The sequence below is a fragment of the Pempheris klunzingeri genome, chromosome 17, assembly GCF_042242105.1.
Source record: "Pempheris klunzingeri isolate RE-2024b chromosome 17, fPemKlu1.hap1, whole genome shotgun sequence".
NCBI classification, from domain to species: Eukaryota; Metazoa; Chordata; class Actinopteri; order Acropomatiformes; family Pempheridae; genus Pempheris; species Pempheris klunzingeri.
Genome location: NC_092028.1, coordinates 13,292,800 through 13,363,365, shown reverse-complemented (window position 1 = coordinate 13,363,365; position 70,566 = coordinate 13,292,800). Strand labels below are relative to the sequence as shown.

The 70,566-nt window shown below is 40.9% G+C and overlaps 5 protein-coding genes and 2 non-coding genes across 10 annotated transcripts; 4 read left to right on the top strand and 3 right to left on the bottom strand.

The window, feature by feature from the left end:
- The first annotated feature begins 14,376 nt into the window (after positions 1–14,376).
- On the top strand, positions 14,377–15,919 carry rasd4 (rasd family member 4). The gene has a single exon (XM_070848183.1). It carries the CDS (start codon positions 14,492–14,494, stop codon positions 15,116–15,118), a length of 627 nt encoding a protein of 208 aa, XP_070704284.1. The 5' UTR covers positions 14,377–14,491; the 3' UTR covers positions 15,119–15,919.
- Positions 15,920–18,074: 2,155 nt separating this feature from the next.
- Positions 18,075–27,138, bottom strand: LOC139216568 (phosphoribosyl pyrophosphate synthase-associated protein 1). Of its 2 annotated transcripts, XM_070847723.1 has the most exons (11): positions 26,976–27,138; positions 26,596–26,648; positions 26,086–26,152; positions 25,767–25,939; positions 25,485–25,600; positions 25,340–25,395; positions 24,950–25,095; positions 24,027–24,068; positions 21,765–21,835; positions 21,226–21,372; positions 18,075–20,561 (listed from the first exon to the last, which is right to left on the bottom strand). In XM_070847723.1, the coding sequence occupies exons 1-11, from the start codon at positions 27,056–27,058 to the stop codon at positions 20,403–20,405; spliced, it is 1,113 nt and encodes a 370-aa protein (XP_070703824.1). In that variant the 5' UTR covers positions 27,059–27,138; the 3' UTR covers positions 18,075–20,402. The 2 variants fall into 2 exon arrangements, with proteins under 2 accessions (XP_070703824.1, XP_070703825.1); XM_070847724.1 differs by lacking the exon at positions 24,027–24,068.
- A 989-nt stretch (positions 27,139–28,127) lies between these two features.
- LOC139216655 (cytoglobin-1-like) lies at positions 28,128–34,660 on the top strand. Of its 3 annotated transcripts, none has more exons than XM_070847844.1 (4): positions 28,128–28,283; positions 29,400–29,760; positions 33,323–33,554; positions 33,877–34,660. In XM_070847844.1, the coding sequence occupies exons 2-4, from the start codon at positions 29,618–29,620 to the stop codon at positions 34,039–34,041; spliced, it is 540 nt and encodes a 179-aa protein (XP_070703945.1). In that variant the 5' UTR covers positions 28,128–28,283; positions 29,400–29,617; the 3' UTR covers positions 34,042–34,660. The 3 variants fall into 3 exon arrangements, with proteins under 3 accessions (XP_070703945.1, XP_070703946.1, XP_070703944.1); XM_070847845.1 differs by lacking the exon at positions 28,128–28,283 and having other exon boundaries at positions 29,387–29,533; positions 29,624–29,760; XM_070847843.1 differs by lacking the exon at positions 28,128–28,283 and having other exon boundaries at positions 29,387–29,760.
- Positions 34,661–39,991: 5,331 nt separating this feature from the next.
- On the top strand, positions 39,992–48,893 carry LOC139217222 (fas-binding factor 1 homolog). The gene is made up of 30 exons (XM_070848534.1): positions 39,992–40,014; positions 40,250–40,297; positions 40,397–40,442; positions 40,535–40,604; positions 40,706–40,756; positions 40,858–40,999; positions 41,109–41,189; positions 41,968–42,102; positions 42,206–42,338; positions 42,633–42,787; positions 42,867–42,960; positions 43,057–43,506; positions 43,600–43,665; positions 43,749–43,819; positions 44,167–44,361; positions 44,483–44,535; positions 44,621–44,668; positions 44,761–44,889; positions 45,020–45,120; positions 45,288–45,494; positions 45,918–46,025; positions 46,331–46,470; positions 46,591–46,709; positions 46,828–46,950; positions 47,047–47,223; positions 47,470–47,646; positions 47,726–47,863; positions 47,968–48,064; positions 48,182–48,306; positions 48,752–48,893. Exons 4-30 carry the CDS (start codon positions 40,563–40,565, stop codon positions 48,833–48,835), a joined length of 3,441 nt encoding a protein of 1,146 aa, XP_070704635.1. The 5' UTR covers positions 39,992–40,014; positions 40,250–40,297; positions 40,397–40,442; positions 40,535–40,562; the 3' UTR covers positions 48,836–48,893.
- Positions 48,894–49,144: 251 nt separating this feature from the next.
- On the bottom strand, positions 49,145–49,214 carry LOC139217411 (small nucleolar RNA R38). The gene has a single exon (XR_011585621.1). It is a non-coding gene; the product is annotated as a small nucleolar RNA R38 (small nucleolar RNA).
- A 166-nt stretch (positions 49,215–49,380) lies between these two features.
- On the bottom strand, positions 49,381–49,454 carry LOC139217398 (small nucleolar RNA SNORD49). The gene has a single exon (XR_011585609.1). It is a non-coding gene; the product is annotated as a small nucleolar RNA SNORD49 (small nucleolar RNA).
- A 2,195-nt stretch (positions 49,455–51,649) lies between these two features.
- LOC139217193 (sphingosine kinase 1-like) lies at positions 51,650–63,903 on the top strand. The gene is made up of 5 exons (XM_070848502.1): positions 51,650–52,076; positions 58,267–58,416; positions 60,630–60,724; positions 62,045–62,160; positions 62,994–63,903. Exons 1-5 carry the CDS (start codon positions 51,650–51,652, stop codon positions 63,901–63,903), a joined length of 1,698 nt encoding a protein of 565 aa, XP_070704603.1.
- The last annotated feature ends 6,663 nt before the right edge of the window (positions 63,904–70,566 follow it).

Sequence of the window (70,566 nt, the reverse complement as noted above, 5' to 3'; positions counted from 1 at the left end):
GTTAAAGTCTGCTTTGTAATTATGATACAAAGAAGTGTGAAACGTTTCTTCTCGTACACTTTGTTCCTGCGGTTTCTTCTCCTGTAAATGTGTGAACACGTGCTGTTTTGACCTGATGTGTTTGCTCATCCATGGTGTGATTGTGTGTCTGTGGAAAGTTTGTTTGGTTTTACTGTCTTAAACATCTGTACTCTCCTCACTGCACTTCACTGCAAACATGCTTGCCTCAGAGATGCTTAGGTATGCAGCACGTCAGAATAAAAATGCTGAAATGTTGTGCTTTGCACAAATCCTCTTGTACCTTTCAGAGTACTTTTATGTTTGGTGTTCTTTGTTGATACAAGGCGGCCACAGGTTTTCAAGCTTCAGCCTCAGTGTTTGCTGATAATTTCAAATTAAAGTTAAGTTATTAAATCCAGGTTTTGCTCAGGTGGGTGGTGAGAAGCAAACGATAGCAGATGGTCTGTTGTGCTTTCTGCGCACTGCAGTCAGCTTATTTAATTTCCCTTTATGTGAAGCAGATATTACCCCTTCGTTTGAGAAGATCTGAAGTTTTACCTCATGCATGAATGGCAAAACATCTTCACTTGTGCCCTCATCCAGTTGGAGTCCAGGGAAGAAATGAGTTCTACTATGAGACATTCTAATAAAACTGGTGTAAATAGTCTAGACAATCAGGCAAGCTAGGACATGTGCAGTTTTTGTGTTGCACAGTTGAGTTCTTATGTGTGTCACAGCAGAGACGGTTGGGAGACAGTGGATAAGGGAAATGAGGAAGAATACATTTACGCTACTACAACTGTTTTTATGTGTACAAATTATTGAAAGTTATCTGTCATTACTTCCCACTTTGCACTGTTATCCAGTTTTGGAAACTTTTGATTCACATGCACAGTACATGCTTTACAGCTGTGCACGTGTCCTTGTGTGCACAGCACAAGATTGGCAAGATTTAATAACACAAGACTGGATGGACCCAGACATGAGTTCACAGCTCCTCCTTACCCATATTCTCCTGTGAATGGGAAGTGTATTTTCAGAATAACACTCTTTATCCTTTATCCTCATCGAACATCCATCAGTGGAGATTTGTTCTTTATCCCCCCCCCCCAAACACACACACACACACACACACACACACACACTTTGTGAAATTTCTTGCCTTTTTAATGTGTTTGAGACCATCGGTTGTGTTTTGCAGAGGTAGGGTTGGTACACAGTTCTATATAGTGAATGGACTTATGTGAACGCTGTTCTAATTCATATTATGGCAAGAACCACTCAACTAAGTAAAGATAAACAACAGTCCATCATTACTTTAAGACATGAAGGTTAGTCTGGAAAATTTCAAGAACTCTGAATGTATCCTCAAGTGAAGTCACGAAAACCATCAAACTCTGTGATGAAATTGGCTCTCATGAGGACCTCCCCAGGAAAGGAAGAGTTACTTCTGCTACAGAGGATAAGTTCATTAGAGATACCAGCCTCAGAATCAGCAAACTAACAGAACCTCAGATTAGATCCCGCACACATGCTTCACAGATGTCAAGTAGTGGACACAATTCAACTGTTCAGAGGAGATGAATCAGGCCTTTACGTTCCAGTTGCTGCAAAGAAGCCACTAATGAGGAAGAACAAGGAGTCCAAATTTGATACTTTTGGTACCATCTGCCATGTGGTTCCCACCATGAAGCATGGAGGCTCTGATTAAGCTAAAAATGGTACAGTTACCACAGTTTCAACCTGGGGATAAAAATTCTCCTTATTTGAGAAAGAAATAACATATTAAAAAATAATGTATTTCAAAGCTCTTCAAGTATTTTGTTACAAAATACATCATATTTTTTCTATCCAGCAAAATACAAGACTATGCGCTTTGTAATTAAATACACATTTTGAATACATTTAATTGAAATGCCTCTTCTTATCTTGACAACATGAAGGGGAGAGAAGAAGGCAGACATTTACCCTTACAGGCAGATATGTAACTAAATACTTGACAGTTTTTGTCAAAGCTTAATGAAGAAACATCTGTTGCTAATATTGGACATACTGAATAGTTCTCACTGCCTTGGCACAAACACAGGAGGTGCTCTTTTCCTGGTTTTCCTTACAAATGTATGAAACAGATTCACAAAACACCCATGCACATTTTTAGCACAAGTTGAAACATTTTAATTCATAAATCTTTTGTAAATGTAGGTATTAGTTTTATTTTATCTAATCTAATGCCTTTGCCTTGTATTGCACAATTTGAGGTATTTGAGGCTTCAAGGTTCAAATCATTACTCAACAACATTTATCAAATTTAAGGTCAGATGTGATGTGTGTTTCCATATTACCTCATTTGCTCTCAACTGTGAATGGCTCACAATGTTTACTGCAATAAAGACCTATGTTTCAGAACATTTGACATTTTTCAAACCTCAAAATCCACTTCGTAAACTACGTTTGTTAATACATATATAGACGCTCTTCTATGAGTCACAGGGACTGTTTCGGTATGAATAGCAAGTAATATAACCTGTAATTCGTAAATGCTTTTAATGGACAGCAAAAGGGAAGCTCTGCCACAGGAGCATGACCAAAAAGAATCAAGCATCAAACATTGAACAGTTACATAACCCTCCAATTATTTAATGTAACTGTAGTTGTTCAGCCTCCTCCTCTCTGCTCTGATTCCCTGACATTCTTTCATCTATGGACAGTGAGCACCGTCATCACATACAGAACATACATCCACGACTACACTTATAGCTCAACAGCTGTATAAAACAAAATTAGAGGAATTATTTATATGTTAACTGTCTTCATGTCCTTTAAATTTAGATGATGGGTTAGGTGGTTGGGGTGCAATGGCGATTGTAACTGTACAGCGTTTTAACTGTGTTGTATAAATGCAAACATATGTTGACTGTAGTGTGTATTTTGGTTTGGACTCAAGGAAGCATAGCTTTTGCAACAGCTGATCTGCTTCCAAATAAACAAATATATAATCATTTTAATATTTCGTCTTAAAATCTACTTAGTGAAATTTAATATTCAGTGGAGACAAGAAGGTAAATATGAATAAATAGCCAACATAATAGAGATCAATTCTCTATTTGGATGCAGTGGACTGGTGTATGAAAAGATATTGACAGGTAGGTATTTAGATGACCATCTCTTGCAAGACATTTATTTAGACTATTTCAATAGATTAAAACTAATCTACTGCTGTTTCACTCTGAGCAACACTGTCAGATATAATCCAGGTGCACTGGAGTCCACAGTTGGCCCATTGGTAGATATCACAGGTCACATTACTATCCATTATCTTGCTGTATTACACAGCCAAACTACACCTCAGGTCATGTGCCTTGGAACCCAAACACAGATCACCAAGATACAGTGCAGTGTGTGTGAGTGTGTGTGTGTTTCTCCTTTCAGTACAGGGCTACATCCTGTCGGATCAGCGATGACATATTCCTCCCCACCAGTCACTTCTGCTACGTTGAGCTCTAACCTGATTACCGGAGTACTATATTAAATCATACTAAAGAATAAAGAATTCCATAGATTACTGTGTGTTATTGTATGGTATACTGTGGTATTTATGGCAATCTATGGTATTTTATGTAGTCTATGGCATTCTTTTAAATTTAATGGTATGGTACGGTATTCTAAAGTAATGTATGGTATTGTACAGGAACGTGTTGAAACATGTCTCCTGAAGATGTATGCTATTTTTTCCACTAGCACACTAACCACTAATTGTTCTAACTATATAACAGAACCTGTTCAAGTGTTAACAAAGCTTAACAGTAACCTGTTTACTCATTGTTCAGTTTCCTTATGTACAGGACCTTATGAAAAATGTATTACAATAAGAATTTATAAAATGCCACTATCTGCACTGTCTTCATCCATTTCAGTCACACTGATGCAAATTTTACCAAGGTTGGTGAATGCCTGAAGCTATCTACAGCGCTTGAGGACAACACAAATTCAAGGCCCTCATAATAATAGAGGATATGTTTATCCTGCATATGCTTATGGATGTAAAATAGTAAATCAGTATGTTGTAATTCTCTGTAGGTCTCCATGGGATTTATTACTCAACATTCCCTCGGGTAACATGCGGGATGACTGGTCAGTGGGCCAATTAAAATTCATAAGCACAATGTTTAGGTCACCATAAACCACACTTTTAAGAGACACTAGTCTCCATGATAATGACCAGCAGCTGCAAGGTAATCATGAGATACATATGTACAAAAAATCCTATTCTAGCCATAACCACCTCCTTGAACTATGAAACATGGATGTACTGGATACAGTGTTGGAGGCGGGGCTCTAGTCGTTCCTATGAAAATCTGCTCAGGGGCTCATGAGGCAAGAAAAGTTAGATTTCCAGGTATTTCATTTTATGGATCTTTCGCATCTGTGGTGCCCACAGAGCAAGCTACTGCTATGCTAATTCATTTACTGAAGAAGCATATGAAGGGCACAAACAACAATTTGGTCAGACAACAGCGTACGGATCAACTAGTCGACCAACCGACCAGAAATTAGCTCCAGAAATCAGCAGCTTTAGAAATTTGCATTGCCCCAGTTCCCTCAACAACAAGACAATGATTTTTCTGTGGCAAACGAAAGTTCATGATACTAAGCATCTTGCTCAGCAAGATAATCTTCACAAATTAACATTTTTATTGCTTGTTGAAAAAACAAAGATTGTAAAATACTATTAAGTGACGTGATAAGTGACAAGCTGATCAGTTTGACTTAGTATAGTATTTAATAGCACGAGTCTAAACACAACTAGAGGCTGTGAAGATCTGTAAAGGTGGACTAGTGAGTAGGTGAGTGTTTGGAGTAACGTCTCCAACAACCTCTGTAGTCTCATTTAGCCATTTATTAACAACTGCCTTTTTTCAAACACATAAAACCATCATTATTCATTAAGCTTGTGGTAACCACACTCCTTATTTTAGGTATCTAACCAAAGACCTAATCAAAAACCCAATGACTTTGAGACAAGGGAACCAGAAAAGCAAACTCTGGATTTTGGGGTTTTAGGACTCATTCCTGCAGCATTCCTGACCATCAGAAAGAGTTGATGGTCAGGTGGTTCTTTGTGGTTCTCCTTGAAACCTTCTCATATCTAACAATTTGAAATACTGACTATCTTATCGATTTGAAATTATTTTATTGCTTCTGCAATGAGAACTACGTACATAGCAACAGTCTGGCTGCAGCTGTAATTGACCAATCAGAATAGAATATTAAACAAAGCCCTGTAATCAATAATTTTAGTGTCCAGCCAACATTTTGAATATAAATGTTAATGTTGATGGTTTGGTTACAACAGCAGCTTATGTTTTTTTGCCTTTAAATACATCTCTTCAACACATATAACACAAATACTCTCTCTCTCGCTGTCTCTCTCTCTCTCTCTCTCTCTCTCTCTCTCATTTCATCTCAGTGGATGTGAAATCAGCTGTGAGGGCCTGATAAGCCTCTAACACAAACCAGCAGGAGTAGGTCATCTCTATGTCACAGCAGCAGAAGTTGATCTCCCCCACCTCCTGCTTCCCTTTTAGTAATCTATTTTATGCTAATTCAATGCTTATTTAATTTGCATGCACTATTCACGCTGTTTCATATGTATCCATTGGCAGAGATGAAACTGATAAGAAAGGCGAAAGACGGCATTTGATGTAACAGGCTTATTTTAAAAACCTTTAAGGCTAAATGTTAATTTTGCTTAATTTAGCTTCCGGCGTGTGGACACAATTTAATTTCTGTCTGCTGTAGAGCGACAATTAAGTTTCTAATTTTATTAAACTTAATCATAATAATTAAAATGGACATTATTGTTTGGTGGGGGCGGTAATCAAAACGCAGAGAAAGAACTTCCAGGTATAGCATGCAGCTTAGTGCTTTCTTATCACACTATTATGCTATACAAATATTGAAAATAATATTATCACAATAAACATTATTTAAATTTATTATGTGCTTGTGATGAGATGGTTTGTGGTAAAGGTGCAGTTTTGATTCAATGTCTCCAGCCAGACTTAGCTCTCTAAGCAACCGTGACTATGGACAGCAAGCTTTGTGTGTAGTACTGTGTATAAATATATATATATATATATATATATATATATATATATATATATATATATATATATATATACACACATATAGATATAGATATATATACATATAGATATAGATATAGTATATTAAGAGTTTGGGACTACAGGTTACATTGGAAACATCCACTGTTATGGAGCCAAGACACTAGTTCAGTATCAAAGTGGCTATAGTGGCTAGTGGCTATAGATATAGGTGGGCCGGTTTGAGCGACCAGGCTTCATTCGGCCTGCCTCATTTCCACCTCTTTTCCAATTTTTGGATTAGCTGGATTTGGATTTTGGCTATAGTGAGCCAGGCTCAAGCGGCCATTTGAGGAACTGCGGTCTTTGGCACTTCCGCGTTGGCATTTTTCAGCTCCAGAGGCTTTAGCCTCAGTCTTTTAGTTTACAATGTATGGATCCATCATGTGCATATTTCCAGTTCTTTTTACAGGCCTCTCGTTTTAAAACAAATAATGTGGAAACATAACAAGTCAACTGGAGATAAAGTTTTCAACCAATTTACAGAGTTTTAGCAAGAGCAACAGTCAACATTTCAGCCAACAAAATCAACAGTTGCCATCTAGAAATGAGAAGCCTGGTTTTTGTATGAAATCAAAGACCTGTTGTTGCAAGAATGGCAGATGTAGCAACAGAGGCTAAGGGGGACAGGGTTTCACAGTCAATTTATCATCCCATGATTACTAAATGTAAAGAGGAGTCATTTTCATGAGGAAGTTTGTCTGTTTTTTTCCTCAGAAACCAGGAAGGCAGTGACACCTCCACCACTTCACTTGACTCAACTTCACAACAGTCTGTAATGAGCACAACAACTGGTAAGCAATAAGAAAAACTGGAGGGCAAACTTCTGTATGGAAAATGTGTTAAAGTTTGAAATGTAAAAGTGGGTCATGTAAAAATAGAAATAAACAGTGATGAAAATGATTGTCAACAACTCTCACTTCACACTCCAAGGATTGTATCCAGAGGAAAACAATCTGTGCAGTCACATTTTCACCTTGGAGTCACATTAACATATTCTCAGAATAAAACTAAAATTTTGAGAAATCCAGTTATATTTGCTGCCCTCTAGGTCACCATCTCTTTCACTCAAGAACACCATAATGTCCAATCATTGGGGGAGAGATAGCGATGTAATAGCATTTAGTAAAAACGATAATGATGCTGTAGGTGACGGTGAGGTGCAGAGAGGCCACTCTTGTTGCGTTTTATAACTCCGCATTACATAATACCTTTCTCCAGGGAAACAAAAAAAAAAAAAACAAGCATTGAATCACCAAGCCTCCAGACAGAAAACAGCAAATCGCTGTTCAGATTTAAAAAACGTTTGCTGTTAGACTGCTCCCTGATGCTTTGGACAACAAGTGAAAGCAGGCTGGGGAACTCTTGACCTTGCAGTAATGAGCACAGAGGAGCACATAATGTCTGAAATAGCCTTTGGCGATGTGGGAGGCTCCCGCAGGGCTCTATTTTCAGCAGCACAGCACCCTGTTGTACATACTTTTGGAAATTCTGTGGCCAGGCTCACCTGTAGACAAATGGTTTTCACTGGACGGTGAATTTATGGTGAAAACATATATAAACTATTTAAAAGTGTACCGAAGCAGAGATGGCCATAATTTGTGACTCTAGTTAATATGTAGTAACTCATTTACCTTAGCCTTACAGATTATTAGAAAAACTTTGGGGCTGCCAAGTTGCAGGGAAAAAATCCTTAGGCTGGTGTAAATTAATAAGTAATCTGCAATAATAAATGTTAAGTTGTTAATATGTGGATTGCAGCTCTTTTTCAGAAACTGAGTGGTCAATTGCTGAAGGCCCACTGAAGGGACCTTCCTAATCAATTACAGAGCTAAAAAGGCATGCTTGGAGGAGGATGAACACCAACTAAAGGGGTGATTCACTGTCTGGCAACCCAAACATTGTAACTCTAATTAAAAGTCTGGTCTATAAAGCTTTCAGCACAACTCTTAACTATACTAGTGGTACCAAAAAAGTGATGCAACAATCAAAGGTGTGATGGTTCAAAGAACTGATTTTAAAATGTGAAAGGAAAGGGCTTACATATAACAGGAGTTAGAAAAAAAAAGGAAAAACAGACCGCAGGTATCTGATGTGTTGTTGCCCTTCTTCAGATTTACTTCCCTGAAGTTACATCACTTTCTCTACTTGCTTAAGCATGTATGTTTTTTTTCCACTTTAAAAACACATTTTATATATCCTGTGCCTGTGTGAGTTGACCGAATGTATGAAAAAGGACACTGTACATCACACCTACCCGTCATTTCACTCACATCTAAAATAAATAGCTGCTTTTTGGTGCCTCTTACCCAGATGCTCTCCCCCCTTTAAGGCCACAGGTTGCATAACAAAGCATTCGTACACCCAGTCCAAAATGTTTTTTAGCTTCATGATGGGATGTTCTGAATGATGTTTTTGTGTGCATCTCCCGCCTTGCTGGGCTTCTCTAATTGCAAGTGAGAGAAGTGCTGCAGATTTTCTGATGCATACAAAACACTCCTCGTCAAGCTCCATTTGCTAGGGCACAGAAAAGAAGCTTGCTGGTGTTGTTTTGCCATATATCTATTGACCCTGAAAAAGAAACATGAAAGAGGAGAGTAGGCTCTATTGATTGTTGCTAATTCAAGTCTTGGAAAAAGAAGAAACATTTCAGGCAAAAAAAAAACTGACACTTCTATTCACATACACACAGGCAGAGCCCTTTAACTCATAACAACCAAATACTTCCTCAAACAAAGGGAACACCTTCTACTGCAGTGAGGTGTAATGACACCACTCGGCACTGGATAGCTGCTGTTGTACCTGCCCCCACCACCACCACCACCACCACACCTCTGATTATCCAGGACATGATGTTCCAAAGCCAAAGGACAAAGTCAGTGCACCTGTAGCCAAACTTAGGAGGGAGGAGGTTTCAATACACACTCATTAACCTGCATGCTCTGTCTAAAGTCACAAAGCCACTGGATGAAAAGGATGGATTAAGAGAAAGGATGGGAAATTAGCAGGCTGATGTTAGTGGGTTTTGCGAGTGTTTTTTGTTGACATAGATGCAAAGAGGTGATTTAAATAATGGTAAGAAGAAGAGAAATATGAGAAGGGGTTGAGACATAAAAAAGTAGCCGAAGCAGTTCTGGACTTTCATTTTAAAATAATTCACGTGGCTACTGTCTCCACAGGGGAAGCAAACATCTAAAAATGTGTTATCAGACAGCTCTCTCGTCCAGGCCGTTACGAATGTGTCACGCTGTTCCTTGTGCAAGACACATGATGGAGCAGTCTTCAGAATCAGATCCCTGTTATGTCTAGGTTAGATAATGTTACTGCAACGGTTCATCCTCCCAAAATAATGAGACAGTCCATCAAAGTTGAGCCACTTTTGCTTGACACCCTCCTGTAGTTCATGGGGGAAACAGTTCTGGCTTCTAAAATGTAGCTGTTAGACACGGTGTACTAATAAGCCAATGAAATTTTACTGATTTTTGTGCAAATACATAAGAACAAACTGTACACTCCTATTATGCTCTATGACTACCAAGTTAATGGGATTAATAGCCTTACTAAAGCAATTGCCCTTGCCTTTACTCCATAGGCAAACAAAGCGTATAGATCATGTGTCTCTTCAGACTTCATTATACCCTCTACTAGAGTACAGAGGCCTTAAATTGCCCACTTAGCTCAGCTGTAAAGATCAAATGACTTTACAGCACGGTGCGGTGTTTCTGGGTCAGCGTCTAACTGATAGCACATGTGTTTATTTATGCCATACAAGAAGCGGAGAATTTTGCACTCGTGGGACACTCCCATATTACCAATTAATAGGAACTGTTTGTTTTGAACACTTAAGTCCCTGCATGCAGTGCAAACTTTCAAATTCCAAGTATAGACCTGTGGCCTTTTCACCTGTGTACTTATTGGCAACACTGGACCATTAAAGTGTGACAGGGCTAAATGTTCTCCTCACACATAATGAAGCATGACAAGACTATTTGACTGACGGGCCGGGCTGCCGCTCGAATCAATACACCCTGCTGAATAAACACACACAGACACAAACCACACCTACATAAAACACTCAAACAAACTTATCCAGCTACTTCATGTTTTTTCTATCAGCATTTCACCAACTCTATTAATAGTCCTATATTGGCTTATCAAACATTGTGGTGTAACTTAAGTAAATGTCATCGTGCACCATCTCCTGAAACTGAATCCTTTTGGGGTTGTAGTGTTTTTTTAGGAAACTGAACAGAGTATGCTGAATAATCTGAGAGGTCCTGAGGGTCTATTTTTTTCTCTGTGATCAAAGTTTCACAGTCTCTCAGAACATCTTGTTCCTGCCATTGCCACAGCCAGTCATCATCTAATACTGACACCACTGAGCCAGTGAGGGTGACCACCACCTGAATACTGCAACGGAGCACATGATACACCCTGCTGTTGGAAAAAAACACTCAGTGGCTATGATAATACACACAGTTGTGTAGACTAAGTACTTAAGAACAAAACTAGCCATGCTTTGGGGTCTGTGACACTGTATTATTATTATTATATATATAATTATAATTATTATTATAATTGCTTTGAGCTACATGCTAACATCCTCACAATGAGCAGGTATAACGTTATGTATAATCATGGCCAGCATCATAGTTTAGGGAATTTATATGCTAACATTTGCTAATTAGCACACAACAGTACAGCTTATGCTGGTGGGAATGTCATTAGTTTTGCAGGTATCTGGTCATAAACCAAATTATTAAGCAAATTGAATTTTTTTTCTGATGGGGCGCTGCATGAAAAGTTAAGGAATCATTAAGAAAATGACTGAAAATTAATGGGAGGAGGCTTAATGTGCCTACAAATACATCTTGTTTATTATAGAATTTAAAGTTGCACACATCAATATTTCTATATTAACAATGCATCAAATGATGGTGTAAGGTAAAAGGGGTCACTCATAGTCAAAGATCCACAGCTGATGATCATCCGACTGCAATTTCCATCAGTGTTTTAGTGTCTTTCAGCTCATCACGGAAACTATACTGATAACAATGGAAGGTTTAAGAAAAAGGAAATATATAGACTGTCTTGCTGGACCTGTCCTTCTCCTTTAATGAAGTGAAGGATTGAGTTGAATTGCTTCGGGGCCTTGAGCTTTAGTTTCAGACCAGTTTTGCCTCCAGAGAGGAGAGGAAGCAAAGGTGGAGAAGTCCACAGTTAATATCCCTCGCTGAGAGAAATACAGCACATAACACTAACATCAGGAGAGGTACTTAAATTGTGATCCAAGCAGACAAACACTGCATTAGTGCAAAAGAACAAGGTTTGTTTTCTCAGCAGAAAATAAGATTTACACACATCTGTAATAGAATAAGAAGCACAGGCACATACACATGTAATCCGTTTAAATATACAATCTTGGCACAGACATGGTCCAATATGAACTGCACAAGCCAAGAGGGTGTAGAGCAAAGGTGAGTTGTTCTCCTCTATATATAATTGTAAACTTAGATTTCTAATTTCAAACAATATAATGTGCGCAGAAGTGCTTGTACTAATTATACACACAAAACAATGCGCTTTTAAGATTCGAAACTGTAAAATACCTCCCCTTCAGAAATTGCTTTTTTGCTGGGGCAAAAAAGTATTTAGTCAGCCACCAATTGTGCAAGTTCTCCCACTTAAAAAGATGAGAGAGGCCTGTAATTTTCATCATAGGTACACTTTAAAATAGGTTAAAATAAACATAGGTATTCTTTAAAATACCTGATTTTCTGGATTTTTTTTTCTCATTTTGTCTCTCATAGTTGAGGTATACCTATGATGAAAATTACAGGCCTCTCTCATCTTTTTAAGTGGGAGAACTTGCACAATTGGTGGCTGACTAAATACTTTTTTGCCCCACTGTATATGTTTATTGTCCATTGTGTAGAAATCGACACGGGCTGCACTTCAGTCTTCAAATTAAGAAGAACAACTTTTGAGACGGCTGTAATGAAAAGTGGCCATTATGCTAAATGACATACTCAGGATGCTAAGCCAAATAATAATAATAATAATACATTTTATTTATAGGCGCCTTTCAAGGCACTCAAGGACACCGTACAACACACAGATAAAAACAAACAGTGAAAAAACAAGTTAAAAGTCAAAATAGTTTAAAAAAGGGGGGAGATCTGCAGAGTGATGTTACAGTGAGTAGGCTTGTTTAAACAGGTGGGTTTTGAGGTGTGATTTAAAGATGGTCAGTGTTTTGATGTTCCAGATGTCCGGTGGGAGGGAGTTCCAGAGGCAGGGGGCAGAGCGGCTGAAGGCTCTGGACCCCATGGTGGTCATACGGGCAGGAGGGATAGTGAGGTTGATGGAGGATGATGATCTGAGAGTCCGGCTGGGTGTGTTTATATGGAGAAGTTCAGTCAGGTATGGAGGGGAAAAAAACATGCTAACATGAAATGTGCTTTTAATTTGCCTGATTCGCCAATATACCCCATTACTGGCCATTACCACTCTTCAGGGTGAACAGTTGGACGCAGAAGTGAATGGCAGCACTAATAAGGGGCACATTTCTATCTATAAATCCCTCTCAGCTCAGGTAATGGGTTCGTGGTATCATAGCAACAAGTGACAACGTCTGGGCGCAGAGAGCATGTGAGAGATCTGAGTACGATAATGATAACTGTAATGTTAGATCATTTTGCTACTTTGACTCGAATGCAGACCACAAATCTTCCCACACAGTTGACATTTGAATGTGACTGTGACCGCAATGACGAACACACACTGTTGTTTTTAGAGGTTGCAAAATTTTAGCAACAGTAAATTTGCTAAAACGTGTACTAGCTTCATGTTATTGGTTGTAATTAACCCGCTATGATGAAAGTAACTGCTTCATACATGTTCAAAGCTTTGATATGTTCTGCAGAAAAACAGAACATTTGTCCGTGCATCCTCAGCCTCAGAGTTTCAGACAATGACACATCTCCTGTTGTGACTATTTGTAAAAGAAGGCAAATAAAACCAGCAAGTGCTGGATGTCCACTGAAACCACATCTATTCTGCAGGCTACACCAAACATATTTGTACATGAAATAAAATGACAAATGTATCAAATAAGAAGGGTTTCGATTTGTCATCATCATCTGGATTTTATGCATATTCCTTCATGCAGAGTGTAGTAATATACGATCATTTATCACACTGAGCACTGAGTGAGATCGATTATATTCAACTAAACAGACTCACTGGGATCAAATTACATTTTATATTGGACATCTGCAGCAAATGATTGGCATGTTGTTCCTGTCTGGTCAGTCCACTGAGGACTGTTCTAAATAAAAGACCTTTGAAAGATGACTACCTGAATGACTGCAAGAGATTTGATGTTATTGAAACTATATGTTATTGAAAAATGTTCAAGTATTCTATAAGAATGTCTTTATACATTGTTGTTTTATTTAGTTTGTTTCTAATTTTCCTACATTTTAGCCCGACAATGCAAAGGTGCCTTTAACTGGAAAATATACCAAACAGATGTCCCTTCATTTAATAAACCAAACTCACTGAGTCTTTTTAGCAGCTCTTTTGGAGCTTTTGATCATATCTTTAGATCCTCATCAGCAGATCAATATTGATCATGTCATGAAGATAGATCATCAGAAAAGTGTTATCGACTGCTGTCTCTGAGATCAAGAACAACTCACTCCATTTCCCTCATATAAAGGTGATATTTACCTCGTCAAAGTGGAATTTCGGCAAACTATTGAGTTGTGTACTTTATAATGAAAACAAATAGGATTATACATTAGAATGTTTGAAGACTTTAAATGCTTTTAATCATAAATATCTTTTATTTTTTTTTAGAACTGTGTCTCTAATCCTCTTTTTATAATAACCTGTCTGTTTTATCTAAGTGAATTCTGCTGTGTTTACCATGACTCACCATGAACACAGCCTTCTTCAAAAGTTGTTGATAAGACAATCCTGGATGTAATTTTTTTTCTACACTGCGCACAAAGAACGTCTGTCACCCATTTTTTTCCTTTTTTTTTACTCTCTCTCTACTTGAGTGTCTATGATTCGCTGCCAAAGGTTCAGAGAGGGAGAGGGAGATACTGCCCTGCCCTGATTGGCTGGGAGTAGAAGGGGGCTGGTACAGTGTGTGAACATAAATACAGAGCAGCAGCCTGACAGGCACACTCCAGTCCATCATCATCCTCCTCAACACAACCATCACCAGCTCCATCACTGACATCAAGCAACAGTTTTGAGCCAAGGCGAAGAAGAGAATAAAGAAAAAGGACAGAAGAGATCAAAAGAAAGTCGTCATGTCTTTTGAAGTGAAGGAGAAGATGGAGGTGCGTCTGGTGTTTTTGGGAGCAGCTGGAGTGGGGAAGACAGCCCTCATCCAACGCTTCCTCAAAGACACGTTTGAGCCCAAGCACAGGCGCACGGTGGAGGAGCTCCACAGGAAGGAGTACGAGGTTGGGGGTGTCAAAGTCACCATCAACATCATGGACACCAGTGGCAGCTACTCCTTCCCCGCCATGCGTAAGCTCTCCATCCAGAACAGCGATGCCTTTGCCCTGGTCTACGCCGTGAATGACCCCGAGTCCCTGGAGGCGGTCAAGAGCCTGCGAGAGGAGATCTTGGAGGTCAAAGAGGACAAGTACACGCCTATTGTGGTGATAGGCAACAAGATAGACCGTCACAATGAGCGCCAGGTGTCCAGCGAGGACGTGCTGTCCACTGTAGAACTGGACTGGAACCACAGCTTCCTGGAGTCCTCCGCCAAAGACAACGTCAACGTCCTGGAGGCTTTCAGGGAGCTGCTCCAGCGGGCCAACCTGCCCAGTTGGATCAGTCCGGGGCTGTGCCGGATACGGGAGACCTTCCCCAAGGAGAGCAATAAACAACCTCCTATGAACAAGACCAACAGCTGCCTCATCTCATAATGCTGTGGAGCTGCGTGGAGAGCCAAAAGAGAGTGAAAGGACTCTGGGTGGTGGACAGAAAGAAAACCAAGAGACAGTGTTAAATCTGTTAAGACTCTAATGAAACACTGAGTCAGTTAATGATGTCTCCTCATCAAGCATTGCATCCAACCCCACCCCTGCATTGACATAGCAGAATATGTAGACGTGTAATGATGAAAACAGATACCACCTTTAAGACATGAAAGAATGTGGCTGAACAACTGTCTGAACAGTGCCGAGACACAACTTGCTGTGAATGTCAAAAAAGATGCCGAACTAGGTCGAGACAGCGTAGAAGCAGCATTGTGTCTCGTAAGCTCAGTTTTCACTCAAATGCACGTGAGTTTTTGTGTTGTTGGTGTTTTAAAAAAGTGCAATATGTGTGAAGTGATGGGTCTTTATTCAAAAGTCTGTTTACATGAGATGAGTTTTATGAATCAAGTGAACAACAGGAGGAGAACATAACTTACTGTATATCATGTTGTGAATTTTTGTGCAACTTTGAAACGCTGCTTTGCAAAACCACATTATGCACTTGCTGTTATTTTGAAATGCATACTTGCTGGTGTTTTTCTTTCTCTTTGTTTGACTAAAAAATTTTTTTTTTTTTAATGGGAGGTCCTCAGAAGGCTTCTATTTGGTCAGAAAGAGAAGGCGTCCTTTTCAAATCTGTACATGCAAGCAGCATGTTTTTGAAAATTGCAATAGTATTTTCTTTTTACCATATACAACAATGTGATGTTCTTATTCAGTGCTTATTTCAAGACAAATAAAAGTTTTCCCATACATCCGGTCACACTGCTTATTTCATTCATTCTTTACAAACCAGTTAAACATTTTTGCAGATTATTTTGGCTTTTTTTTTTTTTTTTTTAATGGTATGACTTTGCTTGATGTGACAAAAAAGACAAAAAGACAGTCATGTCTGGTGAAAAGCATACAGCCAATTTAAAATGACTATAGGAGCAAGATAAATCAGGTTATCACTTACATAAGCTGTGCAAAAGCCTTTCACCATTCACACAAAGGCAGTTTGTCCTTGCATATGGAGACATTTTCTATTTAAATGTAGTATTATATGACCGTAACTCCACTCCAAGTTGTATTGTGTTGACAAATTGTCAACTTCTTTTCTTGAGAAGTCAAACCAGAACTGTAGGTTTTAAAAGGACTGAAAAACAAGAGCTGTTGGAGTAACATGGATGTATTTAACGCGATTACAACTGACTCTGATGTAAGGACCAAAAAGCTGCCTGGGAAGCAGCTAATGATACTGAGTGAATTATCCTGATGAATTTAAGTTCATTATGGACTGATTTTACTGGTCTAACACACACACACACACACACACACACACACACAATAATATTCTATAATGTCTCTGTTCTGTGTTGTAGTACCATCTGGTGGCCATTGTTCAGCAACAGTGCAGCGATTCACTGCATCCTCTCTGGTGGCCAGCATGAGGAAGCAGGTCAATATGACGGGGTTTCAACAAAAATGAGATTATAAGGGAAATAAATAGATAGTAAACAGTAAATGCCTTAATCACCTTCTGTCTCAGTGCCCGCTACAATACATGAGAGTAACTAGTCACTTGGAATGAAATTAAAATATAAGATATCTACTGTGCATCCTGTTTTTGTGATAGGTTTATGTGAGCAGATGCTTTAAAATACACAATGGAAATAGTGTTTAGTACTCTGAAAAACACATAGTCTCTGCCTACCATGAAACATAATGATGACCCAGCTCATTCGTTATTGACATTTCTCCATCCCTTCATATGTAATATTGAGTTCCCTGTTAAAAGGCCACAAAGGCCCAGAGAGGGAGAGACAAAGGTATGATTCCTCTTTCCAAAAATGTTCAGACAAGGTGCTTTGTTTCTCCAGAATCAGACAAGGAAGTGACCTATGATTATCAGATCTCTGGTTCCTCTTTGTGTCCTGTTAAATCTCACAGCTGTACTCGGCCGATTGCACAAACTCGTCTTTGCAGCACACGGGTGGACACAGAGGTAGACCATCATTTTTAAAGCTGAACGAAATTTTCCATTCAGGTTGTAGAGCTTAAATTTTTACCATAAATGACGGCGCGTTTCTGTGTTTGTCTCTGCTCCTAGACTTGGTCAAAGCTCCTCAGTGTTGTATGGATTACTGAGAAGTTTTGAACAAGTATAGGATCTCTGACTGTCCCTACATCAGGCGATGCCGTTTTACACTGATTTACTGTAGTGCTGTCTGTTAAAGTTAAAGGTAGGCATCCTCATGGAGCAATACGGTATTTTATGGTTTTCATCAGCTTTTAATATGCTAATTACCAACATTTCAGCCACATTCATCGCATCTGCAGTTACCAGTCTACATAAAAATGTATTCAAACAATAAGCTTAGCTAAGAGAAATTTAATGCAGAGCAGCCAGCATGGACAGGAGAGAATCCAAAAACAACTGCACTCCAAGCATTATAGTATCTTCACATACACCTATAATGTAATCAAACAGCTCTGCACTGGAACGCAACATTTCAACCATTCATATTTCTGAAATCTCAGAGATTCTGATAAAAAATAGTATAGTAATAATAACTATAGTAATTAATCTGTTTATCAATATATTTTTCTGGGCTATTATTTTGTTCGGTTTCTTTTTTTTTTAAATTAATTATTTAGTTAAGTGTCAAGATAAAGAAACATGATCATAAAGTTATATGTACAGAACAGCCACATATCTATAATTTCATGTAGACTTAATAGATAATAGTTTAGGAAGCAATTAGAGGACAAAGTTCTGTTCTTCAAACTAAAACCTCATAAAATTTGATTTAGGATTAGTGCATACACTGTGGACTGTTTTATACGCAGAGGGTCATTCACAAAAAGCACAATAATATCCATAATCCACAATTCTTACTTAGTAGAGACAAGGCACAACAAGTAGCAACGGTTTTATTTTCATACACTGACAAACGCCATAGAGTTAGACAGCGGAGTGTTGGTTTCTAAATTATACATCCTCAACATCACAGACATGTCAGAAGAATGGGAAATACAGAGAAGACATCATGAAAGACACTAACGACAGATCAAATCTGAGCCGGCGCAGCAACAGCGTTTGATACAACTAGCTGTCAAATACTCATCCATTAGCACAGCAGAAGAAGTACAGTATCTATGACAAACCCAAATGGTAAAAAGAAAGGACAAACAGTACAGTTGTATGGAAGACAAACTTCTTTTGAACACGTGAAACAGGAACAGAGCATCAAAAAAAGAACAAATAATTGTGCATTTGCTTATAAAGTATATCGCATTTCCCTGAGCAAAAGGCTCAATCAGCGTAGAAATACACCAACTTCCCCTAAAGCATCACTTCAAAGTTTACTCAGAGCACAAAAAGGTGCGCTTGTTTTAATGACAAGTTTTTAAGAGCGATTTATGCATAAACATCAGGACCATACTAGAGTTTTTGCCAATTAACTAATAAAATGCACATATTTTACATTACTGTTGGCCATTTTGCAGTACACATTTTAGTGTTATCTTCTAGGCAGCCATTGGTTTCCATTCACTTTAGTACCCAACAGAAGTAACTCAAGTATCTCACCATACTGAATTTTGTCAAGAGTTGTCACTGCAAAGCGATAAAGCATGAATCAATTCAAAGTCCACTTATCGGCTTCATTCAAGTGCTGATTTAACACTCAAGTTTTCAAAGGTGGTTCCAGTATGCATAAGCCATGGTATACATAAAAAAAAAGATAGCAATTGTGGGCAACTTTTAAAACAGATTGAGAACTTGACTGCTGCTTGTATTTAAAAAAGGTTACGTTTGATTAGTGTGGACCAGAGTGTGGGTATTTTTCCAACACAGTGGCACCACAAAATAAAACTTTCTGTAATAGGACCAGATGAAAATACTATAACAAAAAGAAAAACCAAGCAGGATGTTCAGCGTGATCTGTAATTGTGTGTAAGGCAAGTTCCTCAAAGTTGTTCCATAGAAAAGTGAAACTAATGAAAACCACAGACTGCTTCGTGAAACACCCAAAATCAAGCAGAACAAATGTCTAGTCTGCTTTGAACAAAAGTCAGCAGTAATGTTCAGGATTCATGGTTTGTAGTTAATTGGCTGAAACAAAGATGGTCCTTTTAGCTAGTTATGTAGTATGCATGGTGATGTCACTGTCAGATAACGGTCATCATCAGCCGCTAAAATAAGCACAACCCAGTAGGCTCGGCCTGCTGCTTGAGAGATACAGTATATTAAAGGGTCAGTTCATCCAATAGGTATAAATAATCAAACATTAATAATAAAACACTTCCCAGATACTGCTGTATGTAATCACATGGTTAGGTGTCTGCTACAGGCACAATACGGTGGAAGTGAATGGAGAGTTTTTCAAATCTTTCAATTATTTGAGCCCCACATTTCAGTTTTTCAAACCCAGTATCATTTGTTTACATTAACCTCCACTGTACTGGGATGTTGAATGATCTTGGCTTCATACTACTGAAGGTAAAAAGGTGAACATAATTTGTTATAATTAAGTTGAACTAACCCCATAATATATACACAATATAACGCAGTGCTCCATTCACTTCTGCAGATGTTGTGAAACTTTTTGTGTCACATTAGACATTTCACCAAACATCTAAACATTCCCACAAATGGTGCAAAAAAGCTCCATAAAAAAAAATAGTTTGGGCACCAATAAGCAGGAGTTTGTCAGATCTTGTCCATGTGGTTGAAACAACACATCCCATCAAATGCAAAGAAATCATAGCGCTGCTGAGCAGCACTGATCATGAAGGGCATCACGAACGTCTGGACAACGGTAGGTAAAGCACAGAGCCCTGTTACTGGAGACATTTTTCTCTTCGATTTTGCAGTTAAAGCTCAGTCATCAGATATGAGGTACCGCAGTATGACAAAATAACTTTTTAAAGACAAAGCATCTTTTGTTCAAGTTGGAAAATGAATGGCAGCAAGACAAGGAAAGGCTTCAAAGAACGGCTGAATGCATCAAAGCTCAAAGTCACCTGTTTGCCACTTTGTCATCCTTTCGCAACAAGAAAAAGATGCAAGATAAATAACTTCAGGTTTTTAGAATTTCAGTTTCTGTAAATGAATTAGGATACATGAAATCCTGTAATACACAATACATGGAACATGACGCTAGCATGTTTTTACAGCACTGGGAAGAAGTGCACCTGCCCTCAGTCACCATCAGACCCACCTCAGCCGTCACTCCCCAACACTCTAGTCGTCCACGGTGATGTTGCGGAACAAGTACGCCATGGACTCCCCGTTGTGGATGCGGCGGATGGCCTCAGCCAATATCATGCTGACATCCACAGTCTTGATTTTGGGACACTGTAGCTTCTGCACTTCATGGGGGACTGTGTTGGTCACCACCACCTGAGGGTCGAATAATCACAGAGACAAGAGGGGGTTTTTTGGGGCTACCAATGCTTGTAAGACATATAAAAAAAAATTCCACATTACGTGTAGTTTTTTGTACAGATAAACATTTACATGTTTGAAATACAAGTCAATCGGAGATGGCTTAAAAACTGAAACCCTTTTAATCCACCAACACACCAGATTTGACATGGAAGCTAAATAAAAGCATAAAAGATGGACAGTGCCTGTCCAGTACTTATGAGGAACAGACAGGGAAAGACATGTTACAAACAAAATCATACTGTATATATTACATTGGACTAAAATACACTTTATAAAATAAATATTATCTTCAAGATTACACTGTAACTATTGTTTATGGAGGAATTGAAAATTGAATGTATTAGATTGCAGAAATGCAGCTTCTGTGTACAACGATCCTTTTCCTTGTTCTAGTAACAACTAATTTCACACCATGACAATTAAGCTGAAAATGCTTCCGTTGAGAGGAAGTTTGTTCCTTTACATTGTGCTCAAAGATTAGAGAACTACTGAATGAGCACATTTTATACTGATATCATAAGTAGTTCCCCTTCAGCTCCCATTTTGATATTGGACAGGTATGACACAGAAGGTTTTCATTCAAACTCAAAAAACCAACAGGTTTTGGTGTCCTCACCTCATCAATGGCAGACTCCTCTATGAGACGTGGAGCATCAGCAGACAGTAAGCCATGTGTGGCCATGATATAAATTTTATAGGCTCCTCTCTCTTTCAGGATCTCTGCAGCTGCAACAAAGTCTCCCACATCATCTATAATGTCGTCCTGGAAGAATAAAAGAACAAAAGAAAAATGTAACCTGTAGCTACAGCTTAACAATTACACCCATTCTCATCAGTTCTCTGCCCTCACAGTATAGAGTGGCCTAGGGTAAAGGAAGAACACATGAACGACACTATGTGACCACTGAATTGAGCACCTGCATGTTTTGAATGAACTTTATAGATGTAAGAGGAACAAAGTTTAACTTCTTTAAAAAGTTAATATATTCCAAGATACACTGTGGTTGATTTACAGTGTTAGTGAATGATTGAATTTATATCTTCAAACCACGTGAAATGCTCTGAGATGTTGTAAACAGAGAACTATGAAAGAAAAACAACATCAGTGACAGCTCAACCATGTGGGCTACAGAAAGCGCACTGACAGCATCTTACCACAATGATGGCAATTCTCCCTCCCACGTCTCCGACTACAGTAATGGGAGGTTTCTCCTTGGCCATCATTACTGAGAAGGAAAGCAGAAGTGGTTACCTGTGGGAGCACTTTGAGGAGATTATGTGTGCTGTATTTCACTTAATCAAAAAGAAATTTCAGTAGATTGGGTAAAATGGGTTGAGAAAATGTTTTGCTATTTTAGCAAATCTGCATCCCGAATTGTGGGGCCATTACTGAAAGATGTAATGATGTTAGAGTAAATTCAAAATGACAAAAGTTTGAAAAAAAATTCCCCCCATTGTACCCCACCTACTCCTAGGAGATTTAACTTAAATGCCAAACTTAGTACAGCGCATGCCATGCAAAATCAAAACGACAGGGTTTTCTGCCCAGGATACCCAATCAGAAGGCAATGTACAATTGCCTGGACACACACACACAAACACACACACACGCACACAACCTCAGGCCCAGGCCGTGGCAGGCATGTGGCAGCAGTCTGCATATGAACCGATATGCACCAGACAGTCTTATTTATCACACAGGACAGCAGTGGCTGACAAGCACTGATGAGGGTTTCTTTATACACACTTGCCAATGCTCTTTGGTCAGCCCTCAGTCGAACATCACTGCTGCCAGCGACTACTTTTACATGCCCACAATAATCAGATCACATCTCACGTGCCAATCGCAGGAGATGCAACAGCTGCATTTGAACTAATATCACACATCAGACAAAATACAGTGTAATTATTCATCTATAGGCCACTTTCAGGCTGCGATCAATCACCACAATACAATACGAGCAGCAACCACATACTTTGTTCCTGACAAACTGAAAACTACCTGCTTTCTTGTCATCTCAGTTGCTAAAACACTACGATACAATTTTTCAATCTGCTACAAAAGTCAAATAGAAACAGCATAACATAATAATGTAGAGAACAGGAAAGTGCCCTACCTTGTCGCAGACTTAATAATACATGTGCATAAGCTACAACTTACTCTACATGTTAATTTAACACATTTCAATGACTGTTACCATCTTGATGCGTGACTGAATTTGAAAAAAAACCAAAAAAAACAGCTGCATTCAAAGTATTGTTGAGCATGTAAATGTAGTCATTCGAAGGGTATAAGGAAACAATCAACTGGTAAACAATCAGACAGCCAAACCGATTGTGAAGGAAAAGTATGAAGAAGAGAAAGGAGGAGCATGCCTGGCAGAACACTTTGCTGAATACCGCGAATCCCACGGCATCAGAAAACCTGGCAGTGACACATTCAGACTTTTATCACTAGTGACCAAAAACAGCAAAAGCCACGTTGTTTGCAGTACACACGCTTCTCAAAGGGGGGGGGCTGGGGGGGAGGGGGTGTTATAGCTTGCTGAGATACTGCAACAAGCTACCTGTGAAATGTTTGGTCAGATACCTTTAAGATGTCTTCAAAGTTAACAATAAAACACAGTAAATCGACAGTATTCTCTGATAGATTTGAATGATTTCAACAGGAAATTTCAACAACAGGTGGCGCTGCGTTCCAGAAAGTTCTACCAGAGAGACAAAAGAGTAATACTGCACTAAATGTAATTGTTGGTAAAATAACTAGAGCAGCAAACTACAACTTTGATTTTGGCATTTTGAATTTAATGCTTAACCTTACCAACCATTTCATTTGTCATGTTTCTTCTTCCCATCATTGGCTGTTAGGTTTCAAAAGCATGCGTTATTGTTCTCATCACATGCAGTTATGACCAAGTGTTAATCAGGTTTTTAAGAGCGGGTTTAATATGGGTGCACCATGTGTTGATTGGCAAGATGAGTCCAGGTAATTGAAATAAAAAAATTTAAAAGAAAATTGTACAACAAAAAATGTTTGGCATGGTTCTGGTTTGATTGATGGATTTCAAAATAAAATGAGAACACAACAAAACAAAGAGGGGTTTGGCCATCTTGTAGAAGTAGCTGTCTGGAGTCTTCGAAAGGTGCAGTAAACATAAGAGCTGCTCAGTTCAAGTCACACATGCCATGCAAATAATATATAGAGCGCACTGTAGCTGATTGGCCTGAAAAACTTTTGGAAGTGCAAATTCTCTATGCGCTAACAAACAGTTTGTGCATTTTTCGCAAACTCTGCTGAGTCCAGACTGTATTTTCACAAGATGCAACACAAACCCTTCATCTACACATGCACGAATTGAGGAGCCATTTGAAGAGGAGTCATTTTGTAGTCATGTAAGTTATGTTTTACGGTCGTACTTGGGAGCTCTATGCCAGGGAACGGAGCTTGTTGTTTGCCTGCTATTACCAACAAATAAACACCACGTTAACACAAATGCACAAATATTTGACATGACAAACACATGATGCCAAGACTTGGAAAATCCTCTCGCTAGGTTGAAAGAAATATAAATCAACAAATCAGACTTATTGTGTTCAAAATTCAAAAGAAAAGTCTTTTTATAGATGAAGCTTTTGATTTATTGTTCCAAAGGAGGATTTTTTAAGTCAAGGGTGAGAATAGAAACACAAGTAAGAATAGAAATATTTTTACTAAATAATAAAGTGAATACTGGACGCAAATTCTTCGGAGTCATTTGCCAATGACACAATCATTCGCTATTTTCTTAGACTGAACGATTTAAATGGCCTCATCAGGAATTAACACTGTAAATACGCTGAACACTATTTGCCACAGTTGCGTTAGTATTTCTCACTAAAAAGAAATATCTTAAAATCAAAGTATGTGCCAAGAAACAGGCAGGGAGCGCGATTCTACACGATTATTAAGCACGTCACTCTTTGTAAGTTAGGAGTTGCGGCTCGCGGAGGATGCAGCATGAGTAGAAGTAGTGTATCTGTGGAATTAAAACATGCAGTAACACAAAAGTCAGTTTCTTGGAGTATGGTGGATGGTATGAGTGAGAAACAGCAGAGTCATCAGCTCGAAACAGGTTAGCACTAATAGGAGCTGTATTAGGTTATCAGCAGGATTTATATTATGAATGCTGTGAACTAGTTAAACTAGCAGAAACTGTAAGAAACACAAAGAGATTTCCTTGTGAGAAACAATAAGCGGGGATGTTTTCTGTAGAGATAAAATCTATAAAGCAATGGACCTACAAATCTGCAAAGAAAGCCTGAAAACACCAACAGTGCTCTACAAAGATGGGTGTTCTTACAAGGAAGCTCCAGCCCTGTGTGTCCTGTGGTGTTGCGTACACATGGTGGGGAGTGTCTTCCATCAGCCATGTCGGACTCTGAGCACTGAGCCTCGCCATGAATCACAGCCAGACCCAAACGCAGTCGTTCAGCATAAGACTGAGCCCTTGGGAGAAAAAAAAAGAAAGAATAAAAACATAGAAACAACTGAGAATGTTGTTCATCAGTTACTTTGACCCATTTAGTTACATATAGTGCTAATGACTTAGTGCGTCTGTATAAGAAAAACAAGATTGTATGATTGAGTAGTTTTGTCAAAATGTAATGTTTTAGACCATTAAAATATATTTCATTATGACAATGCCAAAAGAAGCAGAAAACTAGCAGAGGTGAGATGTCTAATCAATTACCTCTTAGCTGCTGATGGGGACTTTGCCACAATGATGGCATTTCTGTAATCAGGAATCTGTTGGGACAAAGGAAAACGGGTGTCAGTGTTTCCCCCACAGGGGGTGATTGATGAGGTTTTTGGGTGTGCTTATCAGCGCTTATCACCTCTTCTTGGATGTACTGGATCAAGAAAGGAGAGGCCCGCAAGTTGTCAACAGGAAAGCTGAAAAAGCCCTGGATCTCCTTCTGATGCAAATCCATGGTGATGATGTGTGTTAATCCTTTGGGGGTAAAAGCCAGATGATTAGCATGGATTTACCACATTTCACAGCCAACAATTAGATTATTTTTTATGAGTGAGTGTGAAACTAAATCCCAGAAAACACAACACGGCTGATGGGAGGGGATAAAGAGACTCAACACATCACAGGCTCTTGTTTTGTTTACCTGCTTTGGCTAACATTGAAGCTAACAGCTTGCTCACAATTGAGCCCCTCTTCCTCATCTTACACTGTTTGCTGTAGGGAAAGTAAGGAATGACTCCAATGATGTTCTTTGCGCAAGAGGTTTTAAGGGCGTAGGCCATCACCAGCAGCTCCATGATGGCTGTGTTCACATCTCTGGTTGCATAAAAAGAAGAAAAAGGACAAGTAAACTTTAGACACTGATAATCTCAATAACTGTGTAACAAGATCTCATTTGCAGGTGGTGATGGATTGTTTCAAGTTCCTGATGCAAAGCAAATGAAGTGACTTTCTACACTCACCGTGGTATGGTCTGAATGATGAAGATAGTTTGTCCTCGAACGGACTCTTTCACATCCACTCTTGTTTCTGTTGTGAGGGAGAAAATGAGAGTGCAATCTGTTAATTTAGCAAAAGCTGCATCACAGTCGGAATATTCTTATTCTGATGACTTGTCACACCTTTACACTGTACACACAGTAATTTAGGGTATAAAAGCATGCAGTGGAGTGTTTTGACAGTACAATTAAAGTAAAATAACCATATTTTGCATGAGTCAACACCTGCTGTGTATAGTGCAGTGTGCACATCGAAATAATATGGCCCTGTACCTTGTATAAATGAACAAGGGGGGGTATCTCACTGTGTTACACCGTCATGTGTCGCACAAAGGTCTCTTTCCATTCAATGTTGTAAAACTTGATGCCACCCACACCCATCACTGATTCCTTGGCTCTTATAGTATTACACAAGTGAGCCAAATTAAACTATGGCCAGAGAAATTGCTGACTAATCCATACCATACTCCTCACCTCTGTTAGACTCCTGAAAGACAACAGACTTCCCCAGTTCAACGCCCAGCCGCCTGCAAAACAAGAGCACAAAATCCCTGCTAGGAAGCAACCAACTGAGAGATGTAATGATCACACCATTCATTCATTCATCCGTCCTCAGCGTTAGCAGTCACACAATAACCAAGTGCCTGACACCATGTGCCCTGGTGGTACATTTCAAAGAATTGCTAGTCATTGGTCCTCTACTAGGCCTTGACACCTGCAAGTGGGTGCTTTTCACAGGCGTGACTACGTGTCTTGGTGTTTGCTCTCCTGTACGAGAACAACACTTTTCTTTAACATTAGCTTAGCCTTAGCAGTCACGTCAGACAACGTCAGAAACGCAACACCGCGCTTACTCTGTTATCTTCTTGGCCAGTTCTGTGCAGGCTGCGGACGAGTTTGCGGAAAAGACGCGATAGCCACTTTTGGCGACATTCATCGTGGCACTAGCGGTGGTTTATTTCCCAGACAGCTGCGGCACCTTTTTGTCCACCGACCGGCGCGTTTGTTAGCGATTTCCTTCTTCTGACGTTGTCGTTAACGCTAGCTATCGAACTAGCTACCTACCGCACACTAGCCTGCTAGGTGAGCTAATTACACGAAACGTCCGTCCGTGTGCGATATGACCTTAGCCAGAGCACATTGAAAACAAAAAAACATTAATTGCTGTCTTAATTATACTGATTTATCTTATTGTTCACGGACAAACGGCTGATATCTGTCAGCGCAGTAGCCCCGTAGCCGATCAATGTAACTTAACTACGGAATCCGTGTTGGGTCAATCTTCCCAGCTCGGCTTTGCGCAACATAAATGTTTGTTCAGAGCGATGGTCTAATACTTTTAGTCCAAACTGATATGAAATTGCGTTTGACTTGCAAAGGGGAGAGAAATTGTTTTTAAAAACAAATCTTGCAATTGAAATTGAAATTGAGTTTAATGCGAAATAATGCAGACATGTTTTATTGCCTAATAATTGTTTTGCTGTTATTCTAAATAAAATGAAATGCCATCTTACGTGTCGCTGATTAGATAGATACATTTTGCACATCCCTGCACACAACTATACAGCTCGTTCATTTAAATAACAGTTATATTGTGCATACATGTTTTTCCTGCATATTTTGTTTTCATACTGCCGATTTTCTATTTTTCTTGACTTGCAGCACTTTATCTTTTTTATATTTTCTCTTTCTACACATTTCTTACAATGTTTATTGTTATGCACCATTTCTATGCTAATTCCTCGTATATGGCAATAAAACTTTATTCTGATCAAGTGAGTGATTGTACCAAAAAGCGTTATGGCAGAGGGATCATTCTTATAGGTAACTAATAATTGACTTTTTTCTTGTAAATATTACATTACATTCATGTCAAAATTGCATTTCTGACAGCACCTGAAAAAAAAAAGGTATAACTCCAACTGTCCACTAGATGTCATTAGTCATTAGCCCTGGATCTACTGAGCAGAGTTATGTGAGACCATGAGGTATGACATGATCCAAATACGAGAGTCTGAGTCTGCTGGAGTAAATATGGACAGAAGAAATAATCCCAAAGCATTACAAAATGCACGAGCAGAGCTTGGTGATCTACAGTCCCCTTGTGTGTCTGATCCACTACAACCTAATCTGACACTGGCTATTGGACCAACCAGTTTTAGGTGAGAGGCTTCATACATGAACTCTGATCTTGTTTTCAAGTGGGAGCACCTGACAGGGTCTTGAATGAACCTCGCCTTCAACCAAAGCTTAAATGTTTACGGTTGGATTAGCTGGTATAATACCTGCATAAAGGTGACACAGCTGCTGGCAAAGATTATCTTTCTGTGATATTTGACACAGCACTTCCAGAAATATGAGATGTGTCTACCTTAAGCACAGTTTTTTCACCAACTTGATTGTTAATGGTGTACTCTCAACGACTTTGTCAATGATTAACGTGTGTCCATTGGTACTTGGCACCTACTATGCTTTGCAGTCAGGCATTAAATCTCACCTCAGTCTTAGCTTTTGTTTACTGATGTCTTTACTGGTCCTTTGTTTTCTCTCCTGTCTCTCCAGCTAAGTCAAAGATTCCTTTTTAATTGTCCCTATTCGTCCAGCCCACTCTGAAATTTGACAAAGAACATTCTCAGGTTTCAGCTGAGACAACACAAGTGAGATATGAATTCCCACAGATAACCTCTGCTCCAACAGAGGTGTAAAATGTATGCATTTGGAAAAAGTGCTGTGAGAGCTGTGTGGGACTCTTGGGGGTGTGTGTGTGTGTAATGAAAAGGGTATTAAGTAATGAAAATACACTGATATAATCTGTATCTTGTTAGAAAGCACAGAACAAACCAAAATGAATAGGCGCCTGCCCTATTTCTGATGGATGTCATGCTGTTTAATTCAATCAGTCAGTGAAGTGTTTTTACATTTATGTTGACGGGGCTTTGTGAGAAATGCAATATTATTACAGGTTAATCTCGTGGATACACTAGGATGGTGACGATGGAAGAAAAAGGTCAGAGTGTGCTCCTTTATCTTATTTCAACATCATAATCTTACACTGCATCCGTGCTCACACATTGCATTTATTACATATCGCTTATTAAGGATTTGTTTCTTATCTCATCATGTTTTCATCAAACACCACCTACAAAGGTGAGGTGGGTAGTGGGAGAGAGAGAGAGAGAGAGAGAGAGAGAGAGAGAGAGGGAGGGAAGGAAGAGTATAAAAGAGAGAGTACAGAGGCTCCTCCTCATTCTCTGCGTGTGTTTCTTGTGTTTTTTCAGCTTGTTCTTCACTCACACTCTCGCTCAGCAGAGATTCAGAGGTGGAGAGCAAAGATTCTCACTGGGAAAAAAAGGGGGAAGGGAAACAGATTGTCTTCCTCTCTCACCAAGAAAGAAACACAAGCAAGAAAAAGGTATATTGTTTATTTTGAGGGAGGCAGTACTCTCATCGGCCCTGCCTTCCGCACGTGCTCAGCTCTGCACTACTGTGTTCCCTGATGGAGAGGATGCAGGGAGAGGGAGAGGTGGACAACCTGGAGCGCCCAAGCCCGTTGACTGACAAGGAGCGGGTGATGATCCAGGACTCCTGGGCAAAAGTCTATCAGAACTGTGATGATGCTGGGGTGGCCATACTAGTCAGGTATTTCTTTGGTTTTACCCTCCTTCTTTAGGTTGGGAATTTTTAAGGTTTAAGGTTGGGTGAGGATGATGTTCATATAATTTTGGCAGAAAAATAATAGTAAAGTGGTTACACAGGTGACAAATGCTGTTTATAATTATAAGTGAGACATATATTGTTCTATTTTAATATTTAGCATCATTTGATGTGGTCGGTATTACACACAGTTTGCTTTTTCCTCTGATCAGCAGTTGCATGTAACACAAAACTGCATGCAATTTCTATTTTTTGTATTTTCATCAATTCTCTTCTCATTTCTGCAACTTTAATGGATTCACCACTGATAAGGTCAAATTTGCATTTAGTCTCTTTTCCCCTCAGTCATGTCAGTGCCCCATACTGGGGCCACACTGCTGGCTTACTGCCACAGAAAACTGCAAAGCTATCTATCTAAACCAACTTAAGTCAGAGTCCATACTGTGGGATCATCCACTCTCATTGACTTTACAAGCTTCCAGTCTGTCCACAGGAAAACAGTCAGTCATATTTTTGCTTGTTATACTCTCACCTCACCCTCTTTTTCCTAATCCTATTTATCAGATAGCAGAGGCAAAGGATAAACAAGATCATTCATCAGTCAGACACCTTTGGCATTCAGTGGATTCCCTTCCTTCGGGCGAGTCATGTTATGAAAGCCTGCATAGTGGACCAGGCATGCTACAGCAGCATGACTCCATAGCTGGCAGTCAGAATTTTAAAACATCCCTTTTTTTTCTCTGAACAATCCAGGGATGAAAGAGTTTTATCACAACGACGTGAATAACATTTAAACATTTTATGGTGAGCATCCTGTCATCACTGTTCTTATCTCTCTCTAACCGGGATTAGCGGGAATTTGAAATGGCTTTGCTGGTCTTTCAAGTATAGTGAGGTGACAGTGCGTGCTTTTATAATCCTTCATGATTGTAAAAGGTGAAAGTTGAGAGGGAGGCCAGAAAGAAAATAGAGCGCAGTAAAATAATGTATTCTTTACAGATTACTGACTATAAGTAACAGTCTGGCACTGCTCTCCTCTTTGAAAATCATGTCGAAACTAAATAGATTTGATTCATTTTCCCCTTATGTTCTTTTTCCACATTGCTTCAAAAAGGCCCCATACCCTTCAGGAATCTGAGGAATTAGGACTGATTGATAAGCAAACCCATGGCAGATTATCCTTTTAGCAGTAAGCGCAGATCCTGTCATCCTGCTGAACCGCAGTGTCAACTGCAATCCTTCAAACTAACTCTCTTTAGGGTAACAGATAAGATTTAAAGTAGCGAATTATGGCTTTTATTAGAAACTTTCTCTGGATTCAGCTCTTCAGTTAGTCTTGAAGAATAGATAAGGAAGGATTAAGGGCCCAATGACCATATAAAATACTAATGAGGCTATTTATATGCAACCACAGGTCATGCAATTACAAAAGAGAAAGACTGAACAGTACGGTTCCTCATTAGTTCAAAGTAAGACTAGGAATACTTTGCTCCAGACCCTGCCAAGACCCTCCACCCAGAACTGAGAGATTAGGACACTATATCCTCCTCCCTTCTCAGACATTTCAAGTCTTCAAGAAAAACTCTAATATTTGGCCATATGCCTCAGAGCGAACAGCAAAATATTTGCTTCCCTCTTGTGTTAGTTGTTGCAGAGACAGAGGGAGATGGGACATCATGATTAGATATCCAGCAACCAGATGCACTGGCCCTCTTCCCAGACTGTGGGAGGGGGGAGTTTTTAGGTTCCTCTGTGTTAATTCTCTATGATACCTCTGAGAGTCAAATGGGAATCAAAATCAAAGAAAATGTCTTTGAACTGTGCATTTGTTTTCAGAAAGAGCACAGTGTGAGTCAGTTTGTGTAAAGAAATACCAGACCTGGAACTCGAAAGTGGCAACAACTTATGCCAAATGAAACGTGAAATGTTAGCTATCTTTGCAGTAATAATAACTGCAATCTCAACTATAAGGTAAATGAAAAGAATCAAGTGTGCTCATGGTAGTCTGAGTAGGCAGTGGCATTCATTTTCTAATTAGCACTTTTCATCTTTTCTTAGAAATTGTGAAGTCGTGCAGGATCCCGGGTTCTTTCTTTTGTTTTGTTTTTTGACGCATGACAGGGGCCACAGTACAGAATCAGACTGGCACCTAAGCTAACTGGGTAACGGGGGGGGGGGGGTTACCCAGCTATTTTTATAGCACATTTTAAAATCTAGGTTACAAAGTGCTTTACAAAAGGATAAAATGTTAAAAGAACAAATATGATATTTGCATCACAACAACAAAACAACTACAGTTAAAGGCATCACAAAACAAAATAGTGTACATTATAACTTTAGAAAAATATGAAATGAGATAACAAAACACTTGAGAGAGTTAAAGAAGAATGGAGGTGATGTGAGAGAGATGTGAGGTCTTACTGAGTAATCCTGCTGCAGAGTTTTAGACTAACTGTAACTTGGCAGGAAATAAGAGTATTACAGTAATTTAAGTAGGAAGAAACAAAAGCATGGATAACTATTTCCAACTGCTGGACAGATAACAGGGGGCAAAATTTTGTGATATTGATATATTGATAGGCTGATTAACTGACATAACATGGTTATCAGTTTTCATCTTGTAGTCAAAAATGACAAGTGTTTTTTTTTTTTTTGAGGAAAGATTTTCTATTCGCAGCCAATGGTCCATGGTGTCACAAGATTTTAGTAGAGACTTGATCTGGGGCAAAAATCAGTACATCATTTATTCAAAGACTAAAGAGTTGTTAAATTTGAGATGATATGTAGAGTTCTGTATCATCAGCGTAGAAATGATAAGACATATCCAAATCAAAGGACTACAAGAAACAATATATGCCAGGAGTTGCCAACTCAGGAAGTGGCTGATAACATAACAAACATTGTATAATGACATAGGTGACTGATTAATAGGTGAATTAATACTTCAGAAAAAAATATCTGTTTCAAAGGCTTGGACTAACTGCTACCAACATACAAACACTGAGATTACATTGACCAAACTAATACATGCATTGTGTCAAGTGAAAGCTGGAAGTTCCTCCCAGGCACTATCAGAGCTAGATACATGTTCAGGCTAAACATCTGTTCTGCACATTTTATCTGATACTGCAAGATTTATTTCTACATTGTGGAATGTTCAATGACTTCTAAATGACTTCCTAAAGTGTAGGTTCATAATTCAATAGATACTGTGGTTAGCTTTTATGTCTCAGTGGTATAGTTACTCAGCCATTTCAATTTGTCTGCAGCTGGATATTTTTCTTTTTAAGTTCTTTTCAAAGTATATGGAAAACATACCACACCGTACCTAATAGTAATAGTTTCAAGGAAACTGTTAAAGGGAAAAAATGCAGCACTCTCATGTCAGTGCTGATATTTACTTATGGTATCTTGCCAGCTCAAAAAAAACAAACGTGGGTTTACAGGATAGAGCTGGTGCAGGCTGAAGGGCGATGAGATTAGTGGAGCTTCACAGAAGCTGCTCACACTCATGGCTCTCATTTAGTATAACTCTCCTCCTTTTCAGGCTGTTTGTGAACTTCCCCTCGTCCAAGCAGTACTTCAGCCAGTTCAAGCATATTGAGGAGCCAGAGGAGCTGGAGAAGAGTGCCCAGCTTAGGAAGCATGCTCACAGAGTCATGAATGCCATCAATACACTGGTGGAGAACCTTGACAACTCAGACAAGGTGGCCTCAGTGCTGAAGCTGCTGGGCAAGGCCCATGCACTCCGACACAAGGTGGAGCCTGTGTACTTTAAGGTAAAGAGTGTGTGAATAAAAATTAAGTCTCATACACACACACACACACACACACACACAGGTTAGGATGGATGTGTTGGAAAAAAGCTTTGAAAGGGCTGGTTCGTAACTGTTCCTTATTGCTTTCACTCATAATGCTAAGCTAAGCCAACCATCTGCTAGCTGGTGCTTCATATTTACTGTATTGACATGAGAATGGTATTAATCTTCTCACCTAACAATCTGCAAAAATGCAAATGAGTGCATGCCCTAAAATGTTAAACTATTTCACATACTGGACCTTCGAGGTGTCTATAGTACTGTGTTTTTATGTCTTATCCAGATCCTTAGTGGTGTGATACTTGAAGTCCTTGGAGAAGCTTTTTCAGAGGTCGTGACACCAGAGGTGGCCGCAGCGTGGACCAAATTCTTGGCTACGCTCTACTGCAGTATCACAGCCGTCTACGAGGAAGTGGGCTGGACAAAGCTCTCAACCTCAACTGGGTGAAGCTTGGTTAATTGGACCATGAACACCAACAGACTTCTAATTTTTTGGGCCACGGCCTCATAAGGGAGGGATGAATTGACTGTACCGACCATTGAAGGGAAGCAATGTACTGTATTTTTATAGAAGTTATCTGGAAAATGTAGGGAACACGGTTAAATGTAATCTAAGATAATCATGGCTATGGGACACACAGTAGGCTCTAGATAAGTATGCTATATCTGCGTGTGAAAGAGGGAGAAAGAGATAGAGAGAGAAATTAAAGCTCTCCTTCATTTTTTATACTCTTGTAAAGGACCAATCCATTCCGAGGAGAGAGGAAAGGAGGATGAAAAAGCAAACATAAACCCTAAAAGTGGACAAGAGGTCACATTTGACAAGGATGTGCCTTCTACTGAATGTGTATATCTAGAAACTGCCATGTAAATACCATCTTTCTAAATATCACGTGATGTTTTTTGGGTGTTTCCTTTAGCCAATCTGTATCCACTTGTGTACAATTTCTGAGATATTAAGAGGACATTTTTACATTTTTAACAGTTGATTGTGATGATTTTACATTTTTTCCATTATGACTCACCTTTGTATCTGTGCTTAACAAACGTTTGAGATTAAAATACAAAGAAAACCCTGTGATGTTACTGCCATAATAATCTTTCTAAACTTATATCTCCTCTAATCCCGTTCCACTGCTTCTCTCCTCATGAACGTGTTGACAAAATTAGACCTTTCCTTTCTCTCGCTTGGCCTACTGCTCCATTATTCTCTGCTTGAGTCAGCAGTGCTATGTATAAGTGGCTCATTGCTTGAAGCATCTATTTATACCCCATTTATTCCAGTGCTCTCTCTTTTCTTAATACATTGTCAGAACTCTGCACTTTGACCACTGGTGAATTAGATTCATCCAGATATACGATAATTCGGTTGATATGTGTTAATCCTTAGTGTTAACCTCTGCTGTGAAGCTGCCAAAAAGCCCCTCAAGGTCAATTTCAACAGGCACTCTCACAAAATGCTGCCCTTTCTTTACAAAAAAGGACAATATTGAGGTTGATTTGACTTGCTGTGTTGACGACATGGCGGCGAGGTGGGTTGTTTTCAGAATAGAATCACACAGCATGCTCTGTTTACCTCCTAGTCCTGCCAGCGAGATGCAACCCCCTCCTTGATCCCAGCTAATCCTCTGAGCTAATCTCCCCAATCATGAGTGAGCGCCAAGAGGAAAGACAGGAATAGTCAGATTGTTACACCACAAACTCTGCCTTTTACCATTCAAGCCTTTTAATGGGAGGACAAGTTTCAGTGCTTTGAACCAAAGCAGGAGATCTTTGGGGGAAGGACCATGTGTACCACTATGATGGTCCTCACCACCATCGCTCTCATCCTGCGGCAGAGATTCTCCAACAAAATCAGACCGTGAGTACCGATCATGAGCTGTCTTTTGATTTTTAGCTGTTAACAAGGAATAAAGGTCAGTAGATAATCTGTGTTCAACTATAGTACAGAAAAGAAATAAGAGGCTCTTTCTACTTTTCGTCAAGACTGAGTTTTTAGATTTGAATTCTGACTATGTTTTCTAATGCCCGACAAAAAAACACAAATGCAACAGCTTGAGGCTTGCGAGAAAAGCATTAAATACACATAAACTATACTTCCACCCAATGTGAACAGACACGAACGCAGAGAGTGCATATCTGTTTCACGTGTGGGAGAGTGAGGGAGGCAGGGTGAGACTTATCTGCACCATTGATTTGAAATCACTCCTGTGATTATTTTAGGGTTTGCCTCGAGCAACAGCGTGTGGATTAAGTGGCTCGATACATAACAACAGTGTATTCCAGTTTTTTTTTTAATGGAGAAATGAATGGAGGGGAAAGCAACATAGCTCTCGAGTTCATGTCTGCTAATTGATGCAAAGTGCAATCTTCTCAGCCCCCCAGGCCCTGCTTAGCCACTCACACAGCAATGGCAAACATGTCCATGTGGCTACAGCACCAAGGAGCATGGCAACGGCTAGCTAACACAAATATGAACTCATAAATAGAAATACTTTTATTCTTTTAGTACGTTCACATCCTTTATCAAGCTGTTTCCAGATAACTGTGAGTTCAAGACGGCATCGTGATGATAAATATGATGTGTTTAATACTGAGTATTATGTGTTGTATCACCCGTCACAGGCAGAAAGAGGCCACTGACAAAGATGTGCCATACATGAAGAGCAATGGAGCAGCAGAAACCCAAAAGTGACAACCGTGAGCATCACACGGTAAAGACACACAAACAATCAAGTCAGTGAAAACAGACTAAGCACATGTACTATACCACCACGGGGGACTTAAAGGCGAATTCCCGTGATATTGTATTACACTTTCAAGCAGCAGAGGTTAAAATATCCTGACTTTTCATCTCTCTTATTGGCCAAGATCCAAAAACTGTCCACTGGTGCAACTTGATAGCATAATTCATCAGAGTTTCCCGCTTAGTAAACACACACATTTTTCAAACTCCACACACCCAGTTTGAGAAACTCACTTTTTGGGTTACTGATCATTTCCTAGAAAGGAACAGATGTTTAACAACAGGTAGTTTTTAACTTGGACAATTTCAGTTAATTAACTTAATCAGAATTATTTGGTTTGTTCACCAGACAAGAATGCCAATATTGGATGATTTTGACACTAACCTTAGTCACATCATCAGGGTCATTTTCTCAGACAGTTTTCACAGGCTGTCTGGTGCTCCAGATGATGAATTAACAAAAACATCACATGCAAAATTAATGGAGTACTGTTGCATTAATAAATCTGGGTCCTGCTTTTACATATTATGGGTTAGAAATGACTGGTAAATGCAAAAACATCTTGGAATTGTTCAAGTAAAGTGCCACTGCTGGCAGCCAACAGGCAGCGAACAATGGACAATGGTTACAAAATAATCCTATGGGGCAATTCGCGTCTGATCAAAGTACAAGTGCTATTTAGATGCTGTTATGTTTGAGAACACTTAAAATCAAAACCGAGAATCACAGTGGGTGAAAGAGAGACAGGTAAATATCCAATATCCTCTGTGTGTGTGTGTGTGTGTGTGTGTGTGTGTGTGTGTGTGTGTGTGTGTGTGTGTGTGTTAGGGGAGGTTTACAGAGGGGGCTCCAGACAAGGGGAGAAAGTGGAGCAGTGGAGCATGTTACAGAGGCACAGATGCATAAAGAACCGAGACGCCTGCCCCACATTTAGCTTTTAACAATTCGCTGCTACACTGCTGATACTAAATGATTCAGAGGCTGAACAACAATCCATCATCTCTTCGAAGGGTTATTATAAATATATTACCTCCCTACAACCACACGGTACCTCCCTGCAACCACACGGTTCCAAGCAGCTGTGTAAGACTTTAATATAAAATCATAAACTAACTGACCATGGTACGAAACACCAAACAAGGTTCAGTGTAGGTCACAGGTCTTTGATGTGTTATCTTGTTATTTGCTTCCTATGAAGGTCCATGTATTCAGCTGAGTCAGGGTGATTTATTCTTTCATGGATGATTATTTTCCTACATCATTCATGACTTTGCATGTCAGCCACCCCCATAGACATGAACTAAGATCAGAATAGGCAATCATCTCAAACCTGGTGAGCATCAGGTGAGCTTTGTCACTATATTTGACCCAGACTGAACCAGAAAATAAATGGACATTTTGTCAAAAAAACAAAAAAGAGGGCAAATGTGTGTTTCTATCAAACCCTGATTTGTTGTTTGTTTGTTTTTTTGCAGTGGCCTCTGCTATCAAGACTCATTTCCCCAGATACTACAGGAGAGATTTCCTGTTATCTTTTTGTTTTCTCTCACTGATCATATTCTGATTCATCTGCACTTGACAGCTCACGCCAAGACTCCCACCAGGATTTTTTTTTAAAAGTGGGCGAGAAAAAGAATGAGGCCTGTTTTGATCATGGCTTCCCCTATCTGTCCCACTGCTGCTCTCATTATTGGAACAGGAAATAGCAACCAAATAGATTCAAGCTTGGAAGATGAAGCCTGACAAATGCTGCGTATTCATCTTGAAAACTGAATTTACAATATTGTTTTATATTTCAGAACAGATGCGGTCAGGGTTTAAAGTGATGAAACATGTTCTGTGCCTCCACATAAAAAAACAGCCACGATCATTTCTTTGATTTTCTGTTTTGCCTGCTTTTAAACAATGTAATGATTTTTGTTAAATATATGTGTGAGGACAGGATGAGCGCTGACTGGATGTATCTTTAAGAGTGGTCTCTCTTAAGATCGCTTAAGTGACTTCCTGTTTCCTGAAACAGGGGCTGAAGTCATGTATTGTATTGTCTATGACAGGTAGGGCCGTGTGAATCTGTTAAAGGTTTATGTTGTTTTAACAGGGGATAATAAAGCCATGAAATGCATTTGTGTGCTGTTGTGTGCCTCCAAATGTCATTGGACTGTCTCTCGTATTCACTCAGAACTACTGATTTGATTTTCAAATGTGTGCATGAATTCTACCTCTACTTTTGAATCACAATTATGATCTCTAAAAGTTACATTTTTCATTCTGCCTTGGTATAAAATTAATAACTAATTGACTTAAGGCACATTATCATTTGCCACTTGCACATACGTTTACATCACTTAACATATATTGTTATATATTGCTTTTGTGAATGTTTTATCCATCAAGTGTAAAGTTGAAAAGCTGTCTACACAAATTTGTCATGACAGAGAATGCATAAAGACCTGACTGCTACACAAATACAGTGACAAGAAAACAAAATATTCCTGCACGCACAGGTTTTAAGCTTTAAACAGAGCTTGCATGTGATGGTATATCTAATCTTAACTCTGAAGCACTTGAAAAGCCTGCTTTGTGGTGCTGGGGTTAGAGGAGCACAGGTTGGCTTATGCACCAAAGTGTTGCAGGCACAACTCTGAGCAATGAGTTGTCTGCCGGAGCGTGATTTGCCTTGTTATCATTGTGCTGATTAAACGTGCAACATCAGGCCTAGACCTCACTGAATTAAACATAGGCTCCAGAAGATAAATTATTCAGCTCTACGGTCTTGTTTTATATGACTTGCTTTGGATCATTTTCTAAGCTCTGATGCCACCTGGTGGTAAAACCGTTTGGCAGATTTCACTCATTAAGAAACCAGGTAAAGATGTCATATTAAATCCAAATTGGGGCAACTAAAATTTAATCTCTGTGTGTGACAAGCACAGTTTCTGAAACAAGGTTCCTTGTAAAAAAAAAATGCACTAAAAACTACACTACCCACAACACCCTGCGAACTGTAAACAGGAAACGCCTGTATCGCGCCGGTTGGTACGGTTCTGCCGATGTAAATCTCTCAAACATTAGATGCTTCGTGTTTGACTTTTGCTTTGTGCGCTGCTCAAAGATAAAACTTTCTAATTATAACCCTAAAATGTGTGTTAGAGGACTGAATTTCATTAGTGTGTGTCCAATATGTTGTTAACGTTGGTGTGTGGCGGCGGTGTGAGTGGCTGCAGTGTTAACTTAAAGTAAACTGGCTAATTTTAAAAGGCTAAACGACTAAACACGGCTGTAATGAACATGAAACAATATGATTTATAGCCACGTTAACCGACTATGATCGTGCATTGTGTCCTAAACATGCACCCTCACCGGTGTAGCTGAGTGGTTACCAATGGAGACAGGAGACGCCTAATCAGATTTAGCTAGCTTAGCTGGTTAGCTAGCTCTCCAATCTAACGCGACCAAGAGAGATTCATCATGGTGAGTCAATCAGTTTCAACATGTGCATGATTTACCAGTAAAGCGCCCGATTTCAATCACTTTGCATGCATATAATGTTAAGGGATGTGCTTTGAGCAGTGGACCAGGAGTTACACTCAGTTAATCCATTCCAGCTGTAAAATAACTCATTATATTTCACTGCTATTTACAGGCTACAAAACTGAAGGGCAAAACATCCAAAAGTAAGTTCCCCAAGTGAGTGCTGGAAGGCCTTTGCCATTGTAGGGATTAACTTAAAATCAGGTCAAGTTTTGTGTGTAGGCAAAAATCACAAGTTTGTGTCAGAAGGCTTTAGAAATCATCTGGAGGGTCATTCCACCAGAACCAAGAGTCTATATAGGAGACAGATAACACATTTACTACTTCAAGAGAGCCAAGCTCGCGTTAAAGTGTCTCCCCTCACTGTTTTCCTAAAAGCTTCGCTGGGAGATGAGGATGTGCTTGACAGCTTATTTGATGATGAAAGTAAGTCAGCAGTTCTTAAACCAAGCAGTGTCATCATTATTATTATTACAGGATTGTTGCTGTGAAAGTTTAACGTGTAACAATACTTTCTCTCATCAGAACACCCTGTAAGGGGGAAAGCAACTCGCGGTGGACCACTCACTCGGTAAGTTGGAGGAATTCAAGAGTTACATACCTTCAGTTGTAAATGATGACTTTTCCTATTTTGGGAGTTCAATTTTTTTTTACCTTCTCCAGCTCTTCTGCTACCGACAATATCTTCAGTATGTTAGCAGAGGAGGTAAAGAAGGATGGTGGAGACACTGAGGTATGTAGACAGAAATGTGAAAAATACATGTATACAGTCACAGTCTGATATGTTTAGTATATTTTATTGTCTCTATGTTACCATTTTCTTTTCTGTCCAAGGACTCCGATGTCTCAGCAGCAGATCCCAGTGACATACTGAAGAACATGAAGGTGGGTTATTGGAAGTATGGAAAAACAGGCACAAAGCATCAACTTTGTAATCATCTGTACATGATCTTATGTCGTTGCCTCTTTTGTCTATCTTTGTACAGGACATGGATGATATGGATGCTGACCTTTTTGCAATAAAGAAAAAGCCTAGTTCAGCTCCAGCACAAACAAAGCCGCTTGGTAATGAAGGGCCAAAGACAGACTCCTCCACTTTAGAAAATATTGTAAAACCAGAGGGAGCAGGTAATCCAGTGCAGAATGTTCTTGCATAAATTATTTTCTCATTATTATCTTCACATTATTACCAGCTTTGAAGTGCACAGTAATAGCTGCAATCCCCTTCTCCACTCAGACGAAACCACAACAGGAAGGAAGAAGCCAAACTCCGCTCCTTCGTCTACAGCACATAACTACAGGAAGTTCACCTTCTCTGGTGAGTGAGCCTCGCTGTCCCACCCACCTCAGACACTGAGCTCTGCATTACTCATGAGTTTGTTTTTTTTTTAATGGTAGCCTTGCTTTGTTTTCCTCAAACTGCTGCATTAATTCAGACAGTGGTGGTGATGATGAAGGTCTTGGTCAGGAACCTCACACTAAAGGTACATTAGCATAGATATGTGTTTGGTTTTTTACTTGGAGTTGAAAGATGCCAGTGGTTTCAGTGGGTGTCTGTGGGTAGTTAGAACAGGAGAGGTGTACACAAATTTACAAATCTGGAGGTAGATTGGATTTTTTTTTTTCTTTTCTTCAAATTAGCTTCAACACCCAAAAGTAAGTATTCAGTTAAAGTATTAACACATGTTGAGTTACTCACCTGAGTTACAGTCACTTGTACAATCTAATGCAACTCGATGCAACAGCCCCGCAAAAAAATCCTACATTTTATTGAGCTCACTGCCTTTAATTCAAAGGTGTTTCTAACATTTTGTCCAGACTCATTTACATGCACGAGAGGGGCAGTATATAAAAAAGGAACAACTCCACTAATTATTGTAATGAAGTGGCGTAAGCAGGTACACCTAATAAACTGGAAATGCTGTGACTAAACATAAAGTATATGGTCTCATAATATACAAATATTTGAACATATATTCACACTTTTTGCATGTGATCATTTTATTACTATGTATCATAAGTATCTTTGTCTATCCATACGGGATGTCTCTTTATCACATACGGCTTTACAGTAAAGAGTCTCATTTCCACTGCAGATCTAGATGACCCCCTGGCTGATCTACTTGATGACTTGCTTCCAGATGAAACCAAGCCTGAATCAAAATCCAGCACACAGCGGACCAAACCTGAAAAATCACCTCCAGCATCCCCAATCCTAAAGACCGAAACAAGTGAACCTCCAATTATTTACAGTTCTGTCTTTTCCAACTTAAATCAAACAAACACTAAAGGACTGTAAGTGTTTTAATGTGTGTCTGTCCTTGTGTTCGTCAGCTAAGGCAGCAAAGAAACGAGGTGATCTTACATTTGATGATGATAAGGATGACATAATGGATGCACTCGGATTTGACCGTGATAAAAACAATCCCAAGAAAAAAGAGGCCGCGCTTGGGTCCAACAAGGAAAGGTAACAGCTCTGTTCTCACTCTCACTGTTTCACTATTATTGTTCTTATTTTTAGTGCTCAAATAATAGATAATTACAGTTTTAGTGCTCTGGGTTGCAGTTAAAAACAAACCCAAACTTTGAGAACATTTTATAAGGCAACATCTTTCAGGATCAGGTAGATCCATTCCATTTTGTTTTGCCTTCACGTAGCCTGTTTTTGCAAAAATGTATAACTTTCCCTGCCTTCATGTGTACCATAATATGGCATACAGTGTATCTTGTCTCTGTTTTCCTTTGCTGTGTGTGATCTCAGGAGCGACGCCCCTCAGAGAGCTCGCACAAGACTCGACGAGATTCTGGAGAGTCTGACTTCACCTCGTCTTCTGGAGCGACCTCTGACAGGCGAGAAGAAGGAGCAGCCTCAGTCTCAAGAGAAGCAGCAAGAAGAGAAAGCCTCCAGTGTGAAAGGTAATAACGTGTCGTGGCTGTATGAGCAAGCACTGTTTAAAAAGAATATATAAAAGCTGATTTTGTTCCATTTTATCAGAACCACTTTTAGAAGAGGACCTCACATTTGGCTCCTATCAGCCCACTCTGGTATCTACACCTGAAGGGCGCCAGTCCCGCAGACAGTCTGTCAGGTGTGTGTAAAATCCACCCTTGATGTTTTTCAGTACGCCTTTTTCCCGCCAGGGTAAACTCAACACTAAAATGATTAATTTTTTTCTTGTCATCAGATTTTCTACAGAGGATGTCAGTTCTTCCACCCCAGAGAAGAAACCCAAACCCACCACCCCCAGCTCCTCTCGACACAGAAACTCCGCTGACTGGCTCGGCCTCAAGGCAAACGACGAACACACCTTTCTGGAGGGTGACGCCAAAGAGACCAAGGCTTCAACAGAGTCCCCAAAGACTCCTTCCTCTCCTTCATTGAGTAGAAGACCCTCGCTGACTGGTCTTGCGACAACTGCTGTAAAAATGGCAGCAGACGCCTCAGTCCCAGATGATAACGTCACCAGACAAACTAAGCCAGAGGCCTCCAAAAGCCAAAAGAGAGAAGATGAGGCGGATGATTGGTTAGCAGGAGCACTGAACAGGAAGAAGGCTTTGTCAGGGTTAAACCGTGAGGCAAAAACATCTCAGCATGAAGGCCTGGGAGAAGAAATGGATCTGGAATCAATTGTAAGGTACTGTAAAGCCACACAAAACAAAGGAAATACAATGACCGAAGAATCTTTTTGTCTCAGCACTGATGACTGATAACCTGCTCTTGTTTTCAGTAAACATGTTACTTCACAAGCTCCTGGGGCCAGAGAGGACACTCTTACATCTGCCAAGGAAACTAGGTAAGATGTTTATGGTTACACCCATGTATTGTAAGCGACAATATTAAGTTACTTTTTCAATTCACTTTATGTATTTTGTGCAGCAGCAGTTTTCTTGGACAGCCCAGCCCCACTGACCACTCCACGCCGGTCAGAGAGAAGAGGACCAAGCAGGGTAATCCATTCAAATACCTACTCTTCTGTTACATTATGTTTTAAAATGATGAAATCTCCCTGGCCCATTTACAGTAGAAACCAATCAGTGATCCAGTCTGGCATTCTGACAAATTAAACAGATCATACAGCAAGCTATCTTATGATACCCACATCTGATACCTTGTATCATGTCATGCTCATTCTACTCCTCCTCTCATACAGATACCATTCCTATTTATCCCCCAACTCCGCCACAATCCCCTTCTGTAGTTACTGAGTATGCCTCCACCTTACCATCCTCCTCACCAATTACTCTCCATGATGGAGTAGACAATGGACAAGCTCTCGGTTTGTCTCATCCCTCAGATTCCCCTCCTGAAGTTACCGTTCCCTTGCCAGTCTCTGCCGCTAGCATTAGCCACAACCAACCCCAACCCCACCACTTACCATCCGATAAGAGATCCAGGGTGCCGCGAGGGCCCAGTCAGGCTCCGGATGAAACCCAGCAACAGTTGCCATTGCTGAATCCTGTGTCTGCTGTACTGCCTGTCTCGATGTGGTGTATGTAATCTTGGGGAAATCTGAAGTACTTTTAGATTCTTTAAAGTATTTTTCACCATTGCTGGAATATGTAATGTGAGCAGGTCGATAAGATCGTTACTCATGGTTGTTTTCTTTACAGCAATTCCACAGCATAACCAAACGCAAAATACATCAACTGCTGTCCAACAACAGGTATTTGTGCTACAATAAGGTTGTCGTAATTTGGGGGGATCGTATAATGTGGCTCTTTTAATCCTATGCCATTTCTTCTGAAAAGGTGACGCTGTCAGCAGACAGTCTGCAGCAGCTGCTTCTACAACAGCAGGTTAGAAACGTAATGTCGTCATGTCTCCACTTGCAGGTGTTTTGAAAATGTAAAAACACACCTGGTTTGTTCTTGACTTGCTTCTTCTGAAGATGATGCAGTCTCAGCTGCTGGGGCTTGGCAGTGTCATGGATGCAGGGGTCCTGCAGAGACTCAGAGAGAAAGAGCAGCAACCTGATTATCAAGCTTTACCGGCTCGCATCATCCAGCTGGAAGGACAGGTATGTTATTGCTGTTGTAGTGATGAGGGGGAAACATGAGAACTGTATGTTTGCTGTATTTTCACTCAGGAATAATAACTGACCCTCCATGTACCTGCGCAGCCTGAAACTCCTATGTGTTATTGTCCAGGTGAAGACTCTGCAGCTGGAGCGAGACCAAAGCCAAATGTTGCTAGAGAATGTCCAGCAGCGACATAAACAGGATATGGAGCTGATGGAGAACACACACAAGTAGTTTAGCCACTCTGTTTAGCACGCACGCACACACACACAAAGTGGAAATATGTTGCATCTATGCACATGTTTAACATATATTAAGCATAATTCCTTGCTCTTGAAGCAGCTTATGCGCGCCTTTATGTTTAACACTCACAGGAAGTATTTCTGTGCGTGTCCAGGGCCCGTGTGAAGCTGCTCGAGGAAGCAGCAGCCCAGAGGGAGAAACAAGGGCGGCAGGAGTGCGAAGACCTAATGGAACGCCTGACCACAGTAACACGATCGGCTGAGCAGGAACGCTCAGAGCTGCAGGCTCAGTACCAGCGCAAACTGGCCCAGGCTCAGCAAGACCGAGACCGCGAGGTGGAGAGGCTCCGAGACCTCCAGAGGTACAGCAGGGAAGCCTTTTCTCTAGTAATACATTGATTCTTTGACAGTACCAAAAGTAAATACTGTCTTATGACATTTAATCAACAATTATCAACATATGCACTTACTGGAAAGTTGTCGCTAAAGTAATATACCTATGAAAGAGTAAAAATAATAGCTCCATGGGCATCACAACACACAGCAGCATAGGAGTCAGTAAAGCTAATCTACTATGCTTTATTAACAAAATATTCAATATATATTGAATATTTACTGATCTGTCGGGATAACCTCGCTGAGTAATACCCAGAATCGATGCCAGAAAACCTGCTCTGCATTTTACTAAAATATTCAGATAATTCACTAAATCCCAGCACGAGCATATTGTATTTTAAATGAATGACTTAATAGTTTACCATATATGTGGTGTATTTGTCGTCAAGGAAATCTATCTTGGAGATGAAGAAAGACCACGAGGACCAGGTCAAGAGACTGAAGAAACTGAAGGACGAGGAGATTGATGCCGTTACAAGCGCAACATCGCAGACCAGGTAAGATGTTACCCAAGGACACCAGTCCCATTTACAATTACTGTACCCATAGTTAACAAGTTCCATTTAAAGGTTCTATGTTTGAGATTTTTAATATTAATATAGCGGCAAACAACTCTTAGCTACATAAACATGTAGGGGAGTAATGGCGTCCTGTTTTGGTCTGAGAAGCTTGTTCTCTAGTGCGACAACCAGTAGGTCTGAATCTCTTGTATAAACCCTTCAAACGGTGAGCCTGGAATAGCTCTTTTAGCATTTCAAAGATTTTTGCATTATGTAATAGTATGTTTATGTTTTTTCTCCAGGTCTCTTACAGTGGTCATTGAGCAGATGGAGCAGTTCTCATCGCGGCTGGGAGATCTTTCTTCCCGGGTGGAGAGCACACATGAACACACGGCTCACGGCCTGGAGCAGGGGGCACGGCACAGAGACGAGCAGCTTCGAAGTACTGCAGACACACACACAGTTTTTACAAATAGGTCAAGATGCAAGTTATTTAATAGCAAGCTGTAGTTGGTATCACATTGCAAGTAGGTTAAGGTCACTCTCTAAATGTTCGATTCAGTGATGCAGGACCGTCTGGCCCAGCAGCAGAAAGCTATGGCCGAGGAGAGAGCTTACCTCAAGGAAATCATTTCCAGGATGGACACTCAGCTCAATGAGCAGCAGAGACAGCTTGAGAAGGTCAGACAAATCTTTAATGCTTTAAAAATAGTTAAGCAGGAGTGTATACATGCAAGCACCTAACAACTGATGTTTTCCCCCCTCAAAGACTAAAAATCATTGTTTTTGTATGTCTCAGGATCGCTGGAAGATGACGGCAGAGCAGGCCAAGGCAGAGTCCACCCAAAGAGGCCTGGAGGAAGAGAGGCGTGCCCTTAGCTTGCAGATCAACATGGAAAGAGAGGAGCTGGAAAGAGCTAAGGTGAGGCTGGTGAAAAAATCTCCATCAGTGCTGGTGGTGGACAAGTGCTCTATCCCTGCCTGCCTTACCCCTCCTGCCTGCCTCTGTTCCCGTCAGAGTGCTTTACTGGAGGAGCAGAAGTCGGTGATGCAGCACTGTGCGGAGGAGAGGAGGAAGCTGGCAGCTGAGTGGGCCCACTTTCACAACCTGGAGAAGCAGAGGCACGAGAGGGCTGAACGGGAGGTCAGCAGTCTCTTGGAGAAGAGAGAGGGATCCATTATGAGTCTGGCACAGGTGAGCTTTACGGAGAACAGAGGCGCGCCTTATGATAGGGTTTGACAGTCTTACTTTGTGGACTTCGTCTTTTAAATGCTGTTCTGTTGTTTGAAAAGTCAGCTCATGCTATTGTCATTATTATTATCATCATAGAAAAACTGGTGTTGTGTCTATGTTTATATCACTAAATATAATAGGCATTTTCAGAAAGTATTTTTTTAAGCCCTTCAAGCCAAACAGTTCTTTTCTATGTTTCTGTTATAGGAACAAGCTGACCTAAAACTGCACACTGCAGAGCTGAAACAAAAGGAGATGGCTGTGGCACAGGAGAGAGAGACTCTGGACAGACTAAGAGAAGAACTGGACAGAGAGAAAGAGAGAATCAGCTGCACCGCCTTGAGGCTCAAGACACGAGCCCAGGAGGTGGAGGCCTTTAGCAAGGTAAATTCACACCACACTGAGTCCCATGCGCAATAAATATGTAACATTGACGTTTTTAACCGCACTCCATTCTTTTCAGCTCGCCGCAGAGAAGCACGAGGAAGGAGAACAAGCTTTGCGGGAAGCAAAACGCGTGGAGGCTGAGCACAAGGCACGGCTCGGAAATATCCATGCGCAGACAGAGCGGCTGAGGCAGCAAGAACATCGAATCCTTCAGGTGTGTGTCACTTTAAGACAGCTCCTAGTGCAGTACCTTTAAGAACCGGATTCTACTGAACATAGATGGTTAATTGTGTGATCGTACCTAAATACTTGTTACAGGATCGTTTGCGATTAACTCATCTGCAGAAGGAGACAGAAAGTCTGAGAGAAAACCCTCCACCCTCTTTACCACAAATAATTCCACCAACTTTACCAGGTGAGGTCATTTTGGCTATTGAAGATCTATCATTCAACAGGATCTAATTACTCATACCATATGCACCCATTTAATAAGTGTATTACAAGGTTTTGTTATATTTATCTGTATATTCAGGTTCAGTGTTGCCAAACCCTGATCTGACATCGACCCTGAATATTCCCCCTCCTACATTGTTCACCAGCTCTCAGTCCATGGCTCTTCAGGCTAGTCTGGCTCTGTGGAGGTACACAGGGGAAAAGGTAATCAGTGAAGAGACACCATACACCCTATTAGAGATACAGCGTATGTATAGAATTAATTAGATACAGTATGCCATCCGGGTGCACTATTAGGCCCAACACTTCGTAACTAAAGGCCCACCATCATTGGTTGTTCATGAACTTCGCAATCATCGATCATTACATATACTCCCAGAAAATGTCACAAGTTGTAAAACTAGCTGGAATCCTAAAAATATATTTTAAAACAAACCATTTAAGGCAAAACAGTGGTTAGTACCCTTAAGGATGAGCAGTATAGACAATGGATGGATGAAACCATTTAATTGACACTTATGTCTTTGGATTCCTTAGAACATAATTCAAACAACAAGTTGGTTGTTTTTTAGAAGCTTTTATTGTTTACATGGAACATATCTTGAAACATTTAACTCCGTATTTCTAATTATTCTTTTCCCATTAACAGGATCGTGAATACCTCCAAGAGGAGCAGATCTTCTTGGACAATTTGAAAAAGAAATCTTACAGGTCACCTTTTAACACAGACTGACAGCATGCTGTGTGCTCCCAGCAGGATTCATGTTACCAATGTGTCATAATGTTTTAATTTTATACAACATTTCTTTATTTTCATTAAAATTTTAGATCAAACTTGGTTTTTAAATTCACAAACAAATATACTGCATTGATTATACAGGTGGTGTCAGACTTCTGGATCAATCCCAAGCCGGTGTTGTGTCCACTTTCCCACTGACTTCATCTGCAAGTCACACACACTAAAATTAAATAATGTCATACAACCTACTACAGTCAGCCAAACCAATTAAAAAAAATGTTAAAAAAAATAGTTTATCGCCAGTCAAGCCTCAGGTTACCATGACTCCACACTTTAGTTCAGACAGGGATAACATGTATCATCACTGACTTGACTTTGAATTTATCAGTTTTACAGCATTTACCTGCTTGACTTTTCTCAGCACCCACTTGTCAGCTTGTGGATCTTTGCAGCCATAATGACCTGAAAGGAGAAATTTTACAGCCAGGTCACCAAATGTTCAGATTATGCACTCTGAAAAAAACAAATGATTTGACATTTCTCAGAACAGCTATTGCCATCGTCAGTTATCGCATCAGACGGCACTTCCTATGCAGCAGTTTTCATCACTGAATCATTGGCAGCCCTGATCACAAGAAGCAGAGGTGGTACAAACCTCTTCGTCTCCCTTTGGCAGTCATTGTCAAGCGGGACAGAACAAGCATGAACCTGCAACAACAACATATTAATGATGGTTAATCAGCTGCGTGTGACTTGCAGTCTGGGGTACTTGTGGTCTGCAGAGTCAGATACCATTGGTTTCAACACTTTTTCTCAGACAGGGATAACAAAAATCATCATATGCACTGCAGAGAGGAAGCTATAAAATCGGGCACAACGCTGATAATTCATACCTTTCATTGCGATGAAAGACTTGGTCTTCACTGGCAGGAAGGTAAACCTCATTACACATCAGCCAAGGCCACCTGTGAAGTTGAAATGTATGAAATCAGACTTTAGATCTGTAATACACAGACTTGAAATAATCCACTGAGACCACAGGGAGGCCACGTTGCTGTACGTCTCTCTAATCTTAGGAGCTGCAAATTAACATTTAAGATAGTAGTCATGCTAGTGTACGTGCCAGTGAATTAAATGCATGTCCGCTATTTATCTAATACCAGGTTTTAAAACCCATTTCTAACTTTTCCCCCAACGTGGTTCTCCAGCACGTGTTTGCCCGTCTTTCGATAAGCTAACAGCTAGCAGGCTAGCACCGGTCACAAGAAACTATCCCGTCAAACTCACACTTAAGTCCCATTAGCTGTGCATCAAATTATTACCTCTTCACGGCGGCTTATCTGCACTAAACTCCATATTTAAGCAAAAGAGCATCGCAAAAAGTGAAAACATCTCGCCGAGGTTGGAGCTTTCCGGCTCCCGTCTACCACACCACGAACCAAAGAGCTCAAGACCGGAAATCTCGCGTGATGACCATTATATATCTCGTAAACGTCACATACCACGTGATTACTTTCTGGGTGTGGTAAAAGTTCAACTAGTAAAAGAAAAACTGTTTCATAAATGCTACTTTGAACTACTCAACTCAAGGCTAACTTAGCTATAATTTAACAATTAATATATATGATAAGAATTAGAAACATGTATGATTTCAGTTGATGTGGTTATGTGAGAGGAATTAATAAAATACACTAAGGTCACACTAGTCCAACAAAAAATGTGCAGGCACAAGCCTGTCAAACCTTTCAACAGTGACCACTAACATTTTATAATTCCACCTTAATCTCAGCTCAAGTCAGATATCAGATATGTGTAGGGAAAAAGGGAGAAAAAGCTCCTATAGCTGGTGAATAATACACATGCATGTTTATTTCAGTGCATGGAGATGTGACAGTAAGTCTGCCGGGGATGGAGAGAAATGTGTTATGTAGCTGAGGCCAATAATTGGGATCACATTCAGCAAATCATTTGAAAAATATCTGAGCTCTTCTGAAAGGCATTTAGGGGGCACAGACAGTCAGGGCGTCTAAATATTTAATAGCCTAGATTAATTATGTGATGGAAAAAATGATAGAGATCCGCATTGCCTGCCAAAGTTATTCAGCAGTTCATTTATTTGACAAAAAAGAGATACCAATTCAAACACATTTACAGACATGCCTCTTCAGTTTCACTGAGTAAAATGCCATATGTGCAGTCTTAAAACATATACATGGAGGAAAATCTACACGAAAGGTAATGTAGTTTTATAAAACAGTCTTAACAAAAGGGCCACTTACATGCTTTCTCTGAAGCTGTCTACATCATTTTATGGTCTTCATCAGACAAAGCATCTGAAAAAACAAGGACTTAGAATTGAAATTGTTTCATCAAACTACTGTTTCCCATGTCAATGATCTCTCACGTCCATAATGTATTTTAAAATTGTGAATTTTATCAGAAATTAGATTCAAATCAGTTTCAAACAGGCCGAATACGCCCACTGGTTGGTGTCTCCATCATGAGGCCAAACTTAACAAGACACCTCTCTCTACATGATTATGAAAAGTTGTTTAGTTTGGTGGTTAAAATATTATTTATTATCTGGTTTGAGCGGACATGAGAGCAGAAAGTGTTGGGGTTTTTTTCAGGACCGTGAAGTGCGCTCTCCTCCAGCTCCATCACTGCCATTCCTCTTTCAGTCACTAGGGAGAGACTCCGGACTGAGAAAGCTGCTGTTATCACACTCAAAGGGTCCCACAGCAGGCTGCTCGGATCAGAGTCTGCACCGCACCGCCATCCGCACACCGGCCTGCGGGACGCGTCGGGATGGAGAAAGACGCCTGTGAACCGGACGCATCCCGCCAGCGGAACGGGGTCGTGGGCGCGCTGTACGGGGAGTTCACCGACACGCTCAACGACAGGGTCCGGTACTCGGTGAGCCTGACGGAGAGCGCCCTGACCATCCAAAGGATCTCCTCCTCACCCGGCCGGATGAAGGTGGTTTTTAACTTGACTGACTGTGTCGGCTGCCGTGCGTACAGAGGGCCGGACGACGCGGACGTCGGCGCCTACTTCACCGCCTATTTCTACCCGTTCAAGAGGCGCTGGATGAGCGCCGGAGTGGCCCGGCAGAGAGTGGAGCAGTGCTTTCGGGTCGCGCTGGTCCAGGACCCGCTCGCCAACTTCCAGGAGGCTGAGAGGTGGGCTCGTGCCATCAGAGATGCGTCCGTGCTGCAGGCGCCCCGGAGAGACGGTGAGCACCACGGGTCACACCAGTTTGAAGCCTGAAAAATGAACATGTAACTTTATAGCACACGACTGCAGGCCTCTATGTGAGAAAATGAGAATATTCAAATAGTATTTAGATATGAGGATGATGAAATATCATAGTGTGCCATAAGCTGAGCACCACAGTGACACTTGAGCTCTCTGATGATCATCACAGTGATTCTGCTTTTGTTTTTATGTGACAAAAGTCTTAAAAAGTGAGCCAGCTGGCCAAAAGTAGGCTGATTCGACTCTCAAAAATCTCCACATGATACCTCAACCATAGTGCACCTTCCTGTTGCCAAAAACAGGTTTGGCACTTGCACACATTCCATCTGCTCTCAGTAACCTGCTCTACCTGCCGTGAAGGGTGATCCAGCTGCCTGCAGCAATTACAGCTGCCTCATTCATTTCAACAGCACGCATGAGCGTTATGATCCTGGATCTGGAGCCTGCTGTAAACACACACACACACACAAAACGGATCACTTAAATAGTTAGATTTCCTACTGATCTTCTGTCAGCGGCAGTGTAGTGGCAGCATGGGCTTCATTATTCCTGCTCAGTAAATTCCCAACTGAGAATTCATTGTTGATGGGTGGAAAAAAAAATCACATCAAAACATCAGCCTGTTTTTCATCCTGCTTTGCAGCAGCTACGTCTAATTAGGTCTCATCATGTCTCGCTCTGTTTAAAATGCACACTGTCCTCAGGTTCCTTTGTCTTCCAGTCTCATTAGCTTCTCTTTGCTGCTTCCTGGTATATGATGATACAGTAATTAACACGAATACAGTATGAGAAGTTTTTATGCAGCTATCACTCATCTGGGAGGAAGGGGTGATACTTGCTGACGATGAGACAAAACTGTTTGGGCCCCAAAACGATGACTCAGTTTATCATTAGAGTGCAAAATCTGAATCTGCCATATCAGGTCAGGTAATATCCTTTTCCTCATGTGAGAATATTTAACTATGCAAACTAGGCATGTGCTCCTGGGCAGCCAGAGCAGGTCAAACAGGAAGCAGATATTTGAGTTGACGGTGACTGATTTTGGAATGTTGGTTGCCAAAGATGGAGACAAGTGTTAACAGCAGGATAAGGAATGAGGTCACCCTCCTGGTAGCAGCCTCCAGGTGGACAAAGAGAGAGAGAGCGAGAGATGGGCTCTGTGTGATGAAGAACATCCAGCCTCCCTCTGGTCTGCAGCCAGCAGGAGTTTGGGTTTCAGTCCTGAATGCCAGGCAGGCAGGCAGATGGTAACCTGAGAGGTAACTGGGTGCCCCCCCCCCTGGTCACCATCCTCTTACTGGACTCATCAAAGAGCTCCAGCTTGGGAGGTTTTCAAATCGCACATACTAATGAACCAGATCAGCCATCCAACGGCTGCGCATGGTCTCTCATCCCAGATTCTTTTTTTTTTTTGCCTCTTCCCTTCTTTTGAACACGGCGTCTCAGCGATGATGTGATCAAATCATTAATTTATAAGCTTGTTTTAGCATCCCAGATCCAGGCCAGCCAATAATACAGTATTTAACAGAATATATTATGTGATTTAAATGAGTAATGTTGTGGTGATAGATTCAGGAGGCTGCTTTACTGCCTCGCTGTAGAGGGTGTATGAAAGTCAGTGTGATTCACTAATCCCTTATAGTGTATTTACCCCCTAAGTTAATTGCGTGCCATCTCATCTGGCATTTCAGATGGAAAGTTTGGATTAAAAGTGCAACTGCATTGCGAAATTGGTATTTAGTCCGAGAGCTACCACGGTGACGTCACTGAAGTGTAAGGTGGACAAACACTCTGTGTGAGGTATAGTTTACAATAACTCTACTAATCCAGTCTAATTTAGTTTGGGTGTTGAGAGTCTATCGCACTGACTTTTTACTCTCACTGCAGGTTCATTGGAACGAATGAGCCGTAAATAATAAAGAGCATACGCTATGATACAGCCCTGCACATGCTGATGGTCTGCCCCTGCTTAGGAGATCCACAGTGAGATTGCATGCGAAGGAATGAGATGATGGTTAGCTGCTTTGACTTGGCTGCCTTTATTGTTAATGGCTGTAACCTTTTCTGCTTTTCAAACAGCAGCTGGGAGGCCAGACGCAGATTTAACATTTATATGCTGTAGAATTTTGCCTCAATCCGTGTTCCATAATGTTTTGATGTTTCCAAAATGTCTGGGACATTTGGAAGCCCAGCGCAGCCTTAAAATTCAAATGCAAATTCTTACAAGCATGAACTTGTATGTTGTTGTGTGGGAGAGAAAATGAAGTGAGCAAAGAGCTGCGGTCTGTTTCAGCTCCCACAAAAGCGACTGTTTTTGGGCAGCCGCAGGTTCAAGTGTGTGTGTGTGTGTCAGTGTGTGATCTCTCCTCCCTGAGGCTCTGCTGAGGCTGCCGTGGCTTCCTCGGAGAAGGAGAGCTAAAATGCGTCACCAGGTGACCTCTCACCCCATCCAGCATCTCGGTCCCTCTGGAGCCTTTGTCTTCGGCTCCGTGACACACAGCTGTGATGGCCTGTCAACACCCCGCCCTCAGTCTGGTGATGCCTCAGTGGGCAGTTGTGTTTTTACTCTTCGGACCTCCTCCCCTCCTCTCCAGCAAACACTCACCCGACCTTGGAATGCGGCTTGTTTGCAGACACGTCAGTGCAGTCTGGGTATAGGGTTACTCCTGAACAAGACAGCTTTCAGTGAACAACCCACATATTTGTTTCTGCTCCAAGAGTTTTCCTGAGAGGTGTCATGCTTTAACAAATCCCACCTGTGCAGCAGTATGTGATGCTGAAGGTGCATTGCATCTTTATTTAGTACTTTTTAACTATCAGCACAGTGATATGCTGGTGGTGAGTGACTCCTCTCTGTCAGCTCAGCGCTTGTTAGCACTGACACATTGTCACATCCAGTCTGCCTGTCGCCTGGCTGCTTGTGTGTGTGTTTACCCACTTGTGACTGTGAAATACACACACTGCGGTTGAAAGTTTCCTCGCCGGTGTGATGGGTAGGATCTTCCCACAGGTATCTGACTTCACATCACAGATAGATTTCACACACACGCTCATACCCTGCATCTATCTTCCTGTGACAAGCACACACAGTGGACAATGAATCATGAATTAATCAATATAGCATTGAGCTGCTGCGGGTCTATTTGATGGTGAAGTTGAAACGACCACTGGCCCCCATTTTTTGGGGGCCTGTAACCTCTTAAAACAATTTGGTGTCTGTTTGTGACCCCTCGTTGGCAGTTTCACATGTCTACTTATGACCAGTTCAGGCAAAGCATGTTTTTTTTGTTTTTTTGATTTTTTTCAGAGGCCCAGTATATATTCAATAATGTTTTTTTTTTGGTTCCTGTCCTGTTAATCATCTTGTTATCCCTGAGATTTAAATTGTCACCCCTTATGATGGTAAATCAAACATGTCACTAATGTTGATACCAGGTTGCCTCCTGATAAAAGTCCTGTGCAATTGAATAATAATTATAATCTCCAGATAAGTTTAGTGTAAAATACATTTTCAGACGTTAATTTAAGTTTTATTAGGGCTGCAAATGATCATTTACATTATCGATTAATCTGCTGATTATTTTGTCGAATTATCAGTTAATCATTTCATCTATAGGCACTGAAATATGACTGTCACACCTTCCCCGTACCTGAGGTGATGTCTTCTATTTGCTTGTGTTGTCCGACCAGCACAAATCAAACAAATCCTCACAACTCAGAAGCTGAAAATATAAAACGATTTTTTTGCTTGAAAACTGACGAATAAACGATTGATCAGTCATGAAGTAGAAGTAGTAAGTGATTTCCTTGCATGACAAGTGGTTTGAGTGCAGCCCTTCAGAGTAAAGCAGCGCGGGTGTGAAGCAGTAGCATGCTAATCAAACTGAATAGCCATTTCTCTTCACTTCATTATTCATTATTCTCTTTGAATCAATGAAAAAAAATCAGAGGTGATTTAAAGGTCTGGAGCCATGCAGGCTGCTGAAGGTGCTGGACAAGATATCAGAGCGTTTCTTTATCTCATCTGTGCTTTGTGCTTTATGGATTCCAGTGTCAGAGTTGCCAAAGGAAGACGCTGATCGGTACATGTTTAGGTTTGACCTTTTCAAGGATATTTATAAAGTATAAACTACTCAGCTCAGCGCAGTTGAGTGCAAAACCCGAATCTAAAGCTCTTTCACAGCCAAAAGTCCGTTTCCACTATATTCTGGAAGTACGGAGAGGACCTTTTGTGTCTGAAAGCCACATTGTGCTCTGATACGAGTAGAAACAACAATGGTAACCCTGTGTGGGTGAATGGAGGCAGAGTTTGGCATGTGTCTGTGTGTTTTCGCACTCTCTCCTCGCTCTTCCTGATGGGATCACACCTCTGTCTCCGAGATATTTTTGTACCTCCGCCATGTCCTATTATCAAGGGCCAAATGAGGTAGAGGGGTAGATCACAGGTCACAGTACTGGAAATTAAGGCTCCAAACTGGCAAGGAGAAAAACACTCAGATCTTACTGAGTTAAATTTCAGCATGTGGTGCATTACTGTCTCTCTCTTGATTATTTCTCATTATAAGCAAAAGGTGGTAGAATTTTACCATCCATCATATTTTGTGCCTCTGGTAATTTTGTCTGCCTGATAGCGGAGTCAGCATCACCCAATTATGGTGGTAACTGATACTGAAGTTTCTGTCCTCCACACCCCAAAAATGGATTTTATTTTTTTTGTCCTCTCTGATTCACTTGATATGGTCTCTTTTGAGTCTCTGTCTGCTTTAAAGGTCATCTGCTGAAAAGTCCACACCCAGAGGACGCCTCCCTCCGACTTCATTTTAAAAAGCTACAAACCGTTTTAGTGGCAGCCAGTATTGTAATGAAGTGGCTGAACCTGATCCTCCCACATTAATATGGATTCAAAATGAATGGGAACTTTATGAGGTGGAACAAATAACTCATTACTTATTAAGGCCAAAGCCATGGGATAGCTATCAATGCAAAGAGATAATCTGATCTTCAATACATTAGGGTACAATTTGACATCTGACCACGACTCAACCACTTGAGCAACAGCTGCCTCCGTATCACATCGTCTATACATTCATTAGTAAATATGCTTTTCTCCGCTTTTCCCTCAAGGCCATAGTTTGATATTTTGGGAAAAACACTTAGCTTAGAGTTAGATGAGAAAACTGATAACTGCTGCCACTCTCATGATTGTATAGTAGATATATTTAGTACCTGGTTATCTTAGCTTAACATTAAGAGCAGGAATGAAGAATAAGTTAGACTGACTTTGTCCAATAGTAGCAAAATCAGCCTACCAGAATGTCTAAAGTTCACTGATGAACACATAATATATTATGTTATGTTTTGCAAAAACAATAATTTATTGTTTTATGGTGCTTATTTGCCGAACTATCTCTGTTTTTTTCTGTTTTCCTGACAGCTGTTCCTGGACTAAACAAACAAAAATAAAACAAGTTCATCAGTGAGTTTTAGAAGTGCTGGTGGGTAGATTTTCTTTTACCTTTGCATAGAGGCAGGCTAGCTGTTTTCATGCTAAACTAAGCAAATCAGCTGGTGGCTAGAGCTTCATATTCATCATACAGACATGAGTGTTATCTTCAAAAGCAGCTCTTTGCAAGAAAGCAAATATTTCCCAAAATGTCAACAATGTTAATACATTTTTTAGACATTAACTGTCATTTAACTTAGTTATTTAGTTTTATAAATAATTATTCATTTTCATTAAGGCAAGTGGAAGCTGGATAAGCAAAGCATCTGTTAGTCCCTGCTAACCTCTGGGTCATGAAGTGTAGTCAGCCCATAACTCCATTCTTTCCTAGAGAGACATTAAGCAACAGGAGGATTTCCTCGTGGGGATTTATAAAATGTCACAGAATTGTTATTAATAAAACGCATGATCCCGACTGACAAGCATGCAAGCCCTCCTCCCTTGAAGAAAGTCACATGTCACATTAACATTAAGCATCGTCTCTCTGAATGCTGTCACAGCCTATAACTTTACTGTTTCGTGCTCTTTTTCTCCCCAGAGGGACGAACCTGTCCTTATACATTCTCTGAAATATTTGATCATGCGTGAGAAGACCACCTCTTGTCTTCTCCCTTCATCTGTAGCCTTGCCTCCTCTCACATCCACCTCTCTCTGTCTGTCTCAGGTGTGGTGTACAGCGAGGTGCGTCGCCCGTGCAGAGTCATGATACTTGTGAACCCTCACAGTGGCCGCGGCCAGGCTCTCCAGCTCTTCACTGGCCACCTACAGGGCATGCTCACCGAGGCCACTGTTCCCTATACACTCGTCATCACAGGTCAGTTGCATTCACACATACACAGACGTTTTTTGTCCTTGCATTTAGATGGCGTTCCTCTCAAGGTCATCCTGACATTAAATAGGGTTGAACGGATTAAACCTTCACTGGGCCATTCTGCTGCTTCCATAAATACACAGATACACATACACATTTACCATAAAAATGCATTTTCTGCAGCAAATGCACTCTCTGAATTATGATGCATTATTTGTGTGATCGCAAATTCAAAGGCAACGTGGGCACCCACACACATTTGCAAGCACTCCAGCACATGTACACTGACGGGCATTAAAATCTTGTTTCAATCACCCCAGCTGCTTCACATTCTGTATGAGCTGCTGGTGGCTTTTTGTGACCTTAAACAGTGTCATGTGTTGGTTACTGTCATCAGAGGTGCTGAACTTCAAGTGAACTCTCTGAATACCAATGATCTGCTGGGAAACAGGGAAAATTCTTCAATGCCAAAAAGAAAATCCTGCACTGTACATCATATAGCCTTTGAGATTTAACTTTCACTCACCCTCTGCTCCAACCCCAACTCTGTTTGACAGGATTTGACAGGTAAGAATTAGCTATCCTTTCCAGCATCACCTTGGCAGTGCATCAGCTAAATCTGTCATACAGCTCAAAGTGAGACAGAATATGACAGCAAAGACAGAGAAAATAGGAGGGAGAAACTGTGTTTGTTTATTTGAGAAAGAGTGCTGATGCGCATGCAAGCTCTTTGTGTGGACTCCTGGGGCTTAAAGGAAGGTCAGCAGCTGGATGGTGATGAAAAAAGACAGAGTAATTACTGATGTCGACCCAGGCCGAAGAGGAGGGGAACAGAACGGGAAAGGAGGGGGCAGAATATGGGTCGCTGGGGGCTTTCAGTGGTTGGATACGGTAGCCAGTCAGAAGTGGCCATGAGTGGATTAACTGGCACAACCCATTTACCCAGCACACAATTTCTTGAGAATGAATGTATCACACAGCGTTTGCCTGAGGAAGGACAAGTACCAATGCAGGCGCCTCTTGTGTCAGCATGTACCTTTTACATACTGTATGAAGCATCCAGTGCACCGAGCTTTATCTCTACCCTGGTTAACCTCACAAGAAGGCTGTAGAATGTGGCACAAGAGGGGAAATGCTGCATTTGAAGTGACACAGCTGAAATAACTATCAAATGACTATTGCCTTAACAGAGTGTAATTATCAGCCATGATCTATGCAGCTCAAAGAATCAACAAAACAACAGTGCACATGAAAATTGGATCACACGAAAAACCACAAGCCTCCCTCACTTTCAGGTGTAGGCTCATATTTGGAAGTGACCCGTTGAATAAGGAAGTGGCCGGGAAGTAAAGCATCAGCCCGTGCCCCGGGTGCCTCCAGGTTGCTGAGTGCTGAGTCAGCTGTGCAGTGCAGTTGCTCCCTCTGCCTCTGTCTGTCAACACAGCCCTGCATCACCACCTCCAGCACACAGCAAGCAAACAGCAGCAACATGGGGAGCACCGCCGGGAGAGACAGGCCCATGAGAGCGCAGGGGAACAGGTAGAGGTTGAGCAAAGTGAAAGGAAAGGAGAGGGTAGTTGTTTTTATTTCGCTTCTGTCCTCAATCAATACTCCAGCTGAAGCGGAAAAAATATTCCCCTTCATGATGGCAATATGTCAATACTCGCTAACTTCTTTGCCGTCTGCCTTCCTCCCTCTCTGTCTGCCACAGACACACACAAACACGCACCACTTCACTGGGGAGTCTCGACTGGCAGGACTGTAGACTTTAATGCAGGCGGGATGAGCCCACAGAGACCCCTTGCAGAGGGACCCACTCAAGCACGCTGCCAATAAAACTAGGCTGAACAAATAGCTCAGTCCTCCGCCAAGGCATTAACCAACACACACACACACACACACACACACATATATATATATATATATATATGTATATACTGAACACACAGTGAATGCACATACACACATGCAGATATTTGTCAGTCACAGATGTTTGCAGGGCAGCTAAGCTGCCTTGGAGCGGTTGAGTGGCCACTGGATGGGCTAATGTGATAGGGGAAATTGAATCTCTTTTCTGCCTAATCTCCCTGATCCTACCCCAGAGGCTGGCGGTGACTGGCAGCACATCACTTTCTCTGCCCTTGCTCTTGTTTTTATTTTGCCAGTTAGTCCAACACTTTCCTCACTCATCTTTTTCCCACTTGTCTTTCTGTCAGAGCACCAGAACCATGCACGGGAGCTGGTGAAGAAGGCGGATCTGTCACAGTGGGACGCCCTGGTTATCATGTCTGGAGATGGGCTGCTGTTTGAGGTGTGGTTTCATAATCGACAGAGAGGATTTAAAATTCCCAGATAAAAACAAACCAAACAAAGAAATAAAGTGAAATTCAATGCACAAGGTATTTCCTTTCCTCTCATAAACTTTTTGCTCCTGAACGTTGCTATATAAATGAAGTCACTTATTTACTTTTTATGTAAGTGTTGACTGTGTCATAATTAAACTACTATGAGGAGTTGTGAACTGGTTACGAAACAGTCTTAATTTAATACTGATGGATGACCTACATACACGAGAAGATTGGCTACATTGGCTGTTTCTATTTTGTAATTCCAAATGCCTGCCACCGGGTCCGATTCAGACAAAACGATTTACCCCGGCTTATCCCGGCTCTCTGCCCTGTCCTCCTGGGGCGGTCGCACCCCTGTCTGTGGTGCTGGGTTTGGCTAGTCCGGCTGGATGAAAATAAAAGTCCCATGTAGAAGCTGTGAATGCAAGGACACTTGTTTAGCCTCGTAAAATGTGCTGACAGACGATCACAGATGTAACCAAATGTACATTCCTTCCAGTGGCTCGCCCACAGGAAACCGATTAAAGGAGAAAAGCTGTCTGTCATCAGCTTTGTAAACAATTCTAAGCTCTGCGTCCCCGTGTGATTTGACAGTTGAATTTATTTTATTTATTTTCATTCTGGCATCAATGATGTGTCTCCCTGTTAAAATCTTAAAAGCTCACTTGCATCTCCTTATCAAAACTAATGACTTTGCATGTGGCAGGTCTACGATAATCTCTGCTGGACATCACTAAAACACAATACACCTCCTCACTTCGTTCTCTGTGCCGTGATCTGATTTTAATGTGGCATGGAAAATTCAAAAAAAAAAAAAGCTAAAAACAGCTAAAAGCTAAAACATCGTCATTTAACATGTGCTTTTATTAAATGATGACAGTCGTTTTTACCCTCAGCACTATTCAGGCTTGTTAAAATTGAATTTGTCCTCAAGCATGACAGAAGAGCCCAGTTCCTGTGATTGTAGCACCTAAAATGTCTGCAGGCACTGATTAATAGCTTTATTTTTGTTCTGTTGACTCTTTACTATTTTAGATTTTGATGACAGACAATATTTAAAAAGAAAACACCTTGGCCATTATGTGGAGGCTTTTCTTCTCAGCGCTGTACTGTACTATGAATGTATTATTCTTCAGCCAGAGTGGCCGTAACATATTTAACACAGAGCAGCTGTAACTATCAAAGAAACACACTTTTCCATAGCCTTTGGTCATACACAGGCACTGCTTTCTATTTAGAACCATGGTCTGATTACGCTCATGTATTTGTTCTTGCTAATTCAGGTGATAAATGGTCTGATGGAGCGAGAGGACTGGCAAGAGGCCATCAAGATCCCTCTGGGTATTCTACCAGGTGGCTCCGGCAATGCCCTGGCCGCTTCCATCCACCACTATTCACAGTGAGTCAGTCCATTAATGAGTCATTTAAATGCATGGACCAACAGTGCAAAAGAAGAGCGAAGAAGAACCTTCCTCAGCCAAAAAAAGAACAATTTATCTCCTTTCTGTGTAATTATGCCAAAGGCTGACTGGGCACATCATTCGTCAGGAGGGACGAGAGGCAGCGGAGCACACTGGAACTGCTTTGCTGTGCAGCAGAGGTCATTTAAGGCTGCTGATAACTCTCAAAGGAATGATGTAATGGGTTTAGAAACCGGCACATTATGAGTGATTATAGTCCAGAGTGCAGCAGTGGAACTAGTCGACCCAAAACAATGTCCTGGGTATCATCTCCATCTGCTGGTTGGCTGTGGGCACAACATCAGAGAAAGAAAAAACACAGGACAGGGCTTCCTCCTAGTGATCTGCTGCAGGTGTACACAGGACTGTAGACAGTGATCATGAGTCCAAGGTCCTCCGTCCACCCTCAGCTGTTGCTTTCCTTTGCCAAACGAAGGTCAAATGTGCCAAAGCCGTGTTTCGTGTTAGTCAGCAAATGTTAGCATGCTAAATGCTAAAAGACGGTGAACAATGTAAATATTATACCTGCTAAATATCATTAGCTTTGATTGTCAGCATATTGACATGGTGATGTGACTCCAAATTTACTTTAAAATTTAAATATTAAATAACCAAGCTGTGGAAATTGTGGCACAGCTAGTGTACAATGTTTAGATCTCATTTATAGGCGTATACAGTTAGAAAAATAAACATGCAATAAGTAACAAGCAACAGTAATTCATAACACTCACATGTGACGCTGTGGTTGCTTTTACCTCTGGACGTGTCTTAGGTCACCTCCAGCATGGAATGAGGAGCTGCTACTCAGCTGTGGTTTCATGCTGTGCAAAGGTCTGGTTTGCTCCCTGGACCTGGTGTCGATCCACCTGGCCTCTCGCCAGCGCCTCTTCTCCTTCCTCTCTCTGGCCTGGGGTTTCGTGGCTGACGTCGACATCGAGAGTGAGAAGTACCGCCATGTCGGAGCAATCCGTTTTCTGATGGGCACCCTGGTGCGTCTGGCCTCCCTCAGAGTCTATCAGGGCAGGTTAGCGTATCTGCCTGTTAAGGAGGCACCAAAACCTCCAAAAGGGAGCATCAAGGCTAACCACCCTCCCTCCACACCTCAGCACCCATCGCTCTGCCCCTCCCTTCCATGTCGGCTCATGCCCAACACCTCTCCAAACCAGAACTCTCGCCACAATCACAGCAGCACAAACTCCAACCACAACACCATCACCAACTCCTCCAACAACACCATCACCACCAAGAGACCTGAGACCCAGAGTGATGGCAAGACCAGAGCACCGGTGGACTCTCTGCTTCCTGGCCTGGACCAGCCAGTCCCAGAGAGCTGGACGGTGGTCAAGGAGGAGGACTTTGTCTTGGTGCTGGCTATCTACCAGTCCCACCTGGCAGAGGACCTGTGGACGGTCCCAGGTGCAATGGCAGATGACGGGCTGATTCATCTGTTCTACGTGACAGCAGGAATCTCCCGTCCTGCCCTCCTGCGCCTTTTCCTCGCCATGGAGAAGGGCGCCCACTTGGCGTGCGGCTGCCCCCACCTGGTGTACGAGCAGGTGAAGGCCCTGCGGCTGGAGCCCATCTCTCCACAAGGCATGATCACTGTGGATGGGGAGATGGTGGAGTACGGGCCTGTTCAGGCGCAAATCCACCCAGGTCTGGCCAGACTCATATGTGGATGAACGTGGATTATCATAATCTTTTTCTGGCTGTAGAACTGTCTAGTTTGGCCTTTTATACTTAGTGTCAATTTCTTTATGTATGCTGTGTTTTCAGAAGTGCCAAAGACATTTTATCAGCCTCTTGAAATTCCTCTATTTTTCTACAGAAACAACTTGTCCTATTTTTATGGATCCCCCCCGTCCCCTCTTTCTCTCATTGTTTGATTCAGGGTCAAAGCCATGGATGGTTGGTCTTGCTGCTGGCTGGTCCCAGCTTAGAGAAACGGGGAGGGATTGTGTGTAGGTGCGCGAGTGTGTGTGCGCATAAGATAGAGAGATCTTTATGTATGTTTGTGTGCACTCAAGTGTGTGTATGTGTGAGATTGTGCATGAAGAACGTTGGCACATAGCGGTGCGGTGCAGTGGCTAAGGAGTGCATTGTGCACTCTGCTGTCTGACCTCATAAGCATGACACACGTGAAGAGAAGCACATTTTCCCGTCCTGCCAGGCTCCCACTGTACCACCCGGGGGCCGACAATCTCCCTCCTGGGCAACTGCTCTGACAACCCCCCCTTAGCCTGGTAAAGTAGAGCTTTCTTACTAAGGGTATATAAATCCCTTGGGGATTTGATGCTGAAAAATCTTTAATCTTTGCATAGCTTATATAAAAAAAAAACACTCTTACAATACCAGATCTAGCCACACTGAGCAGTAGTACCAGAGAGAAACCTGGCCGAGGTTACACCCCCTCCTTCAGCCGATCCATTTCCTGTCCTGTACATTCTCTTACCCTGCTTCATCTGCAGCCATCATCAAACTGTAGGAGCCACACATAAATACACACTCTCACTTTCTTTTCCCCATCCCCCCTCCTCTTATGCACAGCACGTCGCATGCACTCACACACACACACACACACACACACACACACACACACACACACACACATTCCCTTGCATCTCTGCAGCACTTAGTGGGGGGGAGGGGCATGGTCTGCTCCTGTGCATATGATCCCCTCGCCTCTAGCCATCTTAAGATTGTACTCTCCCTCCCCTCCATGGTTAATGAGCCATCAGCACCTAATGTGTCCTTAATATAAAGCTTTACGTCTGCAAAAGAGAGTTGGAGAGGTTTGTTTTTTTTTAATCATGTGAAAGCTTTAAGTGAGTTTCAGCGCTTAACACTTCTCAGACTGGTTCTTGCTCAGTTAAGGTGGAGAGAGCAGGGTTTCACACCGGCCCAGTCTGCGTTGCATGTTGAGTGGCATGCGATCAATGTGAGCTGGAGGGAGTCAAGTGCTCTGCTCCGCTGTGTGGCCTTTTTTTTTTTTTGATGGGCGCCGTCTGTGCTACGGCGATGAGCATCAGTGCACCGGAGCAGAAGAGAGTGCAAATGTGTAAATGTTAGCGTTATCATCAGTGCCCCCCTCCACACTCACACACACATACTCTCTCCCTTTATCACACACCGGTTTATTTCAGGTCATGATGACCGCACCAGAACTGTCTCACCCACAGGTATGCAGCAGCTGAATATCATCACTGAGAGAGTGAGCTGACCTTATCAGTCATGTTTCTCAAAAAAAACAGAATGTCAACAGGGTAAAAGAGATCATACTGCATGAATGCTGATGCATCTGCTAAAAACAAAATCACCTCTTGTGCTGAAAGTGAAAACTAGACTGTTGACAGGCTAATGGGGTTTGAAAGAAATGCTGATTATAAGCATTTCAAGTTTTTATGAGTACATCATCATCATCCTGACTGCAATACAGTCAATGCAATCATCTGACAGCGCACATTGTTTTCCTGCTGCTTTTTACTGGAGCTTCTGCAAGAGGGAAAGTCTTTTGAAGTCTTTTCCACTGGAAGAAGTTTGAATATTAACATTTTTTCCACATAATGTAAAGAGAAAAAAGATCTCTTTAGAGACTGTACAAAAATTATTGGGAGGGGAGCTGAACTTAATGTTTCACTTTATAAAAAAGAAAAAAGAGCTCAACTTTATAAGCACATTAGGGCTGGATGATATGGCCTAAAAATAAAATCTCAAGCATGATTGAAATACATATTTTTAGGACTTGATGCACACATTAGTTAGTTAGTAAGATCGGGTTAGGGCTACAGACCGTCAGTACCAGAACCAGATGTTTTAATTAAGTAGAGAACAGGCGCTAATTATCAGCTGCAGATGAGCAGAAAAGTCTGCACATCAAGTCATCTCCTGCTGTCTGTGTGTCCTCAGACAGATGCGTGCAGACAGATACTAACTAGCATTAGCTACCCTGCAGGTGGAGTAAGATTGAATAAAGTAGAATCCACACAATGATCACAAACTGGAGGTCAGAGTAGCAAGACTGCAAATGCAGCCAGCTCAAAATTATGTTATTAGACTGAAAATAAACTTGATTGCCATGATTTAGATGTTTTATACTTTGTGAAAGAGCAAAGCGTCAAATTAATTGTATTAATGTGATATATCAGCCAGCCCTGCAACACCTTTAACTTTACTGTAGTTCTTCTGCTCATATGTGGAAGGTGGGAGTTGCTGTGGGATAGTAAAAAAAAAAGACATGCTCCCTGATAATGTTTAGTACGTCACTACTAACGCGTAAAGACCAAGGTCAGTCTGCTTCTAAAAACAGACATATCGGCCTTATTAAAGCCCAGATACAAAAATTAGATTTTTGTCCTCTACAAACGGCTGTGATACTTTTACTATGACTACACTTTTGTTTATTTATTGATGTTATCATCTTTATGATAATCTCACAGAGAAGAATGAAAAAAAATATGAATCAGGGATGAAAAATGTTAAAACTTCCTCCTTTCAGCAAAAACAAAGAACACATAACCGCCCTCCTTTCCGACCTCCATCAGTCATTTTTGTACGGTCCCTATATCAACTGTAACGTACTTGAAGTCTCCTCCTCCATCTTCCATCTTCACTGCAGTGCCGATTGTTTGCCTATAACTTGATTTTACATATTTACATAAGACATTTACATATACTGTATGATAATCATAGCTGCAACTGGTGTACAACATGCTGTACCATCTACCGTTACTGTATCCTCAGCGAAGTTATCCAGGTGCTTTGAATGCATTATTGTGTTCTGCAGGCTTCACCTATGAACCTGCAGCTGTCCACACGCACCGTTCATCACTAAATGTATGAAGTCCATCTCATAAGGGTTGAGATAAGCTATGCAAATGCCTTGTCATGGCTGCAAATATGTGGAGTGAGGGGTCCCTCTGCTGGACCCTTTCATACATACTGAACGATACCGAGAGAAGATTTTATCCTGAAATGCATCCTTATGTTATAACAATGCAATCTTCTCCAACTGTCACCTCTTTCCTGCTTCTTATATCTACAGTCATGAACGGATTAGTTAGTTACAACATGAAGCTCAGCTGCAGGAGATATTGCATTCTGCATACAAATCCTCATTGATGGAAGCCGACATCCAGCTTATTGTAATTCACCAAATTTACTTGATATTTGCGTAGAAACACAGCTGCAAATTATAACCAATGTCAACAACTCGGTGTAGGGCGTCGTTACACTGTTAACTTAAGGTACTATACTGTTAAATTATTTATTCCACTGGCTGCTTTAATGTAACAGCAGTTTTTTTAAACATAAATGTTAATACTTGTCTTTGTCAATGCTATCTGGTATTTTATAAATGATTTAAGAAAGTTTAAAGTGAAATGAGACTAACCTCTTTTAGGCTGTGACACTTATTGTTCTGGGAAGCCCAATGATGTTTTTATGATCCTCTAGGAATCCTCTGAATATGTAATGGTTTCTGTACAATGTACAATGTCTTGCTATTGCAGCCACACTTTTCAAAAGGCTGAAATGATAACATGATTTACAGATAGGGGACAAATGTTTTATTCATTTTTTAGTTGTTTAATGTGGTGATAAGAACAGGCATTTAGTTCAGGGGATCCATGTGGTGTGGTTGAATGTGTTACACCGTCCATGTTAGGTCTAAAAAAAAAACAATTTTGTAAATTGTGTGCCACGTATTTGCAGCTTTTCACTTTGAAGTAGGTGCAAATAGGGAAAAAAAGTTTCTCCAGAAAGTGCCTTAGCTGTTACCCAAGACAGCAGATAGGTGGCGCCCAAAAAAAAAAAATCTTTGAGAAACAAATTCTTTAGCACATGAAATTCTCACAGTTTAGTTTTGTGAAGAACAGCTAATTGGTATGTGTCAGTGCTTCAGTATAAACACAAAGAAAACACACTGATTCGCTATTTTAGTTTCTGTGGAGCTTTCTGAAAGACGAGTCGACTGGGTTCTAAATTGTATCATCTGTAAAAGGTTGTGAATTCATTCATCAAACCGGCTGTCTGACAACCAGGAATCCATCATCTCCGTTAATTTTCTTGTAATTCTTTGTTTATAGGCTTTTTTTAAAAACAATAAACATATTCTTTTTTTTAAAATGCCTCTTTTTTGTACTTCTGTCCGACCATTTGATTTAATATTTAAAATAATTTGATGAAATTGATTATTAATGATTATGATGATTATTTAAAAAAAAAAAAAACATTTGTGTAGCTTATAGAAACACAACCTACAATATTGAAAGGATCTTTTTAATGACTGTTTAGGTGGTAACTTATATTCATATTTCTCTGTTGCAACACAAGAAAGACCACAGGGAGGAGGGAAAACATGACAAGCCCTTTAGCAGGTCTGGCACAACACTGGACACAGATATCTGAGAGGACAGAAGGTTGTGGTCACTGTAGTGCACCTCTCCCCTTTCTCCACCAGAGAGAGACAGAGGCTGTGTCTAATATTCCACCATGTTTACTTCCCAAAATTGTATTTTAGTGTTTTAATGTTAAAGTTTGCCCCTTATTGCTCATGTAAATGTTCACAATTTTGAAAAGCTGCAGTTTTACAGTACTGTTGAAAACACAGACATTAAATTGACCATAAAGTTAAATCAACACATTTCTGACACAGTTTCAACAAACACTGAACGTTATTAACTCCATGGAGGAAAAACTGGCAACTGAGTATACAGCACTGGTTCAAGAGTCATGAAACCTGATAACCTGCAGATGGCGATATAGTCTAAGTAGTGTGTGTGTGTGTGTGTGCATGTTTGTGGTTAATATAACAGCCCTGGGCGCTTAATAGATACGGCTCAGAAGTATTGTTCCACATGAAACCACAGATCATTGTTGTGTGTCCCTTGATTGTCTTGGCTGTGTCGCTCTGCACTCGTTGTCACCGCCTCCTGACACCCACAAGCGAAGGTCGCCTCTAAGCTACAAATAAGTAAATCCATAAACACGACAGAGGACAGGCCATGTGAACGTTAAACACTAAGTAACCTATGACCTTCATTAACCTCTGCTTAGTGGCACCTGCCACCTGTATACACTTTATCCCAAATACAGTGGCATGTAATTGACTTAAACAATAAAGTCCCATCCTAACAATGGAGAGGAGTTCTATAATTAGAGCACAGAGACGTCATTAGAGGTAATATATCACAATGCAAACTAATTGTCTTGACACACAGGCTTAAATATCCTCAGATGCTGCTCTCCGCGAGTGAGAGGATGAAAATGTGAAGGATCCTTAAACTCCACTGAGTGGAGAGTTTCTGGAAAATTACTTTGAACTAGAAAGTGCAATTTCTGGAGAAATTGCGATGTGAATGCTGTCTGCTGCCGCCGCCATGCTGCTCCACTCCTCTTTGATGCACAACATGGGTCCAAAGTGACCGAACTGAGTTTTTATGTGCTGTATCTTTGCTATAAATTAATTTCATCATTCAGTATTCCAGGTATTCCTCAATTAACTTGTTTTTGATCATAATACATCCTTCTTTTATTTTTTCTTTTTGAATAAAAACTCTTTTTGTATCACTACCCTTCTAATGCACAACATGGGTCAAAAATGACCCATACCCATTTACTATGTTATTTCATGTATGGCTCAGTATTTCTATGCTATATCTTTGAAATAAATGTATTCTATCATTTAGTATTCCAAAGATTCAGTAAAAATTCTTTTTTTGTTTAGCACAAATCATCATATTCTATTGTAAGCACTTCTCCTTTGCCGAGATAATCCATCCCACCTCACCGGTGTGGCATATCAAGATGCTGATTAGACAGCATGAATATTGCACAGGTGTGTCTTAGGCTGGCCACAATAAAAGGACACTCTGAAATGTTCAGTTTTATCACACAGCACAATGCCACAGATATCGCAAGTTGTGAGGGAGCGTGCAGTTGGCATGCAGACTGCAGGAATGTCTACCAGAGCTGTTGCCCGTGAATTGGATGTTCATTTCTCTACCATAAGCCGTCTCCAAAGGCGTTTCAGACAATTTGGCAGTACATCCAACCGGCCTCACAACCACAGACCACGTGTAACCACACCAGCCCAGGACCTCCACATCCAGCATGTTCACCTCCAAGATCGTCTGAGACCAGCCACCCGGACAGCTGCTGCAACAATCGGTTTGCATAACTAACATAATTTCTGCACAAACTGTCAGAAACCGTCTCAGGGAAGCTCATCTGCATGCTCGTCGTCTTCATTGGGGTCTCGACCTGACTGCAGTTCGTCGTCGTAACCGAGTGGGCAAATGCTCAGATTTGATGGCGTCTGGCACGTTGGAGAGGTGTTCTCTTCACGG

What these genes read in the sequence shown, in the direction of transcription:
- rasd4 (XM_070848183.1), top strand. Translation starts at nt 14,492, where the DNA reads ATGTCTTTTGAAGTGAAGGAGAAGATGGAGGTGCGTCTGGTGTTTTTG.
- LOC139216568 (XM_070847723.1), bottom strand. Translation starts at nt 27,058, where the DNA reads ATGAATGTCGCCAAAAGTGGCTATCGCGTCTTTTCCGCAAACTCGTCC. An exon ending in ATCATTCAGACCATACCACG is followed by an intron (nt 25,940 to 26,085) that starts GTGAGTGTAGAA and finishes TTATGCAACCAG; the next exon opens with AGATGTGAACACAGCCATCA. An exon ending in CCCTGGCATAGAGCTCCCAA is followed by an intron (nt 21,836 to 24,026) that starts GTACGACCGTAA and finishes TTTCCTTCTCAG; the next exon opens with TAATGATGGCCAAGGAGAAA.
- LOC139216655 (XM_070847844.1), top strand. Translation starts at nt 29,618, where the DNA reads ATGGAGAGGATGCAGGGAGAGGGAGAGGTGGACAACCTGGAGCGCCCA. An exon ending in GGGGTGGCCATACTAGTCAG is followed by an intron (nt 29,761 to 33,322) that starts GTATTTCTTTGG and finishes CCTCCTTTTCAG; the next exon opens with GCTGTTTGTGAACTTCCCCT. An exon ending in TGGAGCCTGTGTACTTTAAG is followed by an intron (nt 33,555 to 33,876) that starts GTAAAGAGTGTG and finishes TGTCTTATCCAG; the next exon opens with ATCCTTAGTGGTGTGATACT.
- LOC139217222 (XM_070848534.1), top strand. Translation starts at nt 40,563, where the DNA reads ATGTTAGCAGAGGAGGTAAAGAAGGATGGTGGAGACACTGAG. An exon ending in AATCCTAAAGACCGAAACAA is followed by an intron (nt 42,103 to 42,205) that starts GTGAACCTCCAA and finishes TGTGTTCGTCAG; the next exon opens with CTAAGGCAGCAAAGAAACGA. An exon ending in CAACTGCTGTCCAACAACAG is followed by an intron (nt 44,536 to 44,620) that starts GTATTTGTGCTA and finishes TCTTCTGAAAAG; the next exon opens with GTGACGCTGTCAGCAGACAG.
- LOC139217193 (XM_070848502.1), top strand. Translation starts at nt 51,650, where the DNA reads ATGGAGAAAGACGCCTGTGAACCGGACGCATCCCGCCAGCGGAACGGG. An exon ending in GAGATGGGCTGCTGTTTGAG is followed by an intron (nt 60,725 to 62,044) that starts GTGTGGTTTCAT and finishes TTGCTAATTCAG; the next exon opens with GTGATAAATGGTCTGATGGA. An exon ending in TCCATCCACCACTATTCACA is followed by an intron (nt 62,161 to 62,993) that starts GTGAGTCAGTCC and finishes GACGTGTCTTAG; the next exon opens with GTCACCTCCAGCATGGAATG.